The 72089-nt window shown below is 39.1% G+C and overlaps 1 protein-coding gene across 1 annotated transcript; it reads right to left on the bottom strand.

The window, feature by feature from the left end:
* Positions 1 to 10759: 10759 nt before the first annotated feature.
* LOC147611590 (uncharacterized) lies at positions 10760 to 15879 on the bottom strand. The gene is made up of 3 exons (XM_086784669.1): positions 14276 to 15879; positions 11936 to 12277; positions 10760 to 11818 (listed from the first exon to the last, which is right to left on the bottom strand). Exons 1-3 carry the CDS (start codon positions 14594 to 14596, stop codon positions 11318 to 11320), a joined length of 1164 nt encoding a protein of 387 aa, XP_086640795.1. The 5' UTR covers positions 14597 to 15879; the 3' UTR covers positions 10760 to 11317.
* Between the last annotated feature and the right edge of the window lie 56210 nt (positions 15880 to 72089).

The following is a 72089-nucleotide window of genomic DNA, read 5'->3' on the forward strand; positions in this document are numbered from 1 at the left end:
TCAATTTAAAGATTGCCTAGTACTTAAGCGAATGTTGGCAAATCAGGCACCACTAGCCTGGTCAAACACACCTCAAGTACCCGCGCTAATGCCTGCACAACCTATGGAGCAACCGTCACAGCACATAGTTCCAAGGAATCCGAATGTAGTCCAGTCTGTGCCGTTACCACCGCCAGTGCTAGGACCACAACCTCCACATCCCCCCTGTAAACCAGATGGGTTGTGAGTCACATAGTGCATGTGGGGATTATGAAGAGGAGATAGACCCCACTACTCCATACGGGATTGATACGTTTGAAATGATTCCCCAGTACTACATGGAGGATCATTTCGGGCAAGTTAAGCCTGTATATCAAGCGGCTGCTCTCGCCACAAGGGGGAAAAACCTTAATACCTTGGCGAGGAGACCACCTCTTCAATGCTACGAGTGTGGTGGACCGCATCGTGTAGCAGAGTGCCCTAATAGGCTACAGAAGATCTCTACTCAGATGCAACCAAATCAAGGGAGCACATCGGGAATGCCGGTACTTACATGTAATCATTGTGGCATAGATCATTTGATCGCTCAATGTCCACATAATCCTAATGCACCCAAGATTATGCCATTGAATTTGGTTGAGGTCACCAACCAAGCACGAGGAACCACACCTGTTGTACCCGCGAATGTAGTTACACGGTCAATGCTTCAAAATCAAAACTACATTCTTGAAGAGAGGGATACTGCATCAATCGCTCAGGCAAAGAAAAAGAAAACACGGCGAAAGAGATCGCTTAATGCCACGAGCTCCAAGCCCAGTTCAAAGACTAACATAGGGACAGGAGACGACCCCGTGTATATGAATGATCTTGAAGACGATTCTGATTCAATAGAAACCATGGGGACCAAAGCCACTACCTTAAGGGAGGAACCCACTCGGGAGCTCAACGAAGGAGAATCAAGTGAGTACATAAATAAGGGGAAACAGAAGGAAACTTCCTCGGCCCCACAACCAAGTCAGTTTATGCCCTCTCGACCACCCAAACTCACTGAGACTCCCCAAGACAAGCCACGTGGGCCAAAAACCCTCAAGAAAAAGATTGGTACTTACCCAAACCCAGTTGAGGAGATTGAACAAGTGCAACACTTAAGGGGTTTGGTGGAAGAAACACAAAGAGAACTGGAGCCAAACCCGAGAAAAATCAAAATTCCAGACACAGTGTTTCCTATGCAAGTTCAGCCTCACCGGACCCATAAACCGTTAGCTATACCTAGTATCATTCGGGAAGAAAGTGAGGATAGGACATCCGGAAGTGGGCAAACACCCTTCTTGCTGGAAAGAATGTTTAGTGAGGGAATGCCTGACCCCATTGAAGAGGAAGTGATTCCATCTTCACCAGTCCCTAGTCAAGGGGCGATGTCTCGAAAAGTACCGTTGAATGTGTCTAAGCTAATGGATTTCATGTCCTCTGAGATCAGAACCACGATCATATCCAAATTATACGGAGATCCTGAGCTATTCTTAGCTCTTCGGGCATTTCTCAATGGAGAACTAAAGGCGGGGCTACCACAATTTGCAAATATGGATAGACCCGACACACTTCAAGATGAAGGGGAGCATTGGGATCTACAACTCAGCCTAGATGAAAACTCGGTCGTTGAAATACCTGTTAACAAGTTGGGACAGTACTTTGAAGGGGACGAATCTAATGCAACCCTCCCCATTACTACCAAGGGGTTAACTCTAAAGGGAATCCTTGATGGTGGTGCTGGCGTGAGCATTGTGACTAAAAACTGTTGGGAATCTATAGGAAGGCCTCACCTCGAAGTCACAAACATAGTGGTTAAGATGGCAAACGGAACCATAGCTAAACCTATTGGAATGTTAAGGGACCTTAAGATCAAGGTCCTGGGATACAAGGTAAAACATACCTTCATTGTAATGGATTTCTCCAAGCATCCTATGTCATATCAAATGATCTTAGGACGTCCTTTCATGAGGGAAGCACAAATGGTACATGACTGGTCAAAAAACCATGTCTACCTACAATTCCAGGACTCTGTCATTCGAGTTGATCTTGAGAATGGTCGTGCACATCCTTTAGGAAGCAAGGTTATCATTGATAATCGATCGGATACCACTATTCACTCCGCCCCATTAAGGTATTGCTATACATGCAAAAAAGAGACTGATGATGGGAAAGATTCTCCTTATATGGATGTCCTACCGGGTATGACTGAGTCGGATAACGTGGATTGGGTACACCTAGCGGCAACCATAGACACATGGGGAAATAGAGGCACAAGTTGGGTAACACCTGTGAGGGGCAAGATATGCCACCGTTAGTGCCAATAAACATGATAGGTGTTATGCACTTGACTCCTGATGGCGAGAACGTGGCAAACTCCACCGACACTGAAAGTAGCGAAGACTCTGACCAATGCAACTCTGAGTATGAATCTCAAGAAGAAACTGACCCTGAGCCTGATGAGAAAAATGAATCAAATATCCACCCAAATGTGGAAGCAAGGTGCTCAAGGCCTAGGACAGTGGCCTCCTGCAGTTCATCCGAAAGTGAAGATCGACCAAGTGAGTCCGAATCGGATAGAAACAGAAATCAAAAACTTGGTAAGAAGAAAACGAGACATAAGCGCCAACGCTATCGAGCTAATGTACGAACTGCAATAAATAAGGAGAGATCCACGGCAGAATGGCTTAGTTATGTAGGAGCCATTGACGCTCATCGGAAGATAGCGGATAATTGGGGACAATACCTCCAAAGTGTCATGTGGTGTATTCCGCAACCTCATGACGTTGCCCAATTAGAAATCGAAGAGAAGCCAAAACTAAGTCATACTGCAAGAAGGCGGCAAAACCAAGAGTTGGCTCAACAACAAAAGGAGGCGGAATTAAAAGAAAAAAACCGGGCACAACAAGAACTAGTAGACTTACACACCCTGCACCCGAGATTTCAAATCATTCACCACAAGGGAACGTAAAGTAGTCTACACAAAAGCCCAACGAACGCCTACCAATGGGAGTAGCGGTGTCTACGATGGCCCTGTGGTAGTTAAGGAGATAGACTTAGCAGATCCGGGTGAGGAGTCTAAACCAGTTTTTATTGCTCAAGACCTCACCCAGGCGGAAGAAGCTGCACTTACGAAGCTTCTTAAGGAATTCAAGGACATATTTGCTTGGACATATCATGATATGAAGGGTGTTCCACCCTCGGTGGTGCAACACACGATTCCAATGATTAGCACTGCTAAACCAGTCCAGCAACGTCCCTACCCAATGAATCCTAAGTACGCAAAGATTGTACAAGAGGAAATTGAAAAGCTGGTAAAATGTGGATTCATATACCCAATTGAGCACTCAGAATGGGTTTCTCCGATAGTCATCGTGCCAAAGAAGAATGGGAAACTCAGAGTGTGCGTTGATCTCAAAAAGGTTAATGCAGCCACCAGAAGGGATCATTACCCCTTGCCATATTCTGAACATGTTCTTGAAAGAGTGGCAGGCAAGGAGGCATATAGCTTTTTAGATGGGTACTCGGGTTACAATCAGATCACAATTGCAGTCGAGGACCAAGCTAAAACAGCATTTATCACGGAGTTTAGAGTGTTTGCCTTTCGCGTCATGGCTTTTGGCTTGACCAATGCACCTGCAACATTCCAACGATTGATAAACACGGCCTTTAAGGAATATCTAAGGGACTTCTGTGAAGCTTTCTTAGATGATCTTTGTGTTCATTCCTCTTGGGACGAGCACTTGATGTGTTTACGAAAAATATTTGAAAGGTGTAGATTATATCGCATCTCCTTGAATCCTTTCAAATGCCAATTCTGGGTTAAACACGGAGTAATCTTAGGGCATATAGTGTCCAAAAATGGGATTTCCACGGACGAGAGTAAAATCAAGGTCATTCTGGAACTGCCGCCACCCACCAACTACAAGGGAGTCCAACGCTTTATGGGCCACGTTGGTTATTATCGAAGGTTTATTCTCTTCTTCGCTGAGATAGCTCGACCATTGTATAAGCTTCTCATCGCGTTTATCTGGACCGAAGAATGTGACCGTGCCTATGAGCTACTAAAGAAGGCCTTGGCGAGTGCTCCAATCTTGAGAATGCCTAACTGGGATTTACTCTTCCATGTGCATATTGATGCATCAAACTTTGCTATTGGGTGTGTGTTGACTCAACCTGGAGAACACAAGCTAGACTACCCCATTAGCTTTGCCAGTCGTCGCCAGTTGAACGATGCTGAGATGAACTACACCACTACGGAGCAAGAAGGGTTGGCAATGATATATGTAGTAAGGAAATTTCGTTATTACCTCCTTGCCACCAAGTTTGTTTTCTATGTAGATCATCAAGCATTGTTGTATCTGGTAAACAAACCATGCTCCACAGGAAGAATCACACGATGGCTATTGATTCTTCTTGAGTTTGATTTTACTGTTGTTGTGAGACCTGGCAAGAAACATGTTATGGCTGATCATTTGTCTCGCATACCTAATGGTGAGGCTCCTACGGGGGTTGATGATGACTTACCGGACACTTCCCTGTTCATGGTGGAGACAATGCCTGAATGGAGTGAGAAGATTGTTAACTTTTTGGTTAATGGCTTTCCACCCAAGGAGCTTCGTAAAGATCTAGCTCGAAAGCTAATCAAAGAATGCGAACCCTATTGCCTGATAGCAAGGACTCTTTATAAAAGAGGAAAGGATGACGTTCTTAGGCGTTGTGCCCGAGAGGATGAGTATCTATACATTTTGCAGGAGGCACATATGGGTGTAGCCGGTGGTCACTTCTCAGGAGACTTAACTGCGCGAAAGATCTTACAATCAGGATATTGGTGGCCCACTATGTTCCAAGACGTATCACTCTTTGTGAAGGGTTGCGATGAATGCCAACGATATAAGAAACCCCAGAGGAAAGATCAGATGCCCCTACATCCGATCAAAGTAAACCAACCATTTGAAAAGTGGGGTTTAGACTTTGTAGGTCCAATTAGTCCAGCGGCCCGAAACACACAATCTCGCTATATTATTGTGGCCACTGACTATATGACCAAATGGGCTGAAGCGAAAGCGACACGTAAGGCAGATGCAAGGACAACAGCCAAGTTCCTCTTTGAAAATATAATCACACGCTTCGGTTGTCCTTTTGAACTTGTGAGCGACAATGGGACGCATTTTATAAATGACGTGATTAAGGAGCTCACAACAAATTTCATGATATCCCATCATAAATCTACTCCTTACTATCCGCAAGCGAATGGCCAAGCCGAGAGTACCAACAAGACTTTAATCTCTATTTTGACAAAGACAGTGGAAGCTCATCGCACGGATTGGGATCTAAAGCTTACGACAGCTTTATGGGCCTATCGTACTACGTACAAAGTGACTATTAATTGCACACCATTCAAAATGGTATATGGCCAAGAAGCAGTCATGCCGTGGGAATTTGTCATTCCTAGTCTTCGTGTTGCTACTCAAGAGGGTTGGGATGGTAATCCCTTAGTAGAGCGTCTATATATCCTTGAGCGGCTAAACGAAGAAAGACAATTGGCTGTATACAATGCCCTTGTGGAGAAGGATAGAAGAAAAAAATGGTTTAATCGCCATCTAAAGGACAAGGACATCAAGGTTGGGGATAAAGTCCTGATGTATGGAGTGCGTAACGAAAAGAAGAAGCTCAAATATGCTGGTAAGGGACCATATAGAGTATGTGAAATTACCCTGCAAGGTTCCATCAGAGTGGAGACTCTCGACGGAGTTGAAACCATTGGATTCCTTAATGGGAGTAAATTCAAAAGATACTATGACCCCCTGAGCCAGGAGGAGTTACATGCAATCCATCAAAAGAAGGCAGCTAAAGAACAGGCTGAGCTTAAAAAGATACAAGCGAGAGTCGAAGCCAAAGAACGTCAACAGCGTGCTAGGAGACAACGAGAAGCCAACTTGGGGATTACACAAGCATTTTTCGAGGAGGCAGATGAGGATTCACTGGAATCTGACCCACCTCTAAGATACCCAATTGAGTTACAGAGTCCTTACGGGGAGGTGCTGTATAATGCATTATTGGATACAGGAGCTCAACACAATTTGCTATCATATGGCGTGTGGTGTCAACTAGGAAAACCACCTTTATCCAAGAGTTCTATCCAAGTTCAAGGAATCAACAAGAAGAAAACCCCTGTCTCAGGAATTCTGCACACTCCGGTTGCTTATGACAAGGGAACCATAATTCAAAGCTTTTTGGTTATGCCTGCTGGTACCATGGAAGGGATTGTAATCTTAGGACGCAAATGGATGATGGCCACCAAGTGCAATATCGATTGGGCAACCAGACAAGTCACAACGCAAGAACCAACACTAGGTCTGACCGCTCAAAATCCCGCACCTAAGTCATCCACTCAAATATTAGATAATGAAAAATCACAAAGTCCAGTGGCAAAACCGTCTTCGATTGTTGGCCACCCCTCTAATGCTTCAACGCCAAGAGTGGAAACAGGCAAGGTGGTCCCTAAAGCTTCGCTTACTATGCCAAAGAGTACATACAAATGGATCCCCAAAGCTTCGTTAACAGCTACTTCCCCTGCTCAATCTCGTTCAGCCACCAAGAAGCCTCGTAAAAGGAAAGCAGCTACCCACCCGAGAAAGGGCAATGTAACATCGCGATGGATCCCTAAAAAATTATTAGTAGCCCAAGGGTACTACGAGGGGAATGACCAGATTTGGGTCCCTAAACATAAGCTGAATCCCTCTACATCACCTGTAAAACCTTGCAAACCAATTGTTGCCACCCCAACGATAATTCAAGATCGTGGTAAGGGAAAGGTAACAGAGTGCTCCACACCACTTCTTCCAGAGTTAGTTTGGATTCCCAAACGATATCGATCATTACCACCTAGCTCAGGAAGGGGGGAGCCACATGAAGCTTCTAGCTCCTCATGCCAGGCACACACTCATATAGAAGTTTCTACATGCTCTACACCTACTCTTGTCAACACCCAACAAAAAACCGATGAGTCTACGTCTCCCCTTGTAATAGTATCGTCGGAAACCATTTCCTCCATTCGTCAATGGGAACGTACACTTCCATCTCTGCAATTGGATGTGGCCACAAGGGTCATAAAAAGCTATCTGCCCACATCACAACCTATGACCCGCTGGACAAATTGGTTCCAAGAGGCTACAACATCATTGCAAATAATATGATCCACCCAAGGAAAGGGGGAGCATGTACTCACGCTCGACATTCTAATGCTTCCTCCTTAGCCTTCTCCCCTGAACATGTAATTGCCAAATTCAAGGGGATGTATATATATAGCTTCATACACAGAAGAGAAAAGAAAAGAAAAGCAAAAAATAGTAAAAAGAGCAAGAGCACGTTAAAAATAGAAATATCCGTATATACAATCAAGAACTAGATTGACCTGTCATAAACCTACTGATGCTATATCTGTGTTTGCAGATATGGCAGATGCACGATCATCATACACTTCATCCACTCCTACCTTTGATGAGAGGTATCATCTGTACCTTTCTCAGATATTTCACATGTGCTATCCTGTAATTGAAACTGAATGGGATCATATAGATGTACTAGCCAGAGAGGAAAATGTTGAGGAATTAGAATGGCTAATTCGCCTATTGACCATGACTGACCCCTACTCCGTAGAGGAAATATTCCCGATAGCCCAATGCTTTCCTTTTCCACAAGATGACTATCCTCGCATAGTTACATTTTTGATGAGTTTATGTGGATGGGAAAATGAAAAGGAAATATCTGACAATGATGAATGGACGGATGAAACTCATGGCACTACTGAGGTTGACTTTATTTGTTTGGATGATGCGGATAGAGGCTTAGCCTTAGGGCTAGAGCCAGGACTCTACAACATCCTCTTACCGTATCCTCAGTAGTAGTGTGGTGACTGGTAGGTAGGTTAGTGTTTTCAAGTTTTTTCTAGTTTAGATTCCTTAAAACAAGTCTTGAAATTTTCACACTAATGTGCCTCTCGAGGTATAGTGCTTGTTAGTTGATTGTACAGGTTGAAAAGTTTGAGGTGGGTTCGCTTTCAAGTCCTGAGACTGCCGCAACGTTCATCAAAATATATCTATATCAAATCGCAAGCTGTCTCGTCAAATCAAGGAGATCTCCAATTACAAGTGTAATTCTTCCATACCCACTCTCTTTCGTTTTTACTGTTCAATCAATTGCATAAACTATAATGCATGACCACATGGAAATTGTCAATGTACTACTTAGTTTTTGAAGTTGCTTGCATGCTAGTGTAAATCATTAATGAGCTTAACTTTATTGGAAATATTCCTAGGCAGCATGACGTCTTTGGTTAACCTTGGAATACGATTGTCTTAGGTCTAGGGTCAAACCATCTTAATGTTTGACACCTGGCCATGTGTGTGTTGACCTCTAGGACATAGCTATTACCCCTTTGTCGAAAGGATGCAAGACAAATTATAGTTCAGGAGCAAAGATCAAAAGAAATAGATTTTTTTTAAAAAAAAGCCTACAATAAATGGCAATACAAGTCTATGATGTGCTTTAATGTTGGCCTATCGCCTTATTGATACTTAGTAGGCGAGGAGTATTCTACTCCAGACCGATGCCTTGGTTGGTAAGGGGGTAGCCTTGCCTAAAGTGAGCTAATAGATTCCTGGATAATGCCCTGTGTTAAACATGGTACCAGGATCGATGTTAGTTTTGCCTTAGGAAGGTCGCCATTGTGTGTAAAAATTGTCACGTGCATTTAAAAAAAATAATAAAGGCAAAAAGCTCCTGTAACTGATGTTTCTTGTGTCCCTAGGCTTGTGGTATTAACTTGTTCTTAGAGTAGACACAGTGTGGTCATCTGTTTATTTATTAAGCTTGGTTATTTTCCTTGACTTAGGCCAGTTATAAACCTTGATTAACCTTTGACACCTTGCTTACTCTTGAATTCCTTTCAATAATTTTAAACTCCTATTAATTTGCTACACTAGCTCACTCATGTGACCCTTAAACTAAGTTCTCATAGCAACATCCATTGTGGTCTCACATGCTTGAATTTATACACTTTATATCTTTTGAATTCCAGCATACCTTCACTCTACTTCCCTGTTTTGCAGACGGTCTACCACAACAACCCTCTCGAGCTTACCATACCATAGCTTCCGAGGGGACGGAATCTACATCAGGAAGGGGGGCATGTTAACCTATGACGGACATTGAGACGTATTATGTTTTACATCATTAATTTAAATATTCTGAGTCATAGGCCGGGCTTGTCGGCACCATATGTTAAGGATGAAGGGATTGGGTGATCGCCGATGAGAGGCGCACCTTGCATATCAGTAGGATAAGGGTTAGGATCGGCCGGCCATGTATGGGCGCCCAAGTGTGAACGGCCAAGTCACCTATAAGAGTCAAATGTAACCCTAAAATCCTCATTCTCATGTGTTGTGAATACAAGAGTGCTCTTGCCTTATCTCCTTGGTTTCCTTCTCCTGCGTGTGTGAGAGAGAGAGTGAGCGCGTGAGAGAGCGATCGAGCACTGTGTAGCGGCACGGCGGCGGAGAGGCGGTAGAGTGGCGACGGCGGCTCCTTCTTCACGGCTGCGACGCGGGAATCCTTCAAGGTGGCGGTTGAGCGGTGAGTGACACACCCTTTGGCATTCTGTTTGAGCTTCCTTCCCTGGTTGTATGCTTGCAGCCATTCCTGGCTCGCATATGGTGTCCGACAAGTCCCCAGCTACGACCTGTGCGGCAAAAGCGCACAGTCACCTAGGTGGCCAGATCTAAGAATATCTCCTTTTTTTCATTTTTCTTTGTTTTTGTGAAAAATCAAATATATGCTTTTAGGACTAGGCCTCTAGGCTTGGTCAAAGATGGATTAGCATTTTAAGCATTTCACTAAACATCCAAATTAAAGGGCCCAAGAAGACTCCATTGAGTTCCTAATGGACTACATTGGTCTCTACCAATGGCTGATAAGTTTAAAGTACAAAGGTGTATGAATGCATACTTTCATTCCAAGTTGTTTCTTGCAATTCAAGCCAAGACATTTCAAGTTTCCTTTGGCATGCAGTGTGACCCATTCTATTTACTCTCAAACTTTTCTTACTCGCCTTAGGGCCCAAGATCCTCTTGTAGTTACCAATCTTATACCGTCGATAGGTGCTTTTTAATCCACCTGTAGGCAATGCCGCCGAGGAAGCACCATGTGGGGTTTTGAACCCAGCACCTCCTGGTCCTAGACAAACATCTCTACCACTTGAGCTATCACCTCATTGGCTTTTACTCTCAAACTTTCCAAGTTAATCTTTCTTAAACACTAAAACTGGCTTGTTTTTCATTCTATAAGCTGACCTTTCTTTTCTTGTAACACTTCAAACCAAACATGCCTCTTGTGAACCTTTCCTTTATTTGTAGCATTAATAGTACTAATAAGTTGATTCATGTTACCATGTAGGAAGATATATATGCATTTTCATCTACCTTTCTTGTGTCCCTAGCTTCATAAGCTCAAAGCATACCTATGAACGACATCAATATGGCATTTCAAACCCAGACTACAATGCCATATCTATGTACCTCATAAAATAATCAAAAAGCATCTCAATGTGTGCACTAAGTGTGACCTTGCATAACGGTGCTACATTGTGATATAGCAAGACAAAGAAAATCGTTATAAAAGTTGCATGCTGATATATGTATTGGCAGTTATTTATCTCCAGTTGTCTATTGCTTAACTTGATAAGGCAGGCTCCTTTTTACATCCTAACTCAATCAAAACAGTTAATTAGAAAATCTAAAATACAAAAGTCCCCTTTTGGGTTTACAATTCCAAGAAGTATAGCTAGTAGCTATGGCCCTTGTCTCTTCTAATGCTAAAAACCAGATGCAGGAGATCTGCTACCGGTCCATCCTTATGTCATTATGCATCAAGTAGTGTATTGTTAAATGTACCCATGCCAAAAATGCATAGCAATTCCATTGCATTCTAGAGCCATGGGCACGGCACGGCACGGCACGGCACGGCACGGCTTTCGTTCCTGTGACAATCAAGCAAACCAAAACCCATCCTCATGAGCTACCACTGCAGAAGCATATCAACGTTCCTCCAAGCCTTTCTAAAACCCTTTGAATTAGTGGTGCAAGTCAGTGTCTTTTTGTGTGTGTGTGTGGGGGGGGAGTGTGCCCTCATTTTGCCAAGCTTTTACAGGGTTCCCCTCCTTTCTCCTCTGTTTTTTTTTTTCCCTTAGTGTGCTGTTTTCTACACATATAAAGAGCTTAGTATGGTTTTCAATGCTTATGTAATCTCTTCTTCATTGGCCCTTTTTTGGCACCCCTTTTCCGACTTCAGAAGGAGGTAAAAAGCAGTCCATGGAGAGGCCTTCCACATTGAATGCGACTTCCTCGATTGCCCACATTTCCTCCATCCTTGTTTTAGTATGGCTCATGGCTTCCTCCCCAAACCTGAACAGAGTGACAACAGAATGACCCATGTGGGCTATATTGACACCATCCACTAGCCGGTAGTCTTGTATAGAGGATTCAATTGTAGTTTCCCAGTAGACAGCCTCAGCCCCATTGGCCTGAATTCTGGTCAGATGCGAGTCTTCCACGAAAACGAGCAAGCCTGTTCTCTGACTGAAATATCCATAGAGTACATGCCGTATTATTTCAGCAGGCCCATCGCTTCTTGAACTCAGGGTAGCTGGGTCAGCTGACAGCTTGAGCACAAAGCAATCTTCATCTCCGATCTTCTTCTCCCCGATGCATCGAGCATTGATAAACAGGTTTGCAGTAGTTATTGGGTCAAGCCCCTGCTTTCAAAAAGCACAAAAGCAGCTCTTCATCAATGCGCACTCAACCTCTCACTGCTGCTAAGATTAGATCAATAAAAGCCCTGTGTTAAACGAGGCTATGGAGGATTATCAAACCTGAACAGCTCTGCGCAGAGGCCTCACGGGGCCATTGGCTGCATGGGCACCCAGCCATGGTGTATACCTCCACACTACCTTGCCATTGCTCCCAGCTTGCACTGTATTGCCCTCGATCTCCAGCTCCACATGCCACTTGTCCGGCATCATTTGCCACAAGACAAACCACCCGTTCTCCGCTGCCTTGATTGGATTCTTCGTGATTCGTGTAGCCGTCTCAAATTCAGAAGTCAGCATTCTGACTTTGCCTCTGGTATAAGAGTTCTTGATTGAGGTTAAGAGCTTGAGGCCTCCAGTTGCAGCAATATACTGTTGGATGATGTATTGCGCACATGAAGTTTCCTGCCAACAAACAGAGCAGGTTATGTGACTGTGTTAAGAAGTGGGCTGTACTGAAGCAACATCTTGCACAAAACAATAAACTTCCACAAGGCCTTAAGGTTGCTTCTTGACAGGTTTTTGGGTATTTTAGCTCTCTTTTCTTTGTTTTTTTTGGTGCATTTCTGCGTGAAGTGTGTGCTGCCCTCTGTCGTGTAGCTCCTAGGTATCGAACCCAGGTTCTCATCGTGAAACCCGACAGTTCTACCAGTTGAGCTACACGCTCGTCGGACTTGGGTATTTTAGCTCTAAAAAATAGAGTTATTTATTTTGAGTGGTCATTAAAAAATAAGGTAAAATGTAAAAAAAATCGGTACTAATTCTACTAATCCCTTTATTTTGAAAGGTGACCCAGCTCGTCAAAAATCATCCTTGATGTCAAGGCCCATCAATTAGAAAGACTAAGGGCTTGGAATCCTGAAAGCCTTAAAAAGCTCGTAAAGTTCTTGTAAGTCAACATGTGACAAGTGACTAAACGGGTGTAGTTTTATGTATGTTGCTCTGTTCAGGCACCTTGAACACTGTGAGCTGGTTTGACATGCTGAGAAAGCCTTCCAAAGCTTAATGATCATTGCATTGACCCACTCATTCAGTAAGTTAACCACTATTATGTAACTTGAGGTCTATGATGTGGCTAAGTATGCTGAGAAAAAAGGCAAATTTTTTTTGGGTTTGTGCCATCTAATGTGTATTTATGTGTTCATGTAAGCATTGTGAGTCTTTGTGCTTAGCTTTTGATGGTAAGCATGCTAAGAAAGAACGCTAGAGCATGACAAAGACCAAGAATAAATTTGAGGAGCTTCATCGCACTCTTTGAAATTATGCCATCTGACTGTGGCTTTCTGTGTTGACGTGTTAGCTTAATCACTCTGATGTGGGTCTACGTGGTTAGCTTCTATTGGATATCAATGCTCCACCCTCATAATGTATTGTCCACGCACCGGCTAACTCATGTTTGTATGGCCCCCATTATGAGAAGTAGACATAGGTGAGAAGCCCGAGCACCGTGCATCCCCATGTTCACACATAAAGGTGGCGTAAGAGGCCAAATGGTTTAGAGGTGGCTTAGACTACATTTGGCACACTGCCAAATAGGTTACATTCTACACTGGACCGTTTAACAATCCACACACACGGAGTAAGGAGACTTTACTTTTGGACACCCTGTCATGACATTGTGGAGCCCAAGATGAGCCTGAAGGGTTGTGGGAGGTAGGGAAACTCAATAGTAATTTCTAGTTCATCTTTATGGGCAGAGTCTACGCCGCGGACTGTGGCACCCACTATGACCGTGGACCTATGCGGTCATGTCATGGCTGCCCCGCATATACAGGTCTATATAGATATACGGCCAACCCATTTCTACATACAATTCATCATTCATCAATGTAAGTCTACTCCCTAACTTGTACTAGTATACAACTTCCGTCTTAGCAGTTCCAAATCAGAGAAGCTCTATTCTCACACAAGAGCACACGAGTGTGGGGCTTTGCCATCTATTGTATCACTTCAGTAAATACACTAATACAATATTCTTCTCTCTCTCTCTTATTGTGCAATTTGAGTTTAAAAGTGTGTCGTAAAAGATCCTACTTCTTGTGAGTGTTCTCTTGTATACATTGCACGTCGTATCCTCTTACATGCTTGAGTTCTATGTTGTGGGTAAGTATGCTAAAAAAAGAAGGCTCGAGCATAGGAAGTGGTGCAAAATCTACTTGGGTAGCTGTATCACTGTTTATAAACTATGGCATCTGACGCCACTCTCCATGTAGCTCTAAGCATTCTCATGTCCCTCTACGAATTAGCTAAAGCACTCAATGTGAACGGTAAGCGTTAAGAAAAATAACCATAACATGAGAAACAAAAGGGCACATTTAGCAATCAAGCTAAAGCATGGACCTCAAATGAACCCATCTTTGAGCTTGCATTGCAAGATTTGGAGAGAAAGATATGGGTTCTTACAATGGGTACATCTTTCGTTGACAAGCGGCATAGCGGCAGGTGATCGTTGGAGACGGTGAAGGGAGCCAAGGGGCAGCCGAGAACGCCCAGAAGAAGCTTCGGATCAGATCTCCTGTTGGCAAGCAAGAGCTGAGGCAGCTTGTAGCTTCTCTCCACCTGCTCTTTCACCCAGTGTAGCATGCTTTCCCAAGATTTTTCCTTCCTGTTGTGCCTGCCGCCATTGTCTTGGTATGCATCTGGTGTTGGGCCTTCCCACAGTGGAGCTAAGAAGTCCCCTACAGGGCTGATAGCAGAGCACGAGCTTCTCCTCTTGGACAGCATTCTATCCCCAACCCAGAGGCTCAAGAAAAACTGTAAAATGAGGCTTTGCAAGCTCTTTGAGATAGGGTTTTCAAGCTCTTTGAAATAGGGTTTCCATTTTGAAACTATCACAGGTTGCAAAAGATCTCCTGGTGTTTGAGAGAAGGGTTTCTACTTTCTTCCCCAGGCCCTGGCTTCCCAAGGTATGTATGCCCAATAGATGTTCCTGCTCCTTCTAGCTATGTCAATTAGGGCTTCTGCTTCTTCCCAAGCTCTGTCAATTGGGGTTTCTGCTCTTTCCGCGGGATGCTCTTTCAATTAGAGTTTCTGCTTCTTCCCAGGGGATTATAGGTTCTGCTTCTTCCCAAACTCTGTGAATAAGGCTTTCTGCTCCTTCCTGAATCCGGGTTTCTGCCTCTTCCTAAGCTTTCCAGGTTGCTCAATCAGGGATTTCTTCTGTTCAGCTAATTTCCAACCTCTGAGACTTTAATTGACTAGGATTTCTGCCTCTTCTTTCCTGATTAGGGTTTTCTGCTCCCTCCGAGCTCTGAGATTTTCTCGCCTAGGACTTTGCTGCTTCCAACCTCTCTAAGATATATTCATCAGGGTTTTTACTTCTTCCTAGGTCTCTTGCTTCTGTCAAGCTCTAAGCATTGCTCGATTAGGAATCTCTGCTTTCTTCACAGCTTTGAAATTCGCCCAATTAGGGTTCTTTGCTGTCCAAACTAGGTGATTTGATCAATTGGGGTCAAGCTGACAAAATTGAGTTCCCTGTCCTCAAACTCTAGAAGACCCTAGAATGCAGTAGAGAAGTCCATTGATGGGTTTCTGCTTGCTGTATAAACTCAGTCAAGGAGCTTTCTGTTCAAAGAAAAGCTTAAAAATCTACAATCAAGAAGAATTTCTTGATTCTCACCTGCTGCAAAGCATGCCTAGGCTAGAAATTTGCTGTATATAAGGGTGTGTGATTGCACATAGGGGCACTAATCTCTGGAGCTAGGTTAACTAGATGTTAACTGTAACAAGGGTTTCTGAAGCTGCTCAAAATGAAGATTTGAAACAGTCTAGGGTTTGCTCAAGCACATGAAATCTCAAGCAGAACAAGCTCTCTAGTGAAGCTCTTCAACTGTTGCTGATGCTGCTGCTATGGTGTGCATAACCAGGGGACTAGAGAAGGTGAGTGGCAAAGAGAAAGGAAAAGGTGGGAGACAGGATTTATGGAAAAGCTGACAAAAGAAAGACACTAAATCCTGGAGGCCCTTGGTGTTCTCCCCATCTGTGTCTGTAGTACCTTCTCTCTCATAAATTCATAATCTGGGCACTAGTTTAGTAGCTAGTAGTGGGGTGGGGCAAACACCACCATCATCATCATCATCACCACCATCATGGCATCATTATCACTACCACCACAATGGATTCATGGATGATGGCACCATCATTACCACCACCACTTCTCTACCAAAACCTTGGATTAAAATCCAAGCAACCCCTTAACTTCCCTTAATCCCATCTCACTATGCTTAATCAAGGCCAAATCGGCTTCCTTAAGCTTTAATTATTTTGAATTTCTTAAGTTGTTCAGAACACATATGGATTAATCAGCCACAATCTTAAATTAGGGAAATTCAGCATCTCTCTCTTGAGAACCTATCCTTCCAAAACTTTAGTTTTTTTGTTTTTTAGTTCTTGAATTGTTGACCATTTTTCAATAATACATACCTGAATTGTTGGCCATTTTTTGTTTTTTTGTTCTTGAATTGTTGGCCATTTTTCAATAATACATACCTGGGTTTGGTAAAAGATAGGAGGTACAGCTTACCCTATAACTTGTTCAAAGAAATATTTCCTTTTCAAAAAATTAAAGGTTTTGTTATAAGTAGAGTCTAGACCAAGTGCCAAGAAAATGCTTATTTAAGATTTAAAATTTCCTATCATCCTCAAATAAAAAAGAAGATTTTTCCCAAGATATGTGATATCCAAGCTAAGTGCAGACTTCAATCAAGGCTTCAGTGGTGCATCCTCTAGGTGGGCTCTAATTTGCAGTTTATTAAATAGGGTTTGAATGAGTAAGATGATAAGTTGTGAAGCTTTTTGGTAAATATATAAATATATAAATATATATATATATTTTGGTCCAATTTTTTTTTTAAATTTCCTCTTCAATCCATGATGAAAAGGATTGATGTAATTGATACACCCTAAAGCTAGGCCAATTTTCTAAAGCTAGGCTCAAAATTGGCCATTTTTAAAAACTGAAATCCACCAAATTCCCACCAAAATTTTCCAAATTCCTAAATGAGGCAAAAGCTGGCCATTGTGAAAGCAATCGTGAGGACCCATGTTCCCAGAATTTTCTAAAAAATATGAAAAGTTGGGCACATGATGGTATTAAAAATTCATGACGAAAATATTGAGGAGAATCCATTATGGGAAAAAAAAACTGGGAGTTTTTTTTTTTTTTGGGCAATTACTCCTTTCTTTGGGGGAGCTCCATTGGGATTCCTAAAATCCAAGGTGGACAGTGGAAGGGAGGGACATGAACCCACGTGATTCTCCCTCTCCCCAAGCTGCCTGCCTGGCTCGCATCAACCATGCATGTACATTCACATTCTGCAGAGTTTCACACTGCCACTTCTTCTATCTAGAGTCTAGTAGTACTCGATGCTCATCATCATCCCCTTGTCTGCACACTGTCTGCAATTTGACTTTTTCCAGCTTTTTTGCTTTCTGCTGGGCTCCCTTCACATGGGCCCCTTCGTCCCTGAACGCACCCCCATGCCTCGGACTCCACACTTGCCCGTGGCCACCTTGGCTCCACAGGTGCTGCTTTCTTCTTTTTCTTTCAACCCCCCTTTTGCATTCTTTTTCTTCACTTTCTCCTGCCCTTTCCTTTCACCTTATCTCATGCCTTCACACTACTTTCTCTTGGTCTCACTTTCACTTTGCCCTAGAGTCGCCTCACTTTACCAAAATTCTCTATTGTGTAAAGGATGAGTTTCACAAAGTTGCTACGTGGCCGGAATTGGGAGGCTCGGGCACACACAGTTTCGAGGTTCGAGGGGGGGCTGTCTACCTATCGAAAACGATTGAGGTTACTCGTCTTGATAAAAGAAGCTAGGTAACCCTTTGAATAAGAAACAATCTTACACCTAATGAAAGCTAAGTAAGCACACACCCCTCAATTCATTCCCATTTCCAAGGATATCTAGTACAATACTAAATCCAGATTCATTGAATCATCGATCCACACACATCTACACCCGCACACACGCACGCGTGCACACACACACACACACACATAGAGTAGACAACCATCTTGTGAGGAGAAGTGGAGTGCTACATATTCACATTCTAGTGAGGAGAAGCCAAGTGGATGTCCTCTTCTCTCTGTTCTTTGTCTCTTCTCTCTCCTCTCTCTGTCTCTCTTGCTTCTCTTCTCTGACACATGGTGTCTACCCCGCTATATTATAGTTTTGTAGAATATACATATCGTTCTTTGATGCACGCACACTTCTCGTTGAGGAATCAACTTTCGTTCAAAGCAACTAGAGTTCTGTGTCATTTCAAGCACTAGAAAGGAATTGTAACTCCTATCTAATCAACTAGCACAATCCATTGTAAAGTGGACATTCTCTAGTTGTTGGATTGGTAATTTTAGGCATTGGACTACTACCATGATGTATGAAGAATTATTATTCCTTTCGCATGCCCTATCATATCATCTCCACACCACTCTTCACACCTCACATTCTTCCTCATCTCTTTACTTCTATACATTCATCCCTTACAATCATAGGGTGGAAGTTGGAACCCCACTACTCTAAACCTTTTTGGTACAAATGCACCTAATCACTTGCCCACATCCCTTGCATTGGTCATGCTTTGCAATCAAGAAAAAAATAAAAAGAAGAAAAGGCTCCATAAGGACCCAGGTTGTTGATTCAAGCTCACATGCAAACCAACAATTACCGAGACGGGAAGGCTCGATGAAGTTTTCAGGGGCCCCAAATTCTCCTCAATCTTAGTATATACAAATCTACATGATTCGATGATGTATATATATTTTTAATAAGTGATACATTACAATAAATAATAGGTTATAATGGACACTTGTTGCTAAATTTTACATAACCTATAGAGGAGTATCAATACATGTAGAGGGGAGAAAAAGCTACGTTTTGTATTATATAAAGCCTCTTATCATTCAAAGTGAAATATGGAATAAAACACATAAGGATGTTCCATCACTACCAAGAGCACAAATATATGAATAAACCTTCCATCACAACCAAGTCCTTCCCCATCACCTTCACTCAATTTTCACTTTGCATGCTCACACAATCCATCCTTGTGGAAAGAAAGAGTCAAAGTCTATTGTTTTCTTCCAATCTTGCTCCATGTCCCCTTATGAAAAGAAAGAATCAAACACCACACTTTATTGCAATGGATTCTTCATTTAATGGGTTGCATTTTGTAGTAGAAACCTTTGTAAGAAGGTTCAAATGTTTTCTTCAAAATGATGCTGCGTTTCTTTTTTAAAGAAAACAATTGTATTTTGAAATCTACACAATAAAACCTTGCATCTTTCAAATAGTTTTTAATCGATCATGGCATTCGATAAGTTTTTGTATTTTACATTACAATGTTAAAAACAAATGATGTGATGCATCAAGATTTAAGATTTGTTGCCAAGAGGGCACTTGGCAACAAATCTTAAAGAATCCAATGTTGTCTTGATGTTGAAGTATAGAATGTTTTCAAAAAATCCAATGTTGTCTTAATGTTGAAGTTTAAGAAACAACTCTAAAAGGCTTGTTTGTAGCAAACTTTATGGGAACATATGGCAAAAGAAACTTGTTTTCACTAAGCAAAACATTCTCAACCTACATGTGTGATGGAAGTCAAAAATAAGCAACAAAGTTCAGCTTAATTAACATGTCATGCCATCTAGTAGCATAGGTAGAAAGCCCACATGTGCTCTTTCTAGGTGCAACCTTCACCCAATACCACCACCTACCCCTACCATAGGTGGCTCTATCTCCCTTCTCCTTTGAATCCCTCACTGGTTTATGGGCTATAGTCCAACATGATTTGATTTGGCATATGGGTAAAAGACAACTATTCATGGAAATGATGTTCGTTATAGAAAATTATGAAATCTAGGGATTAGTATCGCGAAGACGAAACAAAAGACAATAAGACTCTCACCACAATGTTCTCACATAAGAGGCCCTTGGGGACCCCATGATTCAACCCCCCTCCACCTGCCCTCAATTTTCATGGTACTCGTTGGCTTTGCTCTCTCTCTCTCTCTCTCTCTCTCTCTCTCTCTCTCTCACACACACACACACACACACACATTTTCTCTTTGCAATTGAAGCTTATTTACATGCACTTTACATAGGTGTAACCTTCTAACATTTGGTAAAGTGGCCCATGGATTCACTTACCATGATATAGGATACTCCAAATAAGTTAATGTATTTCTGTGCTTCCTACAATGGTAAACATCCAAACTACAAAAGTAACTTGGTTCACATCTAGCCTTACTAGGTTAATGGGTCCTACACGTAAACTTTGGATAACTTCTCTTGCTTTTATTAGTACCATATGCCACAGTTGCCATTTTTGAATATTTTCCTAACTGTATCTTTATTATATCAAGTGATTAGTGTTATTATGTGATGTATGCACAGTTCTCATAGAGTGATTATATTTCCTTCATAGCCTTTGAGTTTTAAGTAATTTCAGGCACTAGAAAGGAATTTTGTATGCCTTAAGAAAACCTAGAAGCAAGGAGAGGAAGGCTAGTGAACCAAGCGAGGATAGAAAGGTAGGAAAGAAAGAGAGCAGTGAAAACCTGAGAAAGGAGGATAAAGGGAAAAGAAAACTAGAAACTGAGGGAGGAGGTCAAGCTGGACCAAAGTGACTGATAAGGCTAAGGGTAAGGCCAATCTTAGACAGATTAAAGATGAAGCCAAAAAGGCACAAACCAAACGTGCAGGTAAGGAAGTGGGAGGCAGCAAGTCCCAAAGTAACCTAAGTCCTTAGATGTACTTGAATCCATTCAGCCCCATGGGAAGGATATATAATGAGCTCGAGGGGTGCATTACTAGGAATCCTATGTATCACGTGCGTTCAAGGGGTATTTAAAAAATCCCTTACCTATGAATTTTTCATGTGATGAATAAAATGACCTCTTTTTTTCATAAACTTATGGTTTTTTCCCAAAATTGATTTAAAAAAATCCCTTTTATAAATGTATTTCTATACATTTTCCTTAAAATTTTGAATTAAAAAACCCCTTTTAATGAACTCACGTGCTACACTTACACAATTCTAGGTGAACCCCTGAGATAATGAGACATCCTCTATAGAAAGATTTAATTCGCAGATAGAGACAACCTCCTGGAAAGATATTCAAAAAGGAACCCCTGACGAGGGAGGTGATGAGGAGGTAGATATGGTTGTTAGGAAATATTCTTGAGCCTAAGATCTGGAGCTAAACCCAAGCCTAAGAACACCCAACAAGAGAGATGCTCAAAACTGACAACTCTCCGCAAGTTCCAAAACCAAGCCTAATAAGAAAAGGACCTGTGGTTGCGACTATGTAATTGTCTGGAGTGTGCAATGCAATCTTGTCTAAATATCCCTCCCACTGATAGGCTCAATGTTTATGCACAAGACATGTGTATATTAAATTGAGGTAATCATCTTTACAAGACACAATCAAGATAAAATGTGTATATCAAATAGAGGTAATCATCTTTACAAGACACAATCAAGAGAAAATGTGTATATCAAATAGAGGTAATCATCTTTACAAGACACAATCAAGAGAAAATGTGTATATCAATGCTAATATATTTATGTCACCACATATAAAAGTATTTTCATCACACACTTTAACAATGAATAATCTTGTTTGAATGTGTTTTTTATTAGCATATAAGAGTGTTGCAATTTATAAACAATGGTATTGAACAAAAATACCTTATCTCAAGCTTTCTTGGTCAGCCTAAAGGTTCACAAGCTCCTTCTCCTAGAATGAAACACCTGAGATAATGAGACATCCTCTGAGGAAAGATTTAATTAGCAAACAGAGACAACTTGGAAAGATATTCTGAAAGGGACGAGGGAGGTGATGAGGAGGTAGATATGGTTGTTAGGAAATATTCTTGAGCCTAAGCTCTAGTGCTAAACCCAAGCCTAAGAACACCCAACAAGAGAGATGCTCAAAACTGACAACTCTCCTCAAGCTCCAAAACCAAGCCCAATAAGAAAAGGACCAATGGCTAGAGTGTGCGACTATGTAATTGTCTGGAATGTGCAATGCAATCTTGTCTAAATATCCCTCCCACTGATAGGCTCAATGTTTATGCAGCACAAGACATGTGTATATTAAATAGGGGTAATCATCTTTACAAGACACAATCAAGACAAAATGTGTATATCAAATAGAGGTAATCATCTTTACAAGACACAATCAAGAGAAAATGGGTATATATCAATGCTAATATATTTATGTCACCACATATAAAAGTATTTTCATCACACACTTTGACAATGAATAATCTTGTTGGAATGTGTTTTTAATTAGCATATAAGAGTGTTGCAATTTATAAACAATGGTATTAAACAAAAATTCCTTATCTCAAGATTTCTTGGTCAGCCTAAAGGTTCACAAGGTCCTTCTCCTTTCATTGAATCTGAATTTCATCTATGTTGTTGTCATTCTTATTGCCATTCTTGAGTGTGTATATCACCTCTCAATGCTCAAGACACATAATAAATCAATATAATTGTACATTTTTTTATCAAGGCCTTTTGTGTGTCTAAAATCTCAAGTGAAATGTGTTGTGTTCTTTTTTTTAAAGGGAGAAAGAGTTCTCACAAACTGTAGCCACACATACTGTGAGATTTATCCCATATAGTGTGCAGGAGTTTCAAACTTAGGTTCATATACAACATTGAACACTCATTAAAACAGTGAGAGAGAGACAATACACTCTCCTCACGTGACCGTGTGTGCTACTCGTGCTATGGTTTATTGCTCGTGTGGCGCTTTCTTCTCAACGCTTATGTAGCCAACCGTGCTACTGTGTTTGGGCTAGCTTGGTTGTGGCACATGCCCATGTTGTTTGGCCGCATGTGGCCGGGCTTTCCTTGCTATGGTTGGCGTTGATTGTTTACGCCCGTCGCAACCATTCTTTCGCTCCCCACACCATCTTATTGTACATAGTGATCCTTCCCAAAAGGGTATACCCAAAAGGCACCCCTTCGTTTCTCTTTGAATTTCCCCTTTCCAAAATGGTATGCATACCCATCTAAAGTTCCCCCTTTCATCAAGGGTTGTAACCTTGTTTATGCCCTTTGCCCCTATTCTTTTTCTCCCCACACCGTCTTGTTATGTACATGGTGATCCTTCCCAAAAGGGTGTACCCAAAAGGCACCCCTTCATTTCTCTTCAAATTTCCCCTTTTCAAAATGGTGAGTATACCCATCTAAAGTTCCCCCTTTCATCAAGGGTTGTAACCTTTCTAAAGCTCACCTTTTTTTTGGTTGCTCAAGGTTTTTCTTTCTTTATTGTTTCTAGGAAAGGTTCTTCTTGTTTATATTAGTTTCTTTCACTTTGCTTGTGTTACACTACTACTAGTTTGTGCAACCATCTCCTATGATTTTAGGTGATCTCACCTCCTTCTTTGTTGAGATGTCAAGCTCAACATGAACTAACACTCACGAGGCGTCTCCTAGTTTCTTTCACTTTGCTTGTGTTACGCTACTACTAGTTTGTGCAACCACCTCCTATGATTTTAGGTGATCTCACCTCCTTCTTTGTTGAGATGTCAAGCTCAACATGAACTAACACTCACGAGGCGTCTCCATGACCGTTCGACATTTACATCACTGGCATGTCTCGGATCTAGCATTAGAGGGAGTCATCTCATTTCTCCTTGATGAGGAGAAGAGGATCAAAGAAAGTGAGGCATCATCATCTGGTAGTACGTTCAATGAGGCTTTGTACACTCAATTTGGCTCACTTAAATGCTCTTTTTGTAGAAGAAAGGGAAATACAGAAGCTAAGTGCTTTAAGAAGGATCCTATGCATAAGAAATGTGGCAAATGTGGAGAGCATGGTCACTTTAGTCCGGAGTGCACCCATAAAAAGGAAGAAGGTGACTTTACTTCTAGTTAGCCTTCCTCCTTCCCGTGACACACTCCTTTGATGGGATTATTTCCTTTGTACCATTATTAGTTTCAACACAATCTTATAATAGACCTATGTTATAAAGGTCTTTCCTTCATTGTTTATGTTGATCTAGTGCAATACTAGCCTGCTTCCTCTTCTCACAAACGCTCACTTATTTTTTTTAACACTACCAATGCAAAAAATGTTATTGAGATATAGAGGCAAACATCTTGATTGTTGTTTCAAACTGACTTGCATAATCACCTTCAGTCTTCTACTTACATAATATTTTAATAAAATTATCAAACTCTATCTAAACTCATGTGAAGATTTGTCATCCTTGGATCACTAGCTTGGTTAATTGTGTGCTTGCATATATATTTCCAACATTCTCATACTATTGTAACCTGTTTGTTCTCATAGTTCAACAAGAACCTCCTGGCTTTGGATCCTCTCATTAGCACATCTGCTAGAACATCACCAATGATACCTGATTGCTTATCATCCTTTTTAAGCTGCAGATATCCATCATGAACACCCATGTTAGAGATTAATATATCACATTTCTCTAAACATGCATCCAATAATGGAAAAATGGAATGAACATAGTAAGATGAAGCTCTAGTATTCTAATATCTACATGTAAAGTACAAACGTGAACTCTATCTAGCTTTATAGGAGGTATGGAATCCTTACACACACAATACATGGTTCACCCTTGACTTTGGCTTTTTTTGGTTAAATTTCCCTTGCTCTTGGCCTTTAATTTTCCTTTAGCCTTGGTTTGGTCTTCATCTCGAGTTACTTCCTTTCTCTTTTCTCTGGATGAAAGCTTCGTACAATTTTTAGGGTTATACCATTCCAGATTGTTCATGTCTACCATGCAATCCAGGAATGGGTATGCTGATCTAGGACCACCACACACCCCATACATGCACGTTCAGTAATTTCAAATCGGCACTCATGTGCCATGCTATTGTAAATTTTCCTACCCCATCCCACCACAAATTTCTTACCTTTATATTGAGCATTAATGATACTTGGAATTTTAGTGTGTGAGAACAACCACTCGAGAGTATAATGACTCTTATCTGGGACTGTACAGCTGCCCCCCTAGGTACCATAGCTTCATCTGTGACTATGTAATGGCTAGTATCCCTTACCTTGATTTAAAGATTTCTCCATCAGTCCTATACTAATTCTATCTATTTTTTTATGTTTAAAGATTTTTTCCTCATCAATCATGTTAAAAAATAGTAATATTACCCTCACAATACCCTATTATGAACTCATAAACTCTACCATGCTTAATTGGACCGTTTTAACGTCTGTAAATATGTTATTATACATGTCATACTTGAATTTTGATGTCTTTTTTTGGCTTCTCTATAATAATTAAACCATCAATGTGTTTGTATTCAACTATGAACCCTAGAATAGCCAATTTGTTGGTGTTGTGTCATTGCTATGGTATGTAGTCGCGGTAGGCCACTCACAATGTCTTCTCTCCATGTGGAGTAGTCTTTGTTTAGCACCAAGTTGATATGGTGTCTTTTCTTTGAGTGAGGGACAACACATTGAGTTGCCATAGCAGGAAGAGGAAAGAAAGAAAAATTAAACACAAAATGATAAATATTCAAAGAGAAAGCAAGAGATGGCCAAGAGAGAGAAAAACATAGTAAAAATAAAAGAGAGGGAAAAACTCGTGTCATGCCCTATGGGAGAGAGAAGTATGTTATGGATTACATTTTTTAAATTAAGATTATTTTAGAAAACATTCAAGAGTGCACTAAAGTAGGTAAGAAATTTTCCAAGTATAGGTGAATTAAAGACACTATGATGGATGGCATATTAAAGACACTATCCTCTAAATATAGGTAAAGGGAAACATTTAATATAGCTATTTGTCTCTACTATTTTAGTAAAATCACTTTGATTAAGAAAGTTAATATAATCCTTACAAGGCCCTTTTTTTTCATTTTTGGCCCTAATTATCATTGTATTAAATGTGTATAGTGGAAGCTCATTAGTTAGTCAAGCAAAGTAAGGCCCATTGAAATATGTGAGTGACTAGGTGGTCACTTGCATGAATAACCATTCATAGCTTTTATTTTAAGCATTTATATTTAAAAAAAGTAGGATGTACTTTGTCCCTAATGTCAAGGTGGGGTATTGAGCTCATAAATTATGGATCTTCTTTTTTTCTAGTTTATTTCTCCCCAACCTATAACAACCAGTGTATATTTCAAACACACATGTTTCAAACTTCTCAAAAATGTTCCTTTCTTATAAGGCTACCAATGACCACCGCACTTGCATTGATTGGAATCATGCAAATATTGAAGGTTGTCATAGTAAGAAAATCCCATGTGTGGAGGTCATAAGATCCACAAGAATTGTGGGTCATTTTGTTTTCTTCTAATTTATTTCTCCCTAACCTTCAACAACCAATTTTTATTTCAAGCATCATGCATGGAAAATTTTCAAATGCCTACTTTTATTGGCTTGTCAATGACCAGCTAACTCTCATCAATTGAAATTGGGTAAAAAATGAAGTTTATTATACCCTTAATTAAAGGGGGATTTATGCTTGAGAATAAAACCACAAAAAAATTTCTCTTTTACAAAAACATTCCCTTTGAGTGTCTCCACATAAAACTGGAGGTTCAATATAAGTATTTTAATTGAATTTTTAGGGATGCCTAACAACTTTGAGGGCTCAGAAATCAGATCAAGCATCACCACCTGTTGCGCAAGCCAATGTTTAACCTAGTCTCTTAAAAGCTTAGATATTTTTCCTACCGTAGCTTTTCTCTGGTCCAACATGAGAAGAGGTTGAAACTTGGGTAGGTTGTAAGCTTGGTAATAATCTCCTTGTCCTCCTCCCATACATGCAATGTTAATATTGGATCCAAGATGGACCTTAAGATACGTTTACATCTAGTATTTTATCATATTAGCAAGTTTTTTGATCATGGTGAGAACTCGCAATAAGGAGCTCCTCACCCCCTCCTCCCATACATACAATGTTTATAGCGGCTCAAAGCGAGAACTTAAGATACATTTACATCTTTATATCATTTTCTTAAAAAGATTGGAATTATATAAAAAAAAAGAAGTAGAGAGAGAATATTAAGCTTTTTAAATGAAGAATCTTAACTTCAATATCTAAGTAAATAGAAAATACAAGGCTTCATTCTTTGTCAATACTCTCTCAACCTTGGTTAGTTGGCAAAGGTATCATGTGAGTTCTTCATCGTGAGCATCCAGATTAGTAATAACTTGTTTCTCTTTATTAATCAAGGAGGAGGTAGAATCCTAAATTTCTTCCTTGCACCAAATAAAGGCCTAGTCTGCCTCTAGCATGTCATAATTCTTTGAGTCGTCTCAAGTGACAAGAGAGTGGCTGAGCGCATTTTCTTCTTCTGATCCAACCATCCTTTCATTTGAAAAAATAAAGAAATTTTTAGGTCCAAGTGCATATCATACTTCTTATCTTCGAAATTGAAAGGCATTCCTATTTTTCCACAATGTCTAGATAAGTGATGCTCTAATGATATTCCATAATTTAATAGAACAACCATTAGCTTTACCTAATAGGATTTATTTCTAGTTTAGACCAGTAGGATGAAATGAATTGATGCCGACATGGAGAAAATCCAAAATAATGGAGTTCCATTCACAGTTGATGAAAATGTGGGTTATAGTTTCCTCCTCTCTTTTACATCTAGGGTAGAGGCCAAACCCTATACCAATCTTAGTAGCACAATGATTGGTCTACAGAGCTTTGTGGAGGAAAAGCCACATGAGGTAGGACTTTTTAGGAGCTATTCTTTTAGACCATACATGATGAAACCTAAATTTCCATTGACTTCTATGCCAGTTGATAAGCTATCTATCCACATTGAGGTTGACATGGAGATATGGATGAGGAGGAAAGGAAGGAATGGGCAAGACGATTACATTGAATGGGAAAACTAAGAAAACAAAGGAGAAGGAGACCTTTGGTCCCTGAATGAGAGGAGATAGTAAAGGATCCTAGAAGTTTATTCTATCTTGGATGAGGTCCAAATCCTTAGCATTTACCCTAAACACTATTAATATTTTTAATCTAGTAAGCCATCTTTTGTGATAAAAGTGCTAGATATAAGCCCAAGTCCTTATGCCTTTCTTAGAAAGTGAATGATCTCCTTTAAAGAGGTGAGGTTCCATATAGTTTTTTAGATCTAAAGAGAACTGAAAGATCACTGTCCCCTCTGCGCAACGAATTCTAGGGTGCAGGCAGTGGGAGAAGCACTTCTTGCATGGGGTAGGGTCCCTCACTCGGGGCCTCGCCCACGGATATCCGACAAGAGGCTAATCCCTCAGTTTTCCCAAAACTGAACCCAGAAAAACTTCCCTCGCCCAGAAAGCACGGGCAATTCCGCCAAAATATTTTTACTCTAACGTAGTCAAGAGCCTTAACTAACTGAACTGATCTGACTGAACCCGTAAGTCCCATAGTCAGATCAAGGAAAAGACTTGCACTTGGATCATAGAGACCAACGCTTTTTTCCTCATTCAGAGGCACAGCCGTTGATTCTTTTCCATAAAATAATTTTTATCCGGGATTTATTTCATCTATCCTACCATAACAGAATTGAGTCTCATTTTAGGGATCCATCAGTCCAGCCTAACCCCATCAGTCCAGTCCCATGGGTTAGCCAGCTGCCCAACCACTATAGTGATAGGATCCAATTAGGAATTTGGTAAGGTTTTGTCCTGGGTCTCATTTTAGGGATCCATCAGTCCAGTCCCATGGGTTAGCCAGCTGCCCAACCACTATAGTGATAGGATCCAATTAGGAATTTAGTAAGGTTTTGTCCTGGGTACCACCGAAAAGAGTTCCCAGGCCTCCTAGCCAGATATTCATGCAAACTTAAAGCTAGTCACACCACTTACACACCCAATATGAAATTGCCTTTTTCATAGATTCAACTGTCTTTAAAACAATCTTTTAATGAAACCATAGTGTCATTGATCATAATCCTCCAAAATATCCGGTTGAATCCTAATTTCCAATCATTCCTTCATCGGTGTACCTATGGCATCATTGGCAACCAGAACACTCACCACCTGTCCACTCACGGGCCTTTTCAATAGTTCCTAGCTCATACTACCTGGCAATATATTCACTTATAAAAATCCAGATGGAATCTCCGTTGAAGATCAACAAGATCAACTAACAGATCCATATAAAAGAGCCATGAACTCATCCGTTGAGGACCAGCAAGGTCAATCAACCAGATCCATAACCGAATTCAGAAAAAAACTCTTACTCCTTGTTTCAATATCTTCCTCGATGCACGTGTGGGTATCTTCGGCAGAGCCCGAGCACCGTATGGTCGGCACTCTCTAGGATCCTTCGCAGGTCACCTAGCGTTTCACTCATAGGCCGTTTCCTTGGTCCCTCATCCACCATATCAGAAGCTCACCATTTAAATCGAACTGAGGCTCGTCAAGACCTCGGCCGACCTTGCTATGTGAGACGTCCTCTATTGATTCTCCGTCAGTTGTTGCAACTTTATTAGTTAGGTCTCTACCACCTCATTCACAAGACAGTCAAAATACTTCCCCAGCATTTTTGACATAAAATAGTCATTTAAAAACAGGTCATAAATACAGTTTCTATAACGAACTCTCGTCTTTCCACATTGTTCCACATCAATCCACATTACTTAATCCACATCAAATTCATATGTATTCCCATTCTCATCCAATCACATCATTTTCTATCTCATCACATCTTTCCTCAATTATCCTCATCACATCTCATCCACTCACATCTACCCATATCCACATCACATTCATTCACATCTCATTCATTCATATCTACCCCAATCCACATCACATCACATCATTTCACCTCACATCTCATTCATTCACATTTATCCCGATTCACATCGCGTCACATCTCATCCATTCACATCACATCACATCTCATCCATTCACATCCCATATCATTCATCACATCTCATCCATTCACATCCCATATCATTCATTCACATCCTGATTCACATGACATCACATCTCATTCATTCACATTCCGACTCACATCACATCACATCTCATCCATTCACATTCCCTATCATTCATTCACATCCCGATTCACATGACATCACATCTCATCCATTCACATCCCATATCATTCATTCCCATCCCGATTCACATGACATCACATCTCATCCATTCACATCCCATATCATTCATTCACATCCCGATTCACATGACATCACATCTCATCCATTCACATCATATCACATCTCATCCATTCACATCTCATATCATTCATTCACATCCCGATTCACATGACATCACATCTCATCCATTCACATCCCCTATCATTCATTCACATCCCAATTCACATGACATGACATGACATCACATCTCATCCATTCACATCCCATATCATTCATTCACATCCAGATTCACATCTCATTCATTCACATCCCATTTCACATCACATCTCATTCATTCACATCCCACTTCACATCCCATTACATCTCATCCATTCATTCACATCTATTTGATTCACATGACATCTATTCACATCGCATCTCATCACATCTATTCACATCACATTCCATCCATCCATTCATTCACATCTATCTGATTCACATGTCATCACATCTCATTAATTCACATCCCGATTCACATCACATTACATCTCATCCATTTATTCACATCTATCTGATTCACATGTCATTTTATCTCATTCATTCACATCCCGATTCACATCACATTACGTCTCATCCATTCATTCACATCTATCTGATTCACATCACTTCTCATCACACATCTAATCACTCAGGGACCACTTCGTCGGCCCTCGCCCATCGTACCAGAAGCGTACCATTTTTCAACCATACTGGGCTGGTCAACAAGACCTGGGCAAGCTTTGCCGCGAGAGCCATCCTTTGAACACTCCCCGCCAGTTGATTGCAATCGAACTTCCCTTAGAAAAACATATACCAAATGCTCCCTCCAGCATTCTGGCGTAAGATAGTCCTTTTAAGAAAACGGGGTTTTTATACAAGTTTTTAGTTTGATTTTCTTTTGAATATAAGAGTATTTATTGAATCAGTATCCCCAAAACTTCTTCATCGGAATTCTGAATTTCATACCAAAATTCCTTGAATTTTATAACCTTAATCCCCACAGATGATCAGATTTAATAAGAATAACACTTTTATAATGAAAACAATTTCCTTTATGAATCTTTCTATGCATAGAAATCAAATTTAATAAGAATAACACTTTTAAAATAAGATAATTTCCTTTATGCATCTTTCTATGCATAGAAATCAAATTTAATAAGAATAACACTTTTATAATAAAAAATTTTCTTTATGCATATTTATTTCTATGCATAGAAATCAAATTTAATAAGAATAACACTTTTATAATAAAAAAATTCCTTTATGCATCTTTCTATGCATAGAAATCAAATTTAATAAAAATAACACTTTTATAATAAAAAAATTTCCTTTATGCATCTTTCTATGCATAGAAATCAAATTTAATAAGAATAATACTTTTATAATAAAAAAATTTCTTTATGCATCTTTCTATGCATAGAAATCAGATTTAATAAGAATAACACTTTTATAATAAAAAAAATTCCTTTATGCATCTTTCTATATGTATAGAAATCAAATTCAATAAGAATAACACTTTTATAATAAGAAAATTTCCTTTATGCATCTTTCTATGCATAGAAATTAGATTTAATAAGAATAGCACTTTTCTAATTAAAAAATTTCCTTTATGCATCTTTCTATGCATAGAAATAAAATTTAATAAGAATAACACTTTTATAATTAAAAAAATTCCTTTATGCATCTTTCTATGCATAGAAATCAAATTTAATAAGAATAACACTTTTATAATTAATAAAATTTCCTTTATGCATCTTTCTATGCATAGAAATCAAATTTAATAAGAATAACACTTTTATAATTGAAAAAGATCCTTTATGCATCTTTCTATGCATAGAAATAAAATTTAATAAGAATAACACTTTTATAATTTAAAAAAATTCTTTTAATCAAATTTCTATGCATAGAAATCAAATTTAATAATTAATATCAGTGGTGATATCCATGCATATTCATAGGTGAATATGTACATGGAGTAATTAGAATATTTCTTTTAGATGCAAAAATGGTGGGAATTACTCTTTTGGAATAACATAAAAACAAACTTTCTTTTTCACAAAATTCTCAAAATTTTACCATAACCTCCTTTGTATGGCTGACCATTTCTCATTTTTATCTTTCTTCATTTAACTTAATTGACCCAATTTAGAATTATAAAACTCTAACCTACACAATTTTCTAAATTCAAGAGAGTAAACAATAAGAAGAGTTTAATTAATCACTTAGTTAATCTTTCTAGGATTAAGAAAGGTTGGAATGTAAAGAAGAGGGGGTGGCCTTTTCATCAAAGGCATAGCATTTGAATTTAATTCAATCATTTGCAAAACATAAAAATCAAGAAAACCATAGATTTTTCATTAAAATTCGTAAACAAAGTAAGAAAATTAGCTTACATGGGGCTTGTAAGCTCTCCTTTGGCTTGAGGGATTGAGGGTTCTACTATTGTTTGAAGTAATAGTGGCCACCAATTCACTTTAGAGAGGATTAGGCCAAAAACAATTGAATTATTAAAAAATTCAATGTAGATGGCTCAGGATAGGAGTAGAGTAACCGTGCATAAATACCATTAAGCTTTTACAAAGGGGTAGACTTCTATTTATAGGAAAAAGTGAGCCTCTAACCAAGAAAACTGATTCTAGAATTTTTGAGATCAGTTTGGTCAATTTTTTACTATTTTTGGGTTAGTTCAGCTTACTTTTTGGATCTAGTTTTGAAATAGGAGAGAGGAGAGATAAAAACATCTCATTTTATTGATTAAAAATTAGGGGTGATGATGAGAAAAATGTGCCTACTTCATGAGGGGAGATCCCCACACTAAGGTGTCAAAAATTCAATTTTTTAATTCTTTTCTTTGGTCCTTAGTCCAGGTCCTTAGTCCACTCTTCATCTTATGTGAGCATTTACTCATTTTTGGGGGGGTTTTTCTTTTATTCTTTAATTTATCTCCTCCCTACACTTGGATTGATCCTATTGGCCCATAGAAACCTTAATTGGACCATAATCTAAAAATTTCTAAAAATCTAGACCCTTAGGCTAAGGTCCTTTATACCTATTTTCAATTAATTCCAATTGCACATTGGAAAGTTCTTTTTGAATTTCTGTTTCATGAGAAACCATTTTAGACACTAGGAGGATTTTTATATCCAAAAATATCTCAATTTTGAATTACCTCTCTCTAGAGACATTTTTTCTCTCCAGGCCAAAACAGGGTAAAACAGGATCTTTCTTTTATTTCAGAGAGGGGAATAATTATAAGATCAGAAGGGGAGGTTCTTACACCTACACACCTCAAAAGATGGAGGGAGGAATCTTACAAGAACCATATTGAGAGTGAAGATGAAATATCAAAGCTTTAAGTTTGAGATAAAGTACTAAAGAGAACCATATTAAGTCAAGATGAAATATGAGAGCTTTACGTCTAAGATTTTCCACCATGCTAGGTTGGGGTTTAATCTTGTTTATAGGCCTACCGAAGGGCTTTAACAAGAGGGCTACCATGAGCTTCAATTTAAACATCCATACTACAGGGGAAGAAAGGGGAGATCCTTAAATCTAAAGAAACCCTTGATAGAATTCATATATATGTACACCTATTTAATAGGATAGCCCAATCCTCATTAGGGATGTAGAGGCTTCTAACTATCCATTTTAGTGAGAGTTTGTTTGCCAAGTCGAGGATGCTAGGCAAGCACAACCCTCCTTCATATTCCAACAATTCTAAATATATAGCCTTTTAAGGATAATTATGCAACCCTATCATAGAAGCCAAGTAGGGGGTTCTTTAAGAAGAGTTTGATACCACTCCTGCTATGATTGATGGAATAACCTGAAGCAAGGCAAGAGGCTGAGAGACAATTTCAAAAGAGGAAATGGATGCTGATCATTATAGACCATATTGTTGGTGTCACTAAGAAATTGTTGTAGGAAAAGTTGGCTTGCATTATTGGGGAGGTTTAACATATCTAATGAACTGGCTCTTTCCCAAGACCCATGTCATGGAGGGACTGAAGAATGAAATATCATTCTAGTATGTTATAGGCTTTATCAAGAGCAATTTTGAAGAAGAGGAAGTCTTGATTAGATTTCTGAGCATGTTCAAATCATTCCCACAAGGCTATGATGGCATCTAAAATAAACCTATCTTTAAGTTTTGTGGATAACATGGTGAAAGGCCTCCAATTGCCTAGGATGTTCTTCTCCTCTCTTTTATGAATCAATTTAATGGATCCCTCACATTGATGGATAGATGAAGGCCACCAAAATGATTTTCTTCCTTCCAGACTTCAATTAAAGGTTGAGTAAGACACTCCTTAGAGTTTTTATAAAACTAAAATGGGAGCCCATCCATGCATGAGCTCTTTTTATTCTTAAGAGTTAATGGTGGTGCTGAGATCTTGAATGGTGAAGTCCCCCTTTATTAACGTAGCAACTATGGACTTGTGGATAACTTTATTTCTACATCTGGCTATGTAGGCATAGGCCTCTACCCTATTAGAGATCTAATATGAGGGGATTTGAATATATCAGTGTAGAATCTATGGGCTATTTGAAGATTCTCTTCAGGGTTTCAACTCAGATGCCATCTAAGAGGCATACGGACTCTCTCCTTTTCATTTATTTTCTTGAGGATATTATAGAATTCTTTTGAAGGCCTATCAAATTTTCATGGCATGAATCTCTAATGTATAAATGAAGATTTTGAGCTAAATTTTGTTCGTCTCACTTAAGCTCACCTTTGGGTTGAAGCAACTCATCTTGAAGTCGTTCTCTATCTTCATTGATCAATTTGTTAACTTGAGCATACCCTAATTCTAGCCGTGTTCTCTCATTTAGTCCCTGAGAGGAAATATTAAGAATCTTTGATAGCAGAAGCCCAAGATAAGAAAAGATAGTGCTTGCTAAGAGGAAAGATATATTCATTCAAAAAGTCAGGTATATGGCCAAGTTTATTCATTTACTTTCTCAACTTTTGCATCCTTTATATTTACTATCCAACCAAACAACTCGCATATTTTGGCAAAGTGAAGAAGGCTTTGAGCACTCTACCTACTTTGATGCCACCTAACTAGGACAAGCACTACTCATAATCTCTTGGAGCATCTGTTATGAATCTAGTGCAGGGCCAATGACTCTTTTATATAGCTAAGATTATCTATATATTTCCCCATGCTATATAGCTTATTTGTGCTATATAGATTAGAGAATGTTATATAGCTTAGTGCTTTTGCTATATGGAATCTGCCTATAGGAAGGCCAAATTCTGCTATATAGCTCAGAGCTTTGGATTTAAAGATTTCCACATGTTCTATATAGCAAGATCAATAATAAATGGTATAAATACATGAATAGTCCATGGATTTACTGACATGATTTTGGAATTATTTCTTGTCTCCTCGGAGATTTTTGGTAAAAACTGAGTTGGAGTTTCATAAGGAAACTGACCATATCAAGCTTTGTGAAAAGTATTGGGTGGTGACATCTTACCGTAGCAGTTGAAGACTTTACCTCTCCCCCCAAGTGCAGTTGAAGACTTTAGCGAGAGAACCTTAACTAGGGACTCCTTTCTTTGCATAGGTTGTGGGTTCCCATTTGACGCTACTACCCTTGATGTATTTTCATTGCCTTGCCCCATCTATACCATATGTTATCCTTTGCTTATACCTGTAGAGAATATGGAACTTGTGTTGCTCCTAATTGCAAACATGTCATCTCTGAGAGGGAAAAGGGTATATGGGGCTAAATAGCACTAGTAAGGGATGCACATGATATCTTAGTAGTTGCTAAAACTGATGCTTCAAGTGTAACATCTCACATGTAATTTTCAAGTGCAAAAAAAGATGCATCGGGGTTTGTGGTCAAAGAGCCTATAGGAGCGCCATCACAAATATCCATGCAAGCCACAGGTAACTATACTATGTTTTTTTATACTTAAAGATAACTTGCAATACTGAATTCAGTTATCAATTATGTCTCCACATGTGCTATTTTAGAATAATTCTCACACGCTGTCGTGACGTGGGCGGTGTCGCTGGGAAAGTGCGAGACTTTTGGCTGTGAGAGTAGCTTCAAATCCCAGCAAGGAAACTCACACACATAACTCTCCAAGGAGCATAAGACATCTCCATTTTTGATGACATAAACATGTGCCAATTCACCTCATTACATCCCCGAATTCAGCCTGATGATTGCACATAAATTGTGTATCAAGTGCATGTTCCGTTCCAAGCATAGATTTACTGACTCCTTTTTCCAAATCCCTCAAACCAATCACATGTAGGCATAACATAATCTTCAAAAAATTCCCACATACATGTGACCATTCACATCACATACATCAAGTGACTCCAATCCCATCATTTCAAGGTGTCACTTTATCTTCTGAAAACCTGCTTTTAAATTCCAACAACTCACAAACAAAAGATGACATATGGCATATCTATAACATGCTCACATGATTTTTGGAATCTCCATGACTTGCATTCCAAAATCCAATCGAGTAGAAAATTTAACCCAATTTTCAGGAACCTTATTGTATTTTTGATACTTTTATTCCACGATTCTCCAAATCCCAAATTATTCTCATTCTCTAAAACCTTAAAAGGTTTATATGCTATACGATTTTCCAAATCGTAGGTAATAGTAAACAAAATAAAAAAAAAATCACTTATCTGAAGGTAAAACAAAGCAAATCTTTCTTTGATTTCGCTATTTCCCTCACGGCTGATTCCGTCGACTGCGCAAGGAGCAGAGTACATGTAATACGAAATTCATCTCATTTAATAGTACCCCATTTCCTCTTTAATTCTAGCCCCCCAACAAGCTTTATACAGTAGCTGCTAATTTGATTTTAAAATTACTGGTAGAAGACGCCCTGGTTCTCCTTTTTCTGCACACCCACCACACCGATATGCGCCCCCCCCCCCCTTCTCTGGTTTTTTCTGCCTTTCCCGCAAGGAAATCGGCGCGCAGCCCTTTTGCAGCTTTTTTTTTTGAAATTTCCTTCGTTGCCAATACACTGCGCCACCTTTTATTTAGCTTTTAAATTTGGATATCTCCACGTAGGCTGCCACATAAGGATAGCAACATACGTAGCTGGCGCATTGAATGTATTGAGCTTGATTTGAGTCATCTTCTCTCGATTAGCTTTGGATTGAGAGGAGCTTCAGTGAGCAAGACTGGATGCTCTTTAAGAGCAACTCGAAGCTCATTAAAGAATATTTGATCCCAAATCTTTTCCATGTCATCCCAGTTGGTTACGATACCATGCTCATTAGGATATTTCAAGGTCAATATTGCCCACTTAGATTGGACCTCATCACCAACATATCCATCTTTCTGTCCCATGCCCACCATAACACCAATGCGCCGAGAAAGACCCACAATACTAGGAAACACTGCCCTAGGAGCATCATCTCCAACAAACCAAGAGCCTTCTTGATCTCACATTTCCATACATGTCGAGAAGGGTGTTCCCTACTACAAGGTCTACCATAAGCATAAAGCTCCATAATTCACACCACACTTATGTACAGAAGCTTCGAGACCTGACTCAGCCTCAGCTCGTCTTATTGAACCTCATTTACAATATGAACATATGTACATGGGCATCATATAATGACTCGTCATAGCACTTAATCCCATGCATCTAGATTTGCATTTGATAGTCTCATATGCATGGTTTCACACCATAGACGTGCCATGGCACGACATCCACCCCCTCTAAACCTACACATCCTCTGGTATGTGCCAAATCATCATCAAGATCCACATATATCTGGATGTCGTCTTCATCTTCTACATTATTAGGAAAATCATCCTCTTCCTCTTTAGCCATATCCATGTTTTCATTATCAAGCCTCTCATCCTGAGTTCCCTGTGAATCAAAAGGATCACTGTCAAGCCTTCTTTTAAACATCTTGATCCTTTTGCCTGCTACAAGATTTTTTATCTCTGTTCCATCAAGCTCACACAGGGTATACGTGGCATTTCCATGCACATGCTTGACAATGTAAGGGCCAAACCATCTTTTTGCAAATTTTCTTTGAACAGTGAATTGGTTGTCAAGGCTACTATCATACATTAGGACCCAATCACCTTCTTCAATAGGTTTTGGCCGGAGTCTGTGTCTTCTATCAAATCTTTCTTTATTTTTCAACCTTGCATCTTTCAAACGAGCTTTAGCAAGCTCTACATCTTCAGGCCTCCTCTCCAGCTGCCTTATTCGCAATGCAAGGAGGTCTTCCCTGTTCAATCCTTCCACCCAGGGTAATACATTCCAAGTTGGAACTACTTCTTCAACTGGCATTACTGGCTTCTGACCATACATTAATTCTGCAGGCATATATCCCGTCACTGAGCTATGAGTTGTACGGTCAGCCCACAAAGCATATGGTAGTAGCCTTGGCCACTCTCGCATTCTTTCTCTACATGCCTTAGCCAAAGCTTTAATGATTGGAGGATGTCCTCGCTCACTTTTACCATTGCCCTCAGGATTGTAAGCACATGTTAGGGACAGTTTGATACCAATTCTAGAGAAGAATTCCCTTGCTTCTTCAACATCTAGCTCACCCCTATCAGCTGTTATTTTCCCAACACAACCATACCGGCAAATCACATCTTCCAAGAGAAATTTGCATATTGTTTCCGTACTCTTTGTTCTAAGAGCACGCCCCTCTACCTGATTTGTCAAATCTTCTCTTGCAAGTGCTATGTACCGCATCTGCCAAATTCCCAAAGGCATTGTAACTAGATCCACTACCCATTTGTAGTGCACGGCAGGTGGGTAGGTTGGTTGCAAGCCATCACGATGCCGCACATTTGAGTACATTTGACATACCATGCATGTTTCCACATATTGGGAAATATCCTTGTACATTCCTTTCCACCAATATCTTTCCTTTATTTTAGTAAAGGTGGCCCACACACTTCGATGTCCAGCCCAGAGACTCTCATGGAATTCTTTCATGAGCTTCCCTTGAGTCTCTTTATCACACATGACTCTCTATGGCATAGCATTCCTCTGCTTAGGATGCTTCCACAGGTACCCATCCTTTAGAAAATACCCATATGCTTTTCTGCGGATTCTCTTAAATTCTGAGTCAGACCAATTTCCCTGTCTTGTCAGAATACTCAAGTATTGACCAATAAGCAACCAATCTCCTTCATACATTTCCTCAGTAAAAGACTCAAGTGCATTTGATAGGCAAGTATGGTCCCCTTTTGCATATGCAGTAGTGTAGAACTTTGTACCTACATCATCAATGTCACTAATCATCTCTTCTTCATCTTCATACCTGGCTCTTGATAGCATGTCTGCAACTACTGGGTTATCTTTTCCTGCAATATGCTCAAACTCAGGATTTAGTGACTTGATATAGGCAATCCACCTAAGCATAGCAATATCTGGAGTGGTGCAGCTTGTTATCATCCCAAGGAGTGGTAAGCAATCAGTTTCCACAAGTACAGATGCCCCAATAAGATATTCTTTTTCACATTTTAAAGCAGTGACTATTTCCCATAACTCTCTCTTGATCTGCGGATATTTTCGTTGACGAATGCTTAATACCTTTGCCCCAAATGTGATTACATACCTGTGATCATCCTCATCATCTTGCCCTACTGCCCATCCTATCCCAGTAGGACTAGTATCAACTGTAACAATCACAGGCTTGCCACACTCATAATCTGCCTTCCTTAGAGTAGGTGATGATTGGAGCAAACATTTCAGCTTCCGCATAGCTTTAATATGTACTGCACTCCACAGAAATTTTTGATTTTTCCTCAAAAGTTGATAAAGAGGATCTGCTACATGTGCATAATGTGGGATCCAAATAACATAAAAGACACATGCACCAAGAAATCTCCTCAGCTCTGTAACATTAATGCATATCTCTTTCATTCTTTGTATTGCATCTATCTTGGCTGGACAAGGTCGGCGTCCACTAGTACTACAAAGATGTCCCACTATTAGCACTTCACCAACCCCAAACAAACACTGATTTCAGTCCAGATAAAGTAAGATTCACCTCTTCAAGCCCGGATAGAATCATATCACAATCCTTTATATGATTTGCCACAAACTTGCGGCACCCCTTTGAATCCAAATCCCCATCTTTGTCTTTCTCATCACAGCCTTTTATTGGCACATCATCCAGAAAAGGCATAGTTAGTTGTGGTATGAAGTCTCGCAAGACTTTATTCATTCCATTCATCATATGCGCCACTGAGTTGGTGGCTCCCTGTGGTAAGGTACACATCCTTACCAATCCCAAAGGAGTTTTCATTGTGGTCAAGTCCCTGCTTTGTATGTCCAGCTGGAACTGATCATATCCCGAATACAGATCACCCATAGAGTATATAGCTTTCCCTGCAAATGCTTCTGCAAACTCATCCACAATCGGACCTGCTCCCACATTCCTGATTGTGACTTTGTTTACAGGTTGCATGTCTTGAATGAAGCGCAATGTTCCATTTTTCTTTGGCACAGTAAACCATCTGTTGGAATATGGAGCACATGATGGCTCCAAAATTCCCATCCTGATCTTTTCTTTTAGTAATTCCATCATCTTTGGCAAGAGAGCCTTTGGTACTGGAATCGGCTCGCAGGTTCCAGGGCACATGTGGTACAGTGAAGATCACCATTGGCGCTGTTACACTTGGATCAACACAGCCTATCTCATGCGGCTGAAAAGCAAAGGCTTTCCCATGTTTTACAAGCATCTCCTCAAAGCATTCCCTTTCAACTGGCAACAGAAAATCCTTTTCACCAATCTTCAGCTCTTTTAGGGTTTCCTGTGTAAACTTATGCCCAATTTTCTTTGGATCTCTGAGATTCGGTTGCATAGAGGCTTCATCTAATTTTTCCTTGCTTCCTGGTGGCAAGGGCAAGGCAACTGGTTTCACCTTCTTTGCAACTGTTTTATACTTTGTATCAACATGAGCATCCATCTCGCAATTCATGTTTTTACATTCCACCCCCTCAAATTCCCGGATTATATCATACATCTCCACAGATGACACCTCTATCATCTCATTTCCACCCTGTAAACATGCTCTTCCCATATCAAAAAGCACATCCATAGTATCTATAAATGACACCTCATCAAGCACCCCTGAAATAAACTCATTCTTCTCCAAAAGACCACACTACTCAAGACTTTTTTGTTCATTTTGTACATGTCTACGCATGCCACGCTTCAAATCCTTGCTTTTTACAAAGACCAGTGACCCATAGCTAGAAAATCCCTGAAAATTTGCTGAAAAGTTATTTACATTGATTGAGTCCTGCGAGAACTCATTTTCCCTTGTACCATTGGAATCCCGCTTTACAATGGCACCTGGCCAAAATCCCTCATCTCCCTGTAGTTCATGAATTCTCTATTTATCTTTGGGAGTGACTGTGCTCGAAGGGATTCACGATTCCTTTCATGGTTAATGCAAACTGTCAAGAACTGAACAGCTTTCTTGCCATCTTTTCTCCTTATTCTTGCATATGCCGAGCCATCATCCAAAACTTTTGTTTCCATCCTCTCACAGCTGTAATGTAGGGTTGCCCAAGGATGAGGGGATATGATGACATCTCCTGAATAAAGAAGTTTTGATCATCTTTCACATCCCCTATAGTTACCCTTACATTTGGACATGCTGCATAGAGCTCTCCAGATGAGTTATTAGCTGCTTTAATCATCCACCCATGATCTACATCCATTCGCCACTTACATTTGTTGTAGAGATTTTTAGCCATAAGATTTATTTCAGACCCATGATCAATTAGAGCGACATACGGCTCTTCCAAGTCACCTATCTTGACAAGGGTTTCAGTGGTTGCTCTTGCCCAATGGCTCCTGGAGTAATGACTCTTTGTAAGAACTTCTTTTTCATCATCCTCATCCACAAAGCGCACTTGTCATCCCCCTTCAGCAGAGTGATTACATTCCACCACATTTTCTCTCTCTTCCTTTTGCAGTACCTGTACCCCATGAGTCTTGGAAGTGCTTGTCTCCCCTTGTGATGGAATAGATTCGATTATGGACTGCCTTTTCCTTCGTATAATATCAATTATCTCATCATGGAATTCTTTTTTTGCAATCCCCAAGACTTCCCCTAGTGTAAATTCTACCCTGCTGTTTAGAATCCTCTCTTCAAGCACCTTTTTGAGATCTGTTGCGGCTTCAATATCAGATTGAAGCTTGTAGAGTGGACTTTTCCCTTTATCCTTCTCCTTATGCTTCATTTTTGCTGGCACTTCTTCCATTGATACTTCCTGTGGAGGTCTGCTATGCGGTGGAGGCATATGTGATGGCCCAGGATCCTTCTTTTCACTACCACGGGTGACCCTTTTTGATGGCTCTCCTTCCTCATTTTCCCTCTTACGCTTTTCCTCTACCTGTGCCTCATTATTCTGGCATTTTGCAATGTAGGCATGAACAGATAAAGAATCCACCACAGGCTCCTCCCAGCCAGTCTCAAGACGTATACAGTCACCTGCCTCATGCAGAGCTTGCTTAGACACCTTCTTTGACGCAATTAATTCCATTGTTGATGGCCAAAAATCTTCATTCTCATAATCTTCATCATTCTCAGATCCCTGCTTTGATTGACCAGCCTTTAACCCATAGGTTGCTGCCTCAACCATAGAGATAGCATGGCTAGCAGCCATATCCTCAACCAGCTTTTTCATCCCTCCTTTCCCAAAGTTTGTGCTTAATGGAAGACCGGTCTCTGTAAGGTGGATTTTCCCATCTTTGAAAAACACAAGTTGATTTTTGAGGGCTTATTTATAGCTAGCACAGTCTTTCTTTGCATGTTCTGGGTCATCACACCATATACATCTGTATGTAAACCCTTCTTTGCTTTGAGGCCTTTGCATAGAAGCCTGCCCTAATGGTAGCCCTTTTTCCTCAATCCTGGTCATCTTCAATTTTAGGTCTCGCATACCCTTAATAAGCTCATCCATCGGCCCTTCTACCTTTGGGATTGTAGCAGCTGGTTTTGGTAGATTCTCAGGGGTAACAGCAGTTATTGGAGTTGCCGAGCTCATCACCATTTTATCCCTCCTTCGCTGCCGCTTTGCTAGCATGGTGACCGCATCCTCGACATCATTCCAATCATTCTTTAGCCCCTGCTCTGTATCCTTATCCTCAAGGAGGATTTCCAGTTTCTCTTGGAGATCTTTCCCAGCTGCTTGTAAGAAGAGCTCTGTTTTTTCTCTGTCCAAAGTTGTGCGCTCTATCCTTGACAGCTGGGCATAGCGCTTCTCAAACTCTCTTAGCAACTCTGTGGTGGCAGAAATTCCCATTTTGGGTTTTGTGACCCATTCCAAGAAAGTTCGTTTGGTCACTCGCTCGGAATCCTCCATGAAATATTCATCCTTTAAAGCAAGCTTGAACTCCTCCCAATTTCTGCCACCATGTGCTGTCTGCAATCCTCTTATGCGTTCTCTTATTTCAGGAACACATACCAGCTCAAAGCTTCGAAGCATATCCTCCTCAGTCACCCTGTTTAGCTCCATTTCCTTTGTGTAATTGCGCCGGTACTTTGTGATATCCTTACCATCAAATTGATCCACCTTTTTCACAATCGATTGCAGTGCTTTGGTCGTGGAAATTTGTCCCCTCTCAGTAGCTTGCTGCTGTTGCATATACATAGTAAACATCTGAAACATTTGCATAACTCCGGGGTTAAAATGAACCCCTTGACCCTCAGGATTCTCAACCATAGCTTCCCTATGTATTTCACCACACTCTCACCCCAGCAGTTTCACGTCGGGTTCACCAAAGAGCTGTCGTGACGTGGGCGGTGTCGCTGGGAAAGTGCGAGACTTTTGGCTGTGAGAGTAGCTTCAAATCCCAGCAAGGAAACTCACACACATAACTCTCCAAGGAGCATAAGACATCTCCATTTTTGATGACATAAACATGTGCCAATTCACCTCATTACATCCCCGAATTCAGCCTGATGATTGCACATAAATTGTGTATCAAGTGCATGTTCCGTTCCAAGCATAGATTTACTGACTCCTTTTTCCAAATCCCTCAAACCAATCACATGTAGGCATAACATAATCTTCAAAAAATTCCCACATACATGTGACCATTCACATCACATACATCAAGTGACTCCAATCCCATCATTTCAAGGTGTCACTTTATCTTCTGAAAACCTGCTTTTAAATTCCAACAACTCACAAACAAAAGATGACATATGGCATATCTATAACATGCTCATGTGATTTTAGGAATCTCCATGACTTGCATTCCAAAATCCAATCGAGTAGAAAATTTAACCCAATTTTTAGGAACCTTATTGTATTTTTGATACTTTTATTCCACGATTCTCCAAATCCCAAATTATTCTCATTCTCCAAAACCTTAAAAGGTTTATATGCTATATGATTTTCCAAATCGTAGGTAATAGTAAACAAAATAAAAAAAAATCACTTATCTGAAGGTAAAACAAAGCAAATCTTTATTTGATTTCGCTATTTCCCTCACGGCTGATTCCGCCGACTGCGCAAGGAGCAGAGTACATGTAATACGAAATTCATCTCATTTAATAGTACCCCATTTCCTCTTTAATTCTAGCCCCAACAAGCTTTATACAGTAGTTGCTAATTTGATTTTAAAATTACTGGTAGAAGATGCCCTGGTTCTCCTTTTTCTGCACACCAACCACACCGATATGCGCCCCCCCCCCCTTCTCTGGTTTTTTCTCCCTTTCCCGCAAGGAAATCGACGCGCATCCCTTTTGCAGCTATTTTTTTTGAAATTTCCTTCGTTGCCAATACACTGCGCCACCTTTTATTTAGCTTTTAAATTTGGATATCTCCACGTAGGCTGCCACATAAGGATAGCAACATACGTAGCTGGCGCATTGAATGTATCGAGCTTGATTTGAGTCATCTTCTCTCGATTAGCTTTGGATTGAGAGGAGCTTCACAGTGAGCAAGACTGGATGCTCTTTAGGAGCAACTCGAAGCTCATTAAAGAATATTTGATCCCAAATCTTTTCCATGTCATCCCAGTTGGTTACGATACCATGCTCATTAGAATATTTCAAGGTCAATATTGCCCACTTAGATTGGACCTCATCACCAACATATCCATCTTTCTGTCCCATGCCCACCATAACACCAGTGCGCCGAGAAAGACCCACAATACTAGGAAACACTGCCCTAGGAGCATCATCTCCAACAAACCAAGAGCCTTCTTGATCTCACATTTCCATACATGTCGAGAAGGGTGTTCCCTACTACAAGGTCTACCATAAGCATAAAGCTCCATAATTCACACCACACTTATGTACAGAAGCTTCGAGACCTGACTCAGCCTCAGCTCGTCTTATTGAACCTCATTTACAATATGAACATATGTACATGGGCATCATATAATGACTCGTCATAGCACTTAATCCCATGCATCTAGATTTGCATTTGATAGTCTCATATGCATGGTTTCACACCATAAACGTGCCATGGCACGACAACGCTGGCCCAACAAATATGGTCAATTCTATTACCCAAGATGAACCAAGACCGTTGATGGTGTGTAGGGAAAGTGAAGTAGAGTTAACACTTGGTGTTGATTTGAAAGAAACATTGGCAGGGATACGTGTGGAATCTAATTGTTTCAAGAGAATGCCATTTCCAAGGCAAAAGAAGCCAACCTCAAAGCGCACGAGATCAACCCCCAAGAGCCTAGGTGTTGATGAGTTATATGTACCCCTTAGTTGTTTTGTAAAGAAGCAAAAACCATATGCCAAGCAGAAACTATGTTCTAGTGATAAATCTAAGCACTTTGATGATGCTAATTTACGATGTGGAATTCGATCATATTCATATTGTAGCCCAGGGCCAAATTGTTTGAAAATGGATTTTGTCTTCTAATTTAGTCGTTTCATTCTCTTCATTTGCATCTTTTCCTTATTGCATATTGTCTAAACACTTGCACCATTTATTATACACTTCACACTACATGGTTAAGGTATAGAGTTCAAAAATATGTATTATTAATTATTTTCCTATTGGTGCATGTTATAGATATGCCAAAAATGTTGACCATCATCAAAAGGGGACCAAAAACACACTAAGTTACCTAGCAGTGCAGTCTCTCTTGACGATGATGTGCAGGATGTCCTTCATGAACGGCTTTGGAAAAAAGGGCAAAAGCTCTATCCAAGTACAAAGTTCCAAAGGGTAATCTAGTTCTTCCTGGCCCAAAGTTAAAGAGAGTTGCTGAGATGGATAAAGCATGATATATGTCACGGGTTGCAAATACAAACACTTGCAACTAAGTTGCAAGCAGTAAACAATTGGTATGCAATCCCATTGGCACAAACCTCTTTTCTTACTAGTTATTTGATGCAGCAGCACATAAGAAAAGTGATGATGCTACAGTTGATTTATAAGCTTTTGACATTGGGAAAAATGTTGATGCTACAATTTATGCACAAGCTTATGACACTGGGGCAGATGCTGATGCTACAGTTGATGCACAAGATTTTGACACTGGGGAAGATGTTGATGCTGCGCAAGCTTTTGACACTGGGGTAAATGTTAATGCTACAATTCATGCTTGACGCTAGGGCAGATGGTGATGCTACAATTGATGCGCAAGATTTTGATGCTAGGGTAGATGTTGATGATACAATTGATACACAAGATCTTGATGCTTGGGAAGATGCTAATACTATAGTATATGCACAAGATTTTGATGGTGGGGCAAATGCTGCTGCTATAGTTGATGCACAATTCTTTTGACATTGGGGAAGATGTGACACAGCAAGCAAATGGCTGATACAAAATCCCCTACATTAGTGGATGATGCGCAAGATGTACATCTCATGCACTACCGTTTCTTCAAGGCTATGGGCAAAGTTTCAATCTTGTGTTATAGAGTAGCTGCAGGAAGGAAAATTTGGATATAGCCATGCAAATATGTTTTCTAGCTCTGAATACAGACTTCTTTCTTGATGTTATCACACACGATAGGTCTAGAGAAGCTGATTTTACTCTAGTTGATATTCATGGGGTTCCTGTGCAACAAGGGATAATAGTAAGCCCATCTTTCTTAAGTGTTTGGGCAGACTTATGTTCTATAAGACAACACACTACTTGTGTAGATGATACAGAGTACAAGAGCATGCTAAATTCATGGGAGTGTTGCATTTCTCCTCCCTCTTTTGACCCAGAGGATTATGATCAGAACCCAGATTTTCTTACTACCACTTTACTCCCTTTTGCTATAGTGAGATGGAGAGTTTCTGCAAATCCTACCCAATTTGCATTCCAAAACATGATGTATAATCCTAAGGACACATTTTCCATCCTTGTGATCGAGCACCACAACAGTTTTAGAGAAGGTGGTGATGTCGGACTTTATGAAGCATATGTTTTTGTGAGTATAAATATATACTTGTCAAGGTTGTCAAAATCCCAATGAGATCCCGATACAAACCAATTTGTATCATATGGTTCCTACATGACTAGTATCGTACATGTACTAAGTTTTGTTTGGGCTTTTGGGAGGCCTTTGTGGTAGATATTTATGGCCTTGATTTGTGGTAGAGTCTCTAACATTTAAAGTTTGCAATATCTGAGTTTGAAAGTATTTGTTGAAAAAAACCATATTTATCAGAGGTGCTATATTTTATTTGTGGATGAGTAACTTTGCTCAAGGTTCATTCATAGCCCACTTGTGCTAGTTTGCTCTATGCTATATAGCAAAGAATGTGCTATATATCACATAGTAGATTGTGTTTGTTTATTACTTAAGGTTTATTGTGACAGCCCACTTGTGGTAGTGTGCTCTATGCTATATACCACAGGCTGTGCTATATAGCTTTATTAATTGCTTAAGGTTCATTTACAGTCCCCTTGTGCCCAAGTGCTATTGGTGTATAGCATAGAGTGTGCTATATATAGCACACAATACATTGTGTTTATTCATTGATTAAGGTTCATTGACATCCCACTGGTGTGCATGTGCTATGCTATCATTAGGCTTATTTTGGACTCTAAAATGGACCTCCTAAAATTTTAGAATATTTTAATAAGATTCTTTATCAACCAATGAGCTGAGATTTTAAATTTACTTTTTGGAGGAAAAGGCATGTCTTGAGCATTTCAACTCTAAATTTTTTGGAGATTATATATTTAGAACCTACTCATCAAGAGCTTTCCAATGATATGTCACATGAGGGGGTTTTGATATAAGAGGTGGGGAAGGTTCACCCATGACCCCTATTTTTATAAGCCTTGATGACAGGACATTCCTTAGGAGGCCCATTATTAAGTCCAAAATAAGCCTAATGATAGCACATATTGTGCTATATTTTCATCCTACATAGCATGTAGAGAAAAATGTGTTTATTCATGATAAAAAATAGTTGGAGACTTCAAGCCATGTATAATGAAGTGGGAAGAAAAATAGATTCCATTGATGAAATAAAATTCTAGCGGGGGAAACCCTTGTACACAGAGGGTAAAAAGTGACCTAGGTAAAAAGTCTAAGACAAATGTCTTGGCAACTATCAAGTTGCCTCATAGGGCATGGCATTGTAAATGGACTCATGGAGTCTAGGGGACAAGTATTATGTCTTGGCAGCTATCAAGTTGCCTCATAGGGCATGGCATTGTGAATGGACTCATGGAGTGTAGGGGAAAAGTATTATGTCTTCGAGGTAGCATCTACCAAGGGCATGTCTAACTTGATTGCCCTGACAAGGTGAGAGTACATATTAGTAGTACCCATGTTGTCAAGGAGAGTGTAGTACTTAGGGTTCTCCTTTTGTTGTTTTAAATAATACCCTGTAATAACATATGTGCCTCTTGACCATATGTTATTCCATTGATCTTTAAGAGTCGTGTCTGTCTTCCACTTTGGCCTTAAACATTTTAGAAGATAGAACTCTACACCTTCTTCATTGTTTGCCTATACATTCATAGTTTAGTTGTCAACTTCATTGAGTAATTCACTTAGCATATCCAAGGATCCCTCAAACATACGTCATCTTGACACTCTCAGTATAGGAGTATCCTCTGGTACCACACTAGCATGTAATTTGTGTTCTTATGATGCAACAAATGATTCTTCTAATAGATGCTTCAGTTTGAGATGTGTCCTATTCTAAACATATGACTTGTTTTACAACAAGACCTCCTATAACCTATGATGCATGCAATGCAAAAACATGATAGCATTCTTGTCTTGACTTGAGTAGTACGGTCCTGATGGAAAAACCTAGAAATGTTGTGCAAGGCTCGAGATCCTTGTACCCCATGCCTTAGACTTATCTACATCACCAAATTTTACCAACCAAAATTTCCCTTTTATGTCAGGGGTTGCCTTATTGGACTGTGCATAGGAGCTACATACACCATTGGACATTGTTTTTGTCAAAAAATCAACAACATCAGTAGCCTACCTAAGAAGAACACCATTGGTCTTAAATTGTTCATGTGTTAGGTCCCTCTTTACTACAGTGCCATCACCATCATGCTCCCCCCTTGCCATGGCCCAATCCAAAAAAATTCCATGTCATCTTAACATCTGTAAGTTGGTAAAATCTCCTAACAAAGTAGAATGGTCTTACAACTTTCAGCGTATGAGAAGCCACACCATGATACCACACCCAATGCTTCTTGAAATTCAAACCCTGCTCTTTAAGGCACTGGTTACAAAGAGGAAAATGGTGCTGGACAAAGAGGGTATCATGCTGCTTATATCATGCTGCTTATATCACCATGATACCACACCCAATGATTCTTGAAATTCAAACCCTGCTCTTTAAGGCACTGGTTACAAAGAGGAAAATGGTGCTGGACAAAGAGGGTATCATGCTGCTTATATCATCAAAAATGTAGACATGCATCTCCTTGACAATACTACCATCCTTACCACTACACCGATACATAATATGAACAAGAATTATGCATTGATATGTATGCCAATGTTTGGATTGTATCTAATTTTTCTCTTTGAATGAGTAGTTCTTATCACAATCTACTACTGATACAATGGTATCTGAAGGAAAGATCTTTAAGCACTCTCTATATTGATCAGCCTGCCATCTATAACTAAAATTGTGTTTAAGTGCAGACCCGTATCATCTTCGTCATCTCACTAACAGCCACATGCTTGAGGGACAACACTTTCCATTTACTTTGACCATGCTTGTTTTGAACTTGAATGTCCTCAAAGAGTTGAACTGGAACTATCTTTCTTGTCTTCTGTTGTTTGCGTGGATAGAAGCAAAGCTTTTTCATGCCACATTCATTGCACTATCCCATAAGACACTTGTATTGGTGAAATCTTGAATCCCGCTTCTTTTTACATACACATGATTCCCACAACTATGTAATCCCTAAGATAGAGTGCTCAACAACAAGACATCTGGCCCCAACCACGTGGATGATTTGCAAGCATTGCACTCACGTCTCACATGTACATGAATTCCCATGGAAACCAAAAGCATCTGAGTGCATAATATTAAATGCATCTTTTAAAAACATCAGTTGTATGTGGTACACACAACAACACGTGTGCCAATATTTTGACTTTCGTACAAAACAGAGCTTGAGCTTCTCAAAGGACCTTTCCCGATTTGCACATGTGGGTGGGTGTCTCTAAACTTCAAAAAATACTCTATTTGAAAAAGACAAGAATCTAGTAAAAAACTTACAATCATAGCTTTAAAAGACACATATAGCTCTATATACCACACATTGAGCTATATATTAAAGATAGAGTGAGTTAGACATATTTTTGAATATTTGTGCACTAATTATATAGCAAAACATAGAGTAAGATTAAAATATTTGTGCACTAATTATATTTGAATATTTGTGCACTAATTATATAGCAAAACATAGGGTAAGATTAAAATATTAATAGATATTTACCATAGCAAATACATATGAATGCTATATAATTTCTAATATATAGTTCATAGCACACATAAGTGTATATAAATGTGCTATTTTGTTTATTCATGTGCTATATAACAGAGGGATATGTAAGTCTTTGTTGACTAGCTATACCCCATACACATAGTTGTATAGTAGAGACAGAGCTATACAGCATAGACAAGGTATTATTAAATATTAATAGCTATATAGCACATACATATGCATGCTATATTTTTTATGTGTATTTCATAGCACAAATAATTATCTATTGTTGTGTTATTAATATATACAGTTATGCTATATAGCACAGATAATGCCATATAGCATAAATAATTATCTATTGTTGTGTTATTAATATATACAGTTATGCTATATAGCACAGATAATGCCATATAGTACATACTGAGTTATTGTGTTATTAATATATATAGTTGTGCAATATAGTAGAGATAATGCCATATATCACATATTGAGTTATTTTTCTTTTAATATATACAATTGTGTCATACAGCATAAATAATGACATATAGCACATATTGAGTTATTAGCTCATTTGGCAGTAATTATAACACTTGTATATTCAGAGTCAATATGTTATATATCTAGTTTGTTAACTATATATAGGCGAGAGAGATTCAACAGCATAGCTATATATAGGAGATTATCTCTAATATATATCACAAGGACATATACACCATAAAGGTTGTGTAATGAAGCAAATATGCATGCTATATGTATTATATGTATACATACAACATGCATACTATATAGCCTAGAGAGCTTCAGCAACATTGCTATATATAGGAGATTATCTCTACTATATATCACAAGGACATAGCACATATTACCAAAAGTGTTTGTGCTATATAGCATAGAGACATGCACCAATAGTGCTATTCCTCAATGTTTGTGCACTAGCTATATAGCACCCACAATGCTATGTATGACAGATAGAGCTAGATAGCATAAGAAGAGCTTAATAGCTCATAGGCAATACCATGTGGTATGTATAGTATTTTTTGTGCAATGAATAACAATGAAGATATGGTATAAGATATGTTTATACCTAAGATTCATCAAGTAAGTGCACCAGATGCTAGATGTATTTCTTGTAGCCAAGTCACTAGCGATGATATATGTCTTTCTTATTTGGAGACACCCTTGTGTACTCTATCAAGAATCTAACAACTATCTCCTTCACTTAATTTGATAAACTATCATAATAAGTAGACTTCCTTTCACATAAGTCCAATGCCAACATGCTTGAATATGTAGCATCACTCTAACCTCTACCCAAAGCAAAATAAAGATTCCTTGGATGAATATTAAGAAGTCTTGCAGCTTGAGAAAGACTAAATTCTCTCCTAGGGTTCTCATTAACATGCATTAACCCATTGACAAGCATGCTTATCATGTTGTGTTTCAAGAAAATCTCATCATTAGATTTTGGATTCTTAAACACCTGTAAGGAGCTTCTAAATGCAGAAATAAGGTCCATAGACTGGAAAAGTATATCATTTGTGCAATTCAAAATGCACTCATCATTTATAATTTCATTCTTGTCATCTTTCTCATAATGACTCAACTTTGTCAAAATGTGCTCAATAGTATGCCTGTACCTTTCTTTAATGTCTTCTCCTTCAATGTCTTTATCTTCTCCTTCAATGTCTTTATCTTTAGTGCTTATGATTTATACTTGCTTCCGTCTGTGACATCCCTGTCAATACTCTCGCTTGACATGTGCTTCATACTTCCTCACTCAACTAACTTCGTCCTCCTTAAGATATTACTTTCTTCTGGAATTCACATGTGCCTACACAAGGGTTGCCTCAAAGACCTTTGTTCCATGTGCGGCTCAGTAGAACATCCTTCTCTTACCAATGGCTGATCTGGAAAGTCTCCAAAAAGGTGTCCTTGTGAATAATTATCCAATTCCTATTCCAATAATGAATTTTCTTCAATAACATGGATATGTTGTGAGTAATCAACGTCCATAATTTGCATCCCTTGTTGTGAGTTGCTAGCTTCCCCCACTGAAGGTAGTCCTTCCATAGATGAAACTCAATGAGAGAGAGAGAGAGAGAGAGAGAGAGAGGGGGGGGGATTCAATGGAGTTTCTCAACAGCAGGGAGAGAGAGAGGGGGGGATTCAATGGAGTTTCTCAGCAGCACGAAGAGAGACAGAGAGCTTCAATGGAGTTTCTTAGCAAGGAGAGAGAGAGAGAGAGAGAGAGAGAGAGAGAGAGAGAGAGAGAGAGAGAGAGAGAGAGAGAGAGAGAACCACACAGAGCTTCAATGGAGACTCAATAGCAGCTTAAAGAATAGAGAGGCAATCGAAAAGGCGAGTGAAGAAAACCGAGCAAGGTCAAAAAGCGAGTAGGAAAAACCGAGGGAACTACATAAATTTCCACTATAGTGGCAAAATCTATCTATCATAGTGAAGTGCAATTCTAATATATTTCTCTCACATATACAATTTTGATAACAAATTGGGAACCATATTCCAAGGTAGAACCATATGCGTACATGACAACCACATTGTTAAAAGCATGGATCAAGCTCTTCTAACTACACATCCTAATCACACACTAATCACACATGCTAATCTACTCTAATGACATTGCTAATCTAAGGTGGATAGAAATGAAGGAAATTCATTGTGAGTGTCTGCTAATTAAGCTTGGACTCAAGTTCAGTTAGGTTACAAGATGGAAACTTGTACTCATAAAAAGACGAGATATTGTGTAAGTGATATGATTTCATTGCTTGAAATGTCCCCCTTTTATATGAGGAAGTAGACACCTGGTCTTGTACATCAATGTGAGATAAGTCCTTTTATATGAGGAGGTAGACCCTTGGTCTTGTATATCAATGTGGGATAAATCCTTTTGCTCATGTGGCTTCATGCTATGCCTTGCACTTTATTGGCTTACTTAACTCACTCTCCCTACCTCTTCCTTATGCTCTTTATAGCACAACATTTCTCAACACCCCCCTTGATGCGCCAAGTCTTTGGGCTACTCAAGGTGGTCAGATGCGAGGTTTTATAACACATTTTTTCCACTCCCACCTTGATGGTGACTTGAACTATCTTTGAGGCCTAGAGGTCATCTCTAAGAGTGAGGTTCCCCCCTTGATATTATAGACTTGACCTATCTTTGAGGTCTATAGGTCTCTTCTAAAAGTAGGGTTATAATATTCATTACCCCCCCCTGGGTGCTTAACTGGCTACTCTTAGGTGGTTAGGTAGATACACCATTTCAAATGCTTTTTGACCTACTCATTTGGTGGCATTTACAACATATGATTTAGGTTAGGGTAGTAGTTGGTGGCTCCTACTTGCTTGAGATCTTATGTCTCTTTGCCAATTCTACTTTCTTGCATATGCTTGCATACTCATTTGGTTACATGGCATTTTTACGACGAAAGGTTGTACACTTCATTTTCACACATACACATGTTAGCATGCTCATATGGACACTTTTACAAGGGTTACAAATTTGTTATGACACTTTTTATCGATGAAGGTTGCATTGTTGCTTGTGCCGGCACACATGTTGATGGTGCTCATGTCTATGTTAATATGCCAATTATGCTTAAAAAGCACCTTTGGTGTGAACACACCCTTCACAAAGGATAAGGATTGAAACCTTAACCATTCGATTTTTTTTTGAAAGATAATATATATGTTTTTTTTTGTGTGGTTCGTGGTGCTGGATCACCGGCTATTTTTTTTTGTAATGCAAATTTTTTTTATTTGTACCAGCAGTGCCAGCTATTTCTATAGGTGAAGGCATCGACAGTAGAGACGATGGAGGTCAGTGATGATGCAGTGAAGTAGATACTGCTGCAAATAGTAGATTATGAGGGAAAGAGACCAAGGCATCAACTTATGAAGAACTTCGAGAACGTTTATTATAGCAGAACTAAATACTGAAGAGAATGTTGAGTTATGGTGCTCTTCTGCGCTGAAAACTGACCCTGTTTTGCAGAGATTTACCACCACTATGCTTCTCTTTCTATAACCCTAGCTACTGTTGCCACCCATAGTTGTGCCCTTATTGTTGCTATAAGGGTGGTTTACCTCTTCAGTGCTGCTCTACTACACTTTGCTTGGATGTTTCTCTCCACAGTTGTTTGTTGCTACACCAAGCCGCGCTCTCTTTGCTCTGCTAACGGGTAGCTCTCTAATAATGCTTATGGTGCTACACATAGACTAGTGTGGATGTGATGTCTCGTTGTTTCACTAGTCGGCCTTTTGGTCTCTTTCTGTGCTACTATTGAGCTTTCTCTTTGAAGGCTATTGGTTCGTGGCCCACTTGACTACCTTTCCCATCGTCATGTATGTGTGGTCCTCCTTTGAAATTTTGGTGAAGAAATCATGTACACGTTTGTAAGAGGAATTATTCTTGCTAGCCACAAAATCATGCCCCATGGACACGTTATCATCTACCATGCATTCATATAGAGAACCACATGGCTATAAAATGCAACAAATCAAGAGGGGATGGTGGAACAAAAACGAATGTCACCATTTCTTTTGCAGCAACTTTTTCCCATGCATGTTGTGCCAAACATGAATATTAGATTTAATAAAACCCTAGCAACATAACCAAGAGAGTGGTGGGATGATTTTGGTAACCCTTAATGTCGTGGCTCACATCCACACGGCCACTACCCTCATTATGGGGGCCGGATTTCATCCACAATCTCTTGAACTACAACACAAATTCTTGTTTGAAAAACATGCAAAATGACGCACTAGAATTACTGTTTAATCCGATGATATGCGACACTTACCTTTCTAGGCCTATGAAGATCTAGTGGAAGGTAGAGATTAGTTTAAGGCATGGAGAATCACTCCCAATCCACCACCAAATGGGATGTCTAGACACTCAATCTTCTTTCGACTTCCATATTGGTGTGACATGAAGATCAATCATCTCTTAGATCCTAGATTTAATTGGTAAAAGAGATACAAAGGGTGCAAGGGATGACTTACAAAACATTGGACGCCTTTAAAGTGTATGGCCAATCAAAAGTAAGAGTGGCAAAATAGTCCTACCAAGGCACCATGGGTATTAACCAAGAGGGATCACAATAAGGTGAAAAGTGTGATCGTACACCAATGGGAGTAATGCATTCATTGAAGGGTGCCTTCACAAAGACCAAAAAGAAAGGAGAGGAAAAATTATATGGCCTCAAGGCACATGATTGGCCCAAGATATTATAGGTATATAAATATTTGCTTATTCATTCTCCCTTTATGGTACATAATTTGTAAGCTCATATACAAACTTCCATTTTTTTATGTGCATAGTTTATTCTTCTAATTGCTATAGCTAGTTGTGGAGACAAGAAGGTGAGAGAGGCTATTTACAAAATGGGAAGCTTGGTGAGATATGAATCTTCTCTTCAATTCACTAAGTTATATTGCTTATTTAAAATTTTCATGCGCTCACAAGTTATATATTGGTAAATAGTACACATAATTTCTATGTATGTAGGCATATATTCTTAAAGAAGATAGATCCTACATCCATTGAGATGGCTCATCTCAATGCTATTGAGGTAGTGTGTATGATCGAGGACAACTTTCCTAGAACAATTCTCACTAGCCAATTGCATCTTCTGGTGCATTTGGTTGATGAAGTGGCGTTGTGTGGTGTTGTTCATGTTTGATGGATGTTTGTTCATGAAAACCTTAAAGGACTTTGTAAGACAAAGAGAAAGGCTAGAAGCAAGCATGGCAGAGGGATGGTTGATGCAAGAGTCTCTTGTGTATATCTCAAAACATCTATCTCGCATAAATCCCTCCATGCCAGGATTGTGGAGCAATGAGGAGGATGACCGACTAATCACTAATGTGCCTCAGGAAAAAGGAAGGCAACGAAGACTAGATGAAACATTATGCCACAAGGTGAATACATTCTGCATTCTAAAGTCCCATCATGGAGAAGTAGATTGGGAGATACAAGGATGCAATCAATAGACGAAAGGATGAGAGAAAATATTTCAAAAGAGCAAATAGATGCTTGCCATTCCCACTTAGCTTAAAACCTCTACCAAATGTGATCAATATAGACTGGCTTCATATGGCAATATCTATTGCATCACAAAATGGAGAGATGATCACAATAGAAGAGCATGAGTATGCAAGAGGATGTGACCCTCAAGTAAGTACATTTTTAATCTCTATCCCAGGTATATACCTTGTTTAATGCACTATACTAAATGTCATGCTTTTGTTTAATTTTAGTACAAACTATATAATGCAATATGGTTAGAGGGAAGTCACTTTTGCATGGAGCGTGTGGATTCTAAAAGAAACACATTTGATTGTAGTGTGATGGCAACTTTCAAGAAAGTCGAGCCAGTAGACATAATACCAATGTCATAGAGGACAATCTTGAGTATTGTAGAACTATCAAGATATTTTTGAGGTTGGATTTAAGCATTTAGTCTTTTCATCTTTGATGTCAAATGGTTCAAGTTTTAGAATGATGAGAAAGATACCTTCGTACTACCTCAACACTATATTAAGAGACTAAGGTTATGTAGAAGGGTGAGAGAAGGGTGTGAGTGTGAATGGACTTGAGGTCCACTTGTTCACCTATTTAAAGGTGAGGCCATGAGGCATTTTGCATGAGAGCAAAGCCTAGTTGTATGCATAAGCAACTTAATAAGCAAGATATTATTCTTGTATTTCATGAGTCCCTCTCCTCCACACACTTGATCTATCATGAGCACCACGTTTTCTCATCATGGTATCTAGAGCCTAGGTGATTTGAACCATTTGTGGTGTAGATTAGGTCAAAAATATCCACTTTTTTCCTCATCTTTCTTGTGTGGAGCTCAACCTACAGCCCTTGGAGGCCTTCCACAAGCATGTAGAGGGCTCATCACTCCACGAATCCTTCATGAAAGTTGAAGAGCAGCACCGGGCGTTGCAGTTCCTACGGCTAATTTCATGATAGATGCTGGCGCTGCGACGGCATTGCCCACAAAGTAGCTCGCCTGCGTTTTTTGCCTGCTGCGCTGGTCGTACAGCCATTGCTTGGCTGTAGACAACAATAAGCAAAGCCACTTTGGGGCTTTAATAGCCCATTGTGTGGAGTACCTACAGCTCCAATCTCAGCTTATTTCGTCCACGGATGCGCCGGTTGGAGGAGAAAAACCAGGCGCCTCTTTCATTTTCACTCAAGCTTTCCATTAAAGCTTGAGTTTTTGGGTTTTGTTTTCTCTAATCAACACTCCCTTCCACTAATCACTCAAGTGTGAGAGTGAATGAGTATTGCTGGTCCTAATCTTGATTTTGAAGTGTTTTCCATCTACATGAGGTAGCCATAAACCTCATGCCCGTCAAGCTTCAACATCAACATCAAGTTTTAAGCTTTCAAAGTGATTAAAGTGTGCTTCTAAGCACTAATTGTGTTGTTTAACACTAATCACTCTGTTAATCCAACAAAGGGAGGTTATATTAAAGTGTTTTTAAATACTCATAGTGTTATTAAACACTAATGGTGAGTTAATCACCAAAATAAGTGTCATTTGACACTAAAAATGTGTTTTTTAGCACTAATTGTGTTTTATACACACAAATGGTGATATTAATTATTAACTAAAGTGTTGCTAAACACTAAGGTGGTCTTAATCATCAAAGGAGGAGGTCATCTACATTACGGAGGCTCTTCTTCATCAACATGGAGGCCGGGCACACACCATAAGTGCTACATTTCAAGCCATCAACAACCGCTTCTTCCAAAGAGGAATGGTGCAACCATGAATCAATTGCCTTCATCTCATGAGCTAAAGAGGTTGAAGATTTCTGGTTTTTTCATCATCAAACTCAGATTTTTGATGGGTTTTAAACTTGAACACATGTACACTAAGTGTTCATTTACAATGTTTATGTGTATTACCCTTGAGGCCCTTGTTTGTAAGAGGCATAGGCATGCCATAAGCCATATGTTCTCGTTTCCCAAGCCCAAGGCACTTCATTCCGCTGCATATTCTGATTTTTCGTCGTATAAGATGACTTGTAAGGTTGAGCATAGAATCCCTAAATGCTCTACCTTGTTGTTTGTCATGATTTTAAGCATCTTTTGGCATTACTTTTGTAAGAGGCATTGGCAACATTATGAGCCATGTTCTCTCCTTCTTGAACCAAAGATGATAAAACCTATTTGTTTGAGTATTTACCTCAACAATTTACTCACTTTCACTAAGCTTGAATCTTCAAACCCTAATGGGTATCTTGTAACTAACATGCATAAAAGCTATTGTAATTGTGGAGTAGACACTGCCCTTGACCAATGCATAAGGCAAGTGGTAAGACCCTCCCTTTCCCTTCCCCATTTAAATCTACCTCATTACTCATGGAGGAGATATGGTATTCAAGGAAGCATAAAGCATGTTGGAGGACCATCTAAAAGCAAACCACTTAAGCAAGGGTGGCAGCCTTGTCATGATCATTGTGTGAGAATGGTCAAGGTGGAAAGCATATGGTGGAAGCAATGGCATGTATGTCTCAATCATGTCATCTACAAGAAGCCAAGCAAACACAAAGAGTGGGGTACACCATCATCGAGGTGTACATCTTCATCGACAACAAATAAAGACTTAGATGGCATCAATGTAATAGCCTCTAAGGCTCTAGGAACACATTTGTAAATCCTAGATTACCACACCTATATTCCAAGCCTTGTATGCCTAATGTTATAAAGGCACCTTATGTCCAATACCACCTATTCCATCCTTCCATAGTTGGTATTGAGGGGGGGTATTAAGAGGCTAAGGTTATGTAGAAGGGTGAGAGAAGGGTGTGAGTGTGAATGGACTTGAGGTCCACTTGTTCACCTATTTAAAGGTGAGGCCATGAGGCATTTTGCATGAGAGCAAAGCCTAGTTGTATGCATAAGCAACTTAATAAGCAAGATATTATTCTTGTATTTCATGAGTCCCTCTCCTCCACACACTTGATCTATCATGAGCACCACGTTTTCTCAACACACTACCTCAACACTGTCAATAGGTTCGTAACCCAACCAATCCCAAATTAAATCTTGATGTAGTATAATAAAAGTGTAACCCCTTTGCTTTGTGATATTAGGTTATGTTTCATGCCAATCGAAGTGATCCAAAGTGGTGGTATGTTATACAAGTTTTCCCTCGTTCAAAACATATCTTTTAAGATCAAGATGTGGAGGCCAAATCTTTGAATGAGTTGAAAGTACTACATCAAATCAGCTCATTCGAAGAAGATCGATGAAGAAAACATTTCGGATGGAGCCGATGAAGAGCATGAGGAACATCAATCGAAAGAAAATGATTAATGACCTATCAATCATGACAATGTTTCATTGGATCATGATAGTGATATTAATATTGATATGGAACCCCATCTTTTGATTGAGCTTCCATTAAATATAGACATTAATGAAGCAACACATATGGATTTATTACAAGATGGGATAGATTCATGATCTTGACATTGTTTCACTTCTCAAAAGTTTTCAACAATCTTTTTTTTGCTCGAAACATGGCTCCAAGGGTTTTAATGGATATTTTTCTAAAACTATATATCATTTTTTGTGTGTATCTAACATGTATTTTAAGAATTCAGCATCCAACAACTCTGTAATTTCATGCAGCGTAATTTCACTGCTATTTTCATTGTTCAATAACTATTAAAACCCTAAGATCTCTCTAGAAAATTGTTATGCATAAACATGCATAAATCAGGCATAAACTCATCCACCCAGCCACCCCCGAGCCCAAGGGATTACACACATGAATTATAATGAAATACATCATACCTTTATCTTGATGTCCCATACCATCAAGAGGTATAACTCCAATCCAAAAGCATGTAGCTATAGTGTGAAATGGTAGGTGAGTAGTTATGATCCTCTACACAAGAGAGCATAACATAACCTAGCCTCAAGCTAACATCAAGAGACCAAGTGACTCTTGACTCTCCATTTACATGTGTGACCCTTGGATGCCTAACCCTAACCTTAACCCTTAAGGTTAGTCCTAACCCATGCTCCACTAGAGCTTGTTCCCATGCTCCCATGCTCACAAACCTAACACACTTCCCCTCTCTCAAAACATTGCACTCTTGCAATGAAAAGAAGGAGAACTGCGCTGAACAATCTCAAAACTGACTCTGAAGTCGAATCCTCTATTTCCCTATTTTTTCACCTAATTTTAACCTCTGAGATTAGTCAACTACACAGTTTTCTTTCCCTGAATTCAAGCACCTTATCAGGTTCATGTGGAACATAGGATAATTCTTCGACTTCAAGAGGAGTAACTATGTTATCCTCACCTCCCAGTTTTCCTTTCAATCTATGGATATAAAAGACTGGATGAACTCTAACATGTGGAGGTAGTTTAAGTTCATACGCAACCATGCCAATCTGATGTATAAATCAAAATGGACCCACAATATCTAGGAGATAAATTTGAGCATTTGCCTTTTGACAAAGTCTAAAATCTTTAAAAACTTTTAAATAAACCAATGCTCCTCGTTCAAAAGACCAAATTGAGCGTCCTCTATCAGCATAGAACCATGCCTTATCCTAAGCACTCCTGATAGAATTTTGAGCTTCGGTTAGCATTTCCTGCATATCACGCAAGAAATCCCTCGATGCATCAAGCTCGATGTCCTTAAGACCGACATCAATAGGTGCCCTTGGATGCCTGACCCTAACTTTAACCCTTAAGGTTAGTTCTAACCCATGCTCCCACTATAGCTTGTTCCCATGCTCCCATGCTCACAAACCTAATGTGGGTTAGCATCCTAGTATATGTACACATAATGTGCATATAACATATTACTTCCCCTCTCTCAAAACATTGCACTCTTGCAATGAAAAGAAGGAGAACTGCATTGAACAATCTCAATCGACTCCGAAGTTGAATCCTCTATTTCCCTATCTTTCCACCAAATTTTAACCTCAGGGATTAGTCAACTACAAAGTTTTCTTTCCCTGAATTCAAGTACCTTATTAGGTTCATATGGAACATAGGATAATTCTTCGACTTCAACAAGTTCTTGAGGAGTAACTATGTTATCCTCACCTGCCAATTTTCCTTTAAATCTATTGATATAAAAGACTGGATGAACTCTAACATGTGGAGGTAGTTTAAGTTCATACGCAACTGTGCCAATCCGATGTATAAATTGAAATGGACCACAATATCCTAGGAGATAAATTCCAGCATTTTTCTTTTGACAAAGTTTGAAAATCTTTAAAAACTTTTAAATAAACCAATGCACCTCGTTTAAAAGACCAAATTGAGCGTCCTCTATCAGCATAGAACCATGCCCTATCCTGAGCACTCCTGATAGAATCCCGAGCTTCGGTCAGCATTTCTTGCATATCACGCAAGAAATCCCTCGATGCATCAAGCTCGATGTCCTTAAAGACCGACATCAATAGGTGTCCTGGTTTGATATCCATACATAAGCATGAACGGACTAAAACCAATAGCCGTATGTTTAAAACTATTATAGGCAAATTCCACCATTGGAAGATATTTTTTCCAATTTGATGCTTTTCTAGAGACATATGCACGAAGCATATTCTCTACAATCTGATTCATATGCTCTGTTTTCCCATCAGGCTGCAGCAGATGATCACAGGAATTTATACTCAAAGTAATTTCCTCATTGTAAACCATTCGAAAAAAAGTAGGAAAACATGGCATTATAAGAGCAGGAACTAGGTATCCACCATCAGCGACCCGACATACCGACATCTGCACATGGAATTATCCGAGTTACCCATATCAACATAGAGAGTCATCAACGTGTCGATGAGTCACATATGTTCATCTATAAACCATCAGGTTGACTGTATAAATCACCTAAAGTACGGAACTAGAGAAAGAAATGACAACAAAGGAAAAATCCAAATTTCCTTAATCCGAACACAACAAGAAAACTCGTTGAACTCTAAAGAAAGAGATTCCAACAAGTGAAAATGCCGACGAGATTACACTCATCAATACATGCATGCTATAGATAAAAGAAGTTTATCTAGAGAATGCTTACACAACAACTTTAAATGAATTCAAAAAATGAGATTGTCTTTGAATGTTGAGTTCAACATGCTAAGTGATGTAAGCAAAGTAACAATCTTGAGTCCAAATTATCCCATAAGATAATATATGTGAGGGATCGCTAGCATCCCATACCACCCATACATACCTTAACAATTTGAAACTCCCTAGTATGCCGTCTAGGAAAAATGAATAAAATCCTATATAAAAGGAATAAGATGGCCTTATCCCAAACTTTCACATACTAAAATCTATCTCTATATACCGGAGACCACATCAAGGAATAACTCTTTCCGAGTACATCACTAGAAAAGAATTTTGAATTATTGGCGCCTTTCTAATGATAACTACCCAATAAACTCAATAAAGTTAGGGTAGAAAAATAACAATTCACCTAGATATATAAGAAACTAGGTATCAAAGTTGGAATATGTACAAAAGTACAAGGAATATACTCCAAAATTATGTGTAATAAACGAAGGAAAATGCTACCTTCAAAGCACATGATATTATCCAAAAGATCAAAGGATCCTTATAAAAGCATGGATAAAAGCATCGAAGCTCCTCGAATCCATGAAAACCATAGTTGATCATAAAAATCAATGCATGCCATCTAATGGTCATTAATCATGCCAAAAGAAGCATTAAAATTGGTGGCCAATTCATCAATCCGGAGTATATGAGCATAGTGTCGTTCAAACAAAACTCCAAAGTAAGCACGTGAAACACATGTGTGTAACACTCATTAAAAAACCCGTAGACACAAGTGATCTAGGCAGAACCTAATGAGTCCATATAAAACTTTGAAAAACATCCAATAAAATCCACCAAAACAAACCGATCAACTAACGCATGATAGAATTTGTCTTAGGCTTAGGAAATTAAGCATAGACCACACTTAAAAAAGTGTAAAATAAATTATCATGGAAAAGTGTCAAAGGTGAAACACACTTTGAACGCAAATTATAGCCATCAAAAGAAATTAAGGAACATGTCCAAAAAGAATGGCTAAACAATGGTAAAAAATCATGAAAACATCGTTTAGAATTATTCCAAACAAAAATAACTACTAATACAAGGTACAATCGTATTAATAATATGTGAATAACCCACATCTATCTAATGTTAGCACGAGAAAACATACTTTAACATTAAGTAACCCTCGAAAATATTAAATTCTTGAGAAAAAGAATTATCATGATTTTTTTCTAATTTTATAAGGCCTTAAAATACAATAATTTTGAATTCCACCAAACCTATCTTATGGCATTCCAAACCTATATGTTTCCAAAAAAAAATTAGCAATTTAGATTTGTTAAAATACCATTGATATTTTAAAAATACCAATTTCGCTTTCTATAAATTTTTTTTAGAATATTCCTAATTTTTCCTGAGAATCCCATCGTTCACGAAATTTCCAATTCCACCCGACAATTCTCAAATCCATTAAAAATTTATAATTTTAATGGATTTTCTAGTTTTTTGGGTCAAAAAATATAATTTTAAAGGAATTTGAATGGTCACGGGCGCCCGAATGGACACACCACATGCCAAACACCAACCCCACATTTTCTCAAGATTTAAAATAACCTTTGTCTAATTTTCCACTAATTTTCAAGAATTTTAAAAAAATTTTAATTTACCCCGAACGCATTTAGAATACGAACGGTCAAAAAATTTTGGAATCTCAACGATTTTCTCAGAATATGGAAAGCCAACAGTTTCAGGAAAATGAAAAGACAAAAAAAAAAATCGGAATGTGAAAGGTCAAAAGTTCTCGGAATCCAAAAGGTCAAAAGATTTTCCGAAATTCGAAAAGCCAAAAGATTTCTCGAGAATGCGGAAAGCCAAAGAGCTTGAAGAGAAAATTTTAGAAAAAACCATAGCTTTTTTTCCTCAAATTTTAGATTTTCTCCTATTTTTTCCAAGCTTTGAAAAGTTTTTTTAATAGATTAAAAAAAATCTTTTTTAAAAAAATATTAAAAATGCAAAATTTTTAATTAAATCTTTTAAGCCTAAATAAAAATCTTCGGAATTTTTTTTTTTGGAGGGGCGGTGATTTTCACCTGTATGCTGCAGCGCAACCTCCCCCCACCCCCCCGCGTGCGCATTTCGAACTAGGTGAGGGAGAGGTCCTCTCTCCTCACACCTCTCTCCTCTCCTTCTACTCCAATCAACAATTCTCTCAACTCACCATCTTCTCTTCTCTGTTAATCAGAGAGAAGGATTAACTTTTAATTAATCTTTTTAATCATAATTAAATCCTAATTATGATTAACATTAATAAAAAATGTGCTTTTTTAAGAGGTGTTTGTACACGCGAGAGAAAAATAGAAGGAAAATTCAGAATTGAGAGACGAAGAGGGTCCCACGCACACGCGAGAGCATTCAATGCATCGACATGCAGCCCCCTATTGCATTTGAGAAGAAAATTGGTAGAAATTTGATCGCATACCCACGAAAAAACCTGCAAAAATGTATTAAAAAATATTTTTAACCATAAAAATGCTAAAAAAAAATTAGAAAAAAATTCTAAAAATTCTACGAATTTAAGGAATCCATTCTACCAAAAATATCTATATTCAAATATGTGGTATTTTTGTAAAAATTTCCATTAATGCTTATTTTAAACCACAAAAAAATAGAAAAAAATATCATTAAACTCACGAAATTCCCCCACAACGTCGATTCGTTCATTGAATATTAGTAACACGCGTTCCAATCGCCATATCGATGATCCACGTGCAAATCATCAACAAATCAAGAAACCAACATTTTGATTAGTAAATATTAAATTCTACTTCAAAAAAATACCAAAAATTATAATAAAAAAGAAGAATCATCAACAATTAACTAGAGATTGCTGTGATACCACTTTTAAAACTCTAAGATCTCTCTAGATAATTGTTATGCATAAATCAGGCATAAACTCATCCCTCCAACCACCCCCGAGCCCAAGCGATGTACACATGAATTATAATGAAATACATCATACCTTTACCTTGATGTCCCATACCATCAAGAGGTATAACTCCAATCCAATAGCATGTAGCTATAGTGTGAAATGGTAGGTGAGTAGTTATGATCCTCTACACAAGAGAGCATAACATAACCTAGCCTCAAGCTAACATCAAGAGACCATAGCCTAAGTCTCAAGATAACATAGCCTTGGCTTCCAAGCCCCCAAGCCTCCCTTGAGTGTGCCCCATGCTCCTATTATATATAGGAGGGTCCTCAAGTGACTCTTGACTCTCCATTTTCCATGTGTGACCCTTGGATGCCTAACCCTAACCTTAACCCTTTAAGGTTAGTCCTAAAACCCATGCTCCACTAGAGCTTGTTCCCATGCTCCCATGCTCACAAGCCTAATGTGGGTAGCCTCCTAGTATATGTACACATAATGTGCATATAACAGTAACAAAATCACAGTATAGCAACAAAATTTTTCTACTAAAGACGTTGCTGCTCAGCAGCAAAATTTCGCTATTAGGAGCGCTCCCCACAGTAGTGAAATTTTGCTGCTGAGCAACGAACCAAATTCTCGACATCCTGACAAAAAAAGTGCTGCTAGAAAACGTTGTTCTGCCCCCGACATGTTGTAGTGATGGCCCCTCAATAACTTGTAAATTATACTATCTAGAATGCTCATTCTAAGATAACCATCGTGTATAAGCATGCTCTGATTTGTCATCATTTTGACTTCCCCCTCACTAGGGTGTGCTCTCTCTCTCTCTCTCTATATATATATATATGCATCCTCCGGTCTACTGGGTAATGGTCAGAGTGCCTCCACACACTGTGATAAGGCATGGGTACTATAGATAAGTTAGCTAAATAGCTACCGTGAGCTAAGCTGCCTAGGAAATTAGCCACTATACTTGAGAAGAAACAAGGAAGTGGAAACGAATATGCCATATATCTAATGGTGTAAGTCCATAAGTTCTCGGCCTCCTCCACTAATCTGCAAGCTGTTCCTATTTAGTTCTATCTTGATGGGGTCCTCCCATTGGGTAACTAATACTCTCATGATCATGTCGTTGTGGTGTCTCTCCTACCATGGACTGTAATAGTCATGTCCTGTAGTGCCTAAAATAAGTTCTAGACTACCAACATAAGTGGGACATTGCATACAATACATGACATGTTTCTTTCCAAGCCTCACAACTACTGTGAAATCAAACTTGAGAAGAATCAACAACCATCTTGTGATCCTTCCCGTGGAGCATGGTTTGTTTACTAGATACAACAAGGCTTGATGGGGTCGACATAGGAAACAAATTTGTTAGGAGGCAATGCCAAAATTTCTTTATAGCATAAACCATTGCTAACCCTTCATGCTTAGTGGTGTTGTAGCTGATTTCAACCTTATCTTGCTGACTTGAAAAACTAATAGGATAGTCTAATTTGTGTTCCCCTCATTGTGCTAGGACACATCCAATTGCAAAGTTAGTGGCGTCAATGTACACATGGAAGATGAGATCCCAGTTAGGTATTTTCAAGATTGGAGCATTGGCCAAGGCTTGCTTCAACGCATCATAAGCTTGTCAACACTCATCAGTCCATATAAATGAAATCAGTAGCTTGTAAAAAGGACGAGCTATTCCTGCATAGAAAAGAATAAACCTACGCATGGCCATGAATCTTCGGTCTCCCTTTTAGTTTGTTGGTAGGGGTAATTCCAAGATGATCTTGATTTTGCTCTCATCAGTGGAAATCCCATTTTTGGACACTATGTGCCCAAGAATAACTCCATGTTTCACCTAGAACTGGCATTTTAAGGGCTTAAGGATATGTGATAAAATCGACACCTTTTTTAGGCACTCTAGGTACTCTTTCCAAGACAAATGAATGCACAAATCATCCAAGAAATATTTAAGAAACTTTCTTAAGAAGTAAAGTGGTATTCATAAGTCTTTGGAACGTGGTTGGTGCATTTGTTAGACCAAATGGCATAACTCTGTAGGCATATACACCATGCTCAGTGGGGCAAAGGCTATTTTAGCTTGGTCCTCAGGGGCGATCAAAATCTAATTATAGCCTGAGTATCCATCCAAAAAGCTATAGGCCTCCTTACCTGCAACTCGTTTGAGCACATGTTCTAAATATGGTAAGGGGCAATGATCCCTGTGCGTGATAGCATTCACTTTCTTGAGATCAACTTTTGCAAACTCTTGATCTTATATCAAAGTATAGATTCTTGATCTCAGATGCATGTCCTTGGATACCATTGTGCAGGTTGATTCCATATGCATGGGTAAGAGGCTTGAGAAGTGATGTTACTTCATTAAGGAGTACCTTCCAAAGAACCATGGCATGGATGACACTTATTAATGATGCATACAAGGACACAAAGGAAAGGCATATAAGGGCAATTTACACTTTCATTGATCCAAGGAAAACTAGTGAGATAGCTTTGTTGGATGGAGTTCAAAGAATGAATTTGTAAGTACTTTGTACTTTTATAATCTTTCTTTTAAATTATTCTAAAAAGGATTTAATTTTAACATTTGGTACTTTGAATTTTAATTTATTCTATAGAGTATTTATTTTAACATTTGGTAGTTTCTATGTTATATTGTAGGCTCAATCAGTATGCAATTATTAAGCTAAGACTTTGAGAAACTTTGATCAATACAAAGAATCATTGGGTGGTTTCTTTCAAGGGGAAAATGAGATAGTGAGAAGCAAAAGGTCCCTGTCCCCTCCGCGCAACGAATTCTGGGGTGCTAGTAGCGGAAGTAGCACTTCTTGCGTGGGACAGGGTCCCTCACTCGGGGCCTCGCTCACGTATATCCAGACAAGAGACTAATCCCTCGGTTTTTCCGAAACCGAACCCAGAAAAACTTCCCTCACCCGGAAAGCACGGGCGATTCCTCCAGGATAATTTTACTCTAACGTAGTCAAGAGCCTTAACTAATTGAACTGGTCAGACAGAGCCCGTAAGTCCCATAGTCAGATCAAGGAAAAGACTTGCACTTGGATCATAGAGACCAACGCTTTTTTCCTCATTGAGAGGCATAACCGTTGATTCTTTTCCATAGAACAATTTTTATCTAGGATTTACTTCATCTATCGTACCATAACAGAATTGAGTCTCATTTTAGGGATCCATCAGTTCAGCCTAACCCCATCCAGCAGTCCCGTGGGTTAGCCAACCGCCCAACCATTGTAGTGATGGGATCCATTTAAGAATTTGGTTAGGTTTTGTCCTGGGTACCAGGGAAAAGAGTTCTCAGGTCCGCTAGCCGAATATTCATGCAAACTTAAAACTAGTCATACCACTTACACACCCAATATGAAATTGCCTTTTTTTCACAGATTCAGCTGTCTTTAAAACAGTCTTTTAATGAAACTATAGTATCACTGATCATAATCCTCCAAAATATCCGGTTGAATCCTAATTTCCAATTTTTCCTTCAATCGGTGTACCTATGGCATCATTGGCAAACCAGAACGCTCACCACCTGTCCACTCAAGGGCCTTTTTGATAGTTCCTAGCTCATAGTACCCGACATATATTCACTTATAAAAATCAAAATGGAATCTCTGTTGAAGATCAGCAAGATCAACCAACAGATCCATATAAAAGAGCCATGGACTCATCCGTTAAGGACCAACAAAGTCAATCAACCAGATCCATGCCCGAATTCAGAAAATAACTCTTACTGCTTGATCCAATATCTTCCCCGATACACATGTGGGTATCTTCGGTGACCCAAAGCCCGAGCACCGTATGGTCAGCACCCTCCAGGATCCTTCGCAGGTCACCTAGCGCTTCACTCATAGGCCGCTTCCTTGGTCCCTCATCCACTGTACCGAAAGCTCACCATTTAAATCGAACCAAGGCTGGTCAAGACCTCGACCTTGCTATGCGACACGTCCTCATTGACTCTCCTTCAGCTGTTGCAACTTTAATCAGTTAGGTCTCCACGACCTCATTCACAAGATGGTCAAAATGCTTCCTCAGCATTCTTGACATAAAACAGTCAATTAAAAACAGGTCATAAATACAGTTTCTATAACGAACTCTCGTCTTTCCACCACAGTGTTCCACATCAATCCACATTATTTAATCCACATCTATTTCATATGTATTCCCATTCTCATCCAATCACATCATTTTCATCTCATCACATCTTTCCTCATTTATCCTTATCACATCTCATCCACTCGCATCTACCCATATCCACATCTCATCACATCACATTCATTCACATCTCGTCCATTTATATCTACCCCGATCCACATCACATCCATTTCACCTTACATCTCATTCATTCACATCCATCACATCTCATCCATTCACATCACATCTCATTCATTCACATCACATCTCATTCATTCACATCTATCTCGTTTCACATCACATCACATCACATTCATTCACATCACATATTATCCATTCACATCTATCCCAATTTATATCACATCCATTTTACATCATATCTCATTCATTCACATCCCGATTCACATCCCATTTCATTTATTCACATCCCGATTCACATGACATCACATCTCATTCATTCACATCCCGATTCACATCACATCTCATTCACTCACATCTATCCATTTCACATCACATCACCTCCATCCATTCATATCCATCACATCACATTCATTCATATCCATCACATTCATTCTCATCACCATCCCATCACATTCATTCTATCCACATAACATCACATCACATCTATCCACATCATATCTCATTCATACACATCTCATCTCATTCATCCACATCCATCCAATCGTTCACATGTACGACTACCCACATCTATCCATACATTCATATCTATCACTTCACATCCACATATATTCATGTCACATCACATCTCTTTACATCACATCACATTCTTTCACATACATCCACATCCATTCTTTCACATACACATTCACATCCATTCTTCACATACATCCACATCCATTCTTTCACATACATATCCACATCCATTCTTCACATACACCTCCACATCCATTCTTCACATACACCTCCACATCCATACTTTCACATACATCCACATCCATTCTTTCACATACATATCCACATCCATCCTTCACATACACATCCACATCCTTTCTTTCACATACACATCCACATCCATGCTTTCACATACATCCACATCCACATCCATTCTTTCACATACTACATATCCACATCCATTCTTCACATACATACACATCCACATCCATTCTTTCACATACTACATATCCACATCCATTCTTCACATACACATCCACATCCATTCTTCACATACACATTCACATCCATTCTTTCACACCTATCTGATTCACATGTCATCACATTGATTCACTCAGCGATCGCTTCATCGGCCCTCGCCCATCGTACCGGAAGCGTACCATTTTTCAACCATACCGAGGTTGGTCAAGACCTGGGCAGGCTTTGCCGCGCATGAGCCGTCCTTTGAACACTCCCCGCTAGCTAATTGCAACAGAACTTCCCTTAGAAAAACATATACCAAATGCTGCCTCCAGCATTCTAGCGTAAGACAGTCCTTTAAGAGAAGAGGGTTTCTATGCAAGTTTTCAGTTTGGTTTTCTTTTGAATACAAGGAGTATCTCTTGAATCAGTATCCCCAAAACTTCTTGATCAAAATTTTGATTTTCATACCAGAATTCCTCGAATTTTATAACCTTGATCCACATATCAATTTGAAGGGTCTCAAACTTAGTTGCAGATTTGGCAGGAGTTCTGAGTGTATTTTTCTAAACTGGTCACACCTTCTTTCCTCGAAATTGACGAAAGAGTTTGGTCTTGGTCATAGTTTGATTCAAGGTTTGAGTCGGATAAGATTTTTCCTGAACTATCTTTCTCAAAAAGGTTTGATAATTCAGTTACTATTTTACTGAATTTCTTTCTTTGAATATTCACTTAACCAATTTCTAAACTAGTTACGAATTCCAATGAGGAATAAATTAATCATTTATCTGAATATTTTGATCTCGATAGATTTCTTGAATTTTCTTTTTACAATCCGTGTGAATATAAAACGATATAAATTTCTCTCTTAGAGTATTTAATTATTCATTTATCAAATACTCATAGAATTTAAGAGAATTCTAATTTTGATATAAAAATTCCTTTATGCATCTTTCTATGCATAAAAATCAATTTTAATAAGAATAAAACTTT

This window comes from Cibotium barometz, chromosome 47 (genome assembly GCF_041138505.1).
Source record: "Cibotium barometz isolate CiBa-2024 chromosome 47, ASM4113850v1, whole genome shotgun sequence".
Lineage (NCBI taxonomy): Eukaryota > Viridiplantae > Streptophyta > Polypodiopsida > Cyatheales > Cibotiaceae > Cibotium > Cibotium barometz.

Excerpts from the sequence above, each read along its gene's own strand:
- LOC147611590 (XM_086784669.1), bottom strand. The coding sequence starts at position 14,596 with ATGCTGTCCAAGAGGAGAAGCTCGTGCTCTGCTATCAGCCCTGTAGGG. Across the intron at positions 12,278-14,275 it reads CAACGAAAGATGTACCCATT|GAAACTTCATGTGCGCAATA; the intron begins GTAAGAACCCAT and ends GTTTGTTGGCAG. Across the intron at positions 11,819-11,935 it reads CTCTGCGCAGAGCTGTTCAG|GGGCTTGACCCAATAACTAC; the intron begins GTTTGATAATCC and ends TTTTGAAAGCAG.